Here is a 71,673-nt window from a genome sequence, read left to right on the forward strand (position 1 = left end):
ATGGGTAATGTCGGCTTACGGGGCTCTAGCAGCAGAGAACACACACTGAACTTGCACTAACCCACTCGGGCAGAGCTTTGCCCCCCTCTAGTGGCTGCACCCTGTATGAGGTGTGCAAGTCTGTTACAGCCTTGGAGGATGCAATGGGTCAGGCCATAGACTTCTCCAGGTGACTTCAGGGCCCATGGCTGTCTCTAAGGGTATGTCTACACTACAAGAGTAGTTCGATTTAACTTAGGTTGAATTTGTGGATTCTACCTTATGAATTCGAATTTGTGTATCCACACTAAGGACATTAATTCAACTTTGTGAGTCCACACTAACGGGGCAAGCGTCGACATTGGAAGTGGTGCATTCTGGGCAGCTATCCCACAGTCCCCGCTTCCCATTGGAATGCTGGGTAGAGCCCCTAATGCCTGCTGGGGGAAAAATGTGTCGAGGGTGGTTTTGGGTAACTGTTGTCATTCAACCGTCACTCCCGCCCTCTCTCCCTGAAAGCGCCGGCGGGAAATCTGTTACCGCACTTTTCTAGTCAGTGACAGCGCGGACGCCACAGCACTGCGAGCATGGAGCCCGCTGCGATCATCGCTGCACTTATGGCCGTTGTCAACTCCTCGCACCTTATCGTCCACCTCTTCCACAGTCAGCTGCTGAGAAATCGGGCGAGGAGGCTCCGGCAGTGCGGTGAGGACATGAAGTGTCAGAGTGGCACAGACCTCTCACAAAGCACGGGATCCCGCGCCGCGGAGATCATGGTGGCAATGGGTCACGTTCATGCTATGGGACGGCGATTCTGGGCCCGGGAAACAAGCATGGACTGGTGGGACCGCATAGTGCTGCAGGTCTGGGATGAATCACAGTGGCTGCGAAACTTCAGGATGCGTAAGGGCACTTTCCTTGAACTCTGTGACTTGCTGGCCCCTGCCCTGAAGCGCCAGGACACCCGCATGCGAGCAGCCCTGACTGTGCAGAAGCGAGTGGCCATAGCCCTCTGGAAACTTGCCACGCCAGACAGCTACCGGTCAGTAGCGAACCACTTTGGCGTGGGCAAATCTACCGTGGGGGTTGCTGTGATGCAAGTAGCCCACGCAATCGTTGACCTACTGCTCTCAAAGGTAGTGACCCTGGGAAATGTCCAGGTCGTCATAGATGGCTTCGCCGCGATGGGATTCCCAAACTGCGGTGGGGCTATAGATGGCACTCACATCCCTATCCTGGGACCGGCCCACCAGGCCAGCCAGTATATTAACCGAAAGGGCTACTTTTCAATGGTGCTGCAAGCACTGGTGGACCATAGGGGACGTTTTACCAACATCTACGTTGGGTGGCCGGGCAAGGTTCATGACGCGCGTGTTTTCAGGAACTATGGTCTGTTTAGATGCCTGCAGGAAGGTAGTTTCTTCCTGGACCACAAAGTAAGTGTTGGGGATGTGGAGATGCCTACAGTGATCCTCGGGGACCCAGCCTACCCGCTAATGCCCTGGCTCATGAAGCCCTATACAGGCGCCCTGGACAGTGACAAGGAGCTCTTCAGCTACCGGCTGAGCAAGTGCCGAATGGTGGTGGAGTGTGCTTTCGGATGTCTCAAGGGGAGATGGAGGAGCTTACTGACTCGCTCGGATCTCAGCGAAACCAATATCCCCATTGTTATTGCAGCTTGCTGTGTGCTCCACAATCTCTGTGAGAGCAAGGGGGAGACCTTTATGGCGGGATGGGAGGTTGAGGCAAATCACCTGGCTGCTGATTACGCTCAGCCAGACACCTGTGCGATTAGAAGAGCCCAGCGGGAAGCGCTGTGCATCCGGGAGGCTTTGAAAGCTAGGTTCCTCAGAGAGCAGGGTAACCTATGACTGTCCAGTCTCTTTACAGAGAAGCTGAACCTGCCCCTGTTTCAGTTAATATTGACTTTTTTCAGCGGTTACATACCCCATTCACCAGGTTTCCCCCCTTCCAACAGACGTTTAAAAATAAAGTTATTGGAACATTTTTAATTAACAAAATTTTCTTTACTAACGAATTCTCATTCAAGGGTTCAAACAGGGACGCAGACTGTGGTGGGTACGGTGTGCAGTGATGTACAGACCGCTTCTACACTCGAGGACTGACAGGCTCCTGCTCCTACAGCGGTCTCTGGGGGGAGGACGGTTACAGGAGGGTGTGCAGGAAGGGGTGGGTTTGCAGGAAGGGGTGAAGGGTGTGTGGGAAGGGTGAGTAGGTGTGGGGGGATGATGGCTCTGGCTGGGGCTCAGGGCATCGGAGAGGTTCATGGCTAGGGTGGAAGGGCATGGTAAGGGCAGCCTGCCTTGCCATTTGTGGATGCCAGGCGCTCGGACCCTGGGGCAACATACACCTCCCAGACTGATCTGGGGCAGCAGACACCTCGCAGAGTGACCCGGGTGCCTAGTGACTGCACTCTGTGTGTGACCTGCTGTTGATCCTGCCCCCATGTCTGTACCCTGGTAATGGTGGCTGTCCTATGCAATTAACAAACCCCTCCCCCCCTTCACACAAAGTCTTCTGCAAAGAAACATGACGGAAACAGTAATGAACAGCAAACTATTTTTAATACTCAACTACACAGTTGGGGGATGTAACTGGGATTTGGGATCGGGTGAGCCAGGAAGGGAAGCAATTCTCATACTTTAGGGAATGAGAGCTGTTTGGTACATGAGCGCTCTGCTGGGGTGGAGTGACAGTTTTCACGGCCCCTAGTGCCCCTCCTTCTTGTGATTTTGGGTGAGGGGGGGGACAGGACTTTGTGGTGGGGGAGGGCAGTTGCAGATACAGTTCAGGGGGGCTCTCTGCTCCTGCCTGCGGTCCTGCAGAACATCCACAAGGCGCCAGAGCATGTCCGTTTGCTCCCTCATTAGTCCAAGCAGCGTTTGAGTCGCCTGCTGGTCTTCCTGCCGCCACCTGTCCTCCCGTTCGCTGTGTGAGCGCTGCTGAGAGAGGGTCTCCCTCCACTGGCTCTGCTGGGCCGCCTCGGCTCTGGAGCAGGCCATCAGTTCAGCGAACATCTCGTCCCGAGTCTTTTTCTTTCGCCGCCTAATCTGCGCCAGCCTCTGTGAGGGGGATGCCGGGGCAGTTCGGGAAACAGCCGCAGCTGTGTGATGGGAAAAAGGAAGTGATTTCCTTGCAAAGATACATGTTTGCGAACACTGAACACAGTCTACTCAGTTTCTGTGAACAAGACCATACAGGGCACCTAATCTCATGTGCTCTCAGGACAAGTTCGAATTTTCGGCATTCGCTTTCATTGCCTGGGGTCTTGCACTGGAGATCGGACAAGCGGGCAGGACAGCAGAATCCGTGTAGCAGCCAGGCCTGGTAAGCCGTAAACTTTAGGCTGCTTAACAGTTAATGGATAGCAGTGCCCTCCTGCTGCAGGCAATCTGGAAAGCATAAAGTCTGACCCTGTTCCAGCCCCTCGCGGCTGTCCCCGGGAAAGATCCCTGTATGCTTTTCCTCTGCAGCCTCCAACACATGGCTGTTAAACGACGGTCATTGTTATGCAAAGGAAAAGTCAAGCATTCACAATAGTAACATTAAAGTAATTCCCCTAATTAGATGCAGCAGTCGCCGAGCGAGATCACCCTGAGGCGGGTCACCAGGAGAAACAGAGAGCGCATGCTGCGTGAATCCCTGCACAGACCAGGGCCCTATGCTGCCATGCTGGTCGAGGCAATGCTCCCACTATACCTCAGGATGGCCTGGCGCGGAAGAGTGTGCTTCCACGGAGCACCCAATAAGGCACCTCTCCCCAGGAACCTCCTGCGGAGGCTTTTCGAGTACCTCTACGAGAGCTTCGTGGAACTGTCCCAAGAGGATTTCTGTTCGATCCCTATATGCATTGACCTTCTTTTCATATAGTTTTTATTCCTGTTTTTTAAAAAATAAATGTTTACATGTTTATAGCACTTACCGACTGATCCTTCCCCTGATTCGGAGTCCGGGTTAATGGCCAGGGAGGGTTGGTAGGGAATCTCTGTGAGGGTGATGAAGAGATCCTGGCTGTCGGGGAAAGCAGTATTGTAAGCGCTGTCGCCTGCCTCGTCCTCCACAAACCCTTCCTCATCTTCCCCATCCGCGAACATCGCCGAGAAACTGCCCGTCGACACTATCCCATCCTCAGAGTCCACAGTCACTGGTGAGGGAGTGGTGGCAGACCCACCGAGAATGGCATGCAGTGCCTCGTAGAAGCGGCATGTCTGGGGCTGGGCTCCGGATCGTCCGTTTGCCGCTTTGATTTTTTGGTAGCCTTGTCTCAGGTCCTTGATTTTCACGCGGCACTGCGTTGCATCCCGGCTGTATCCTCTGAGTGCCATGACTTTGGAGACCTTCTCGTAGGTCTTTGCATTCCGTTTTTTGGAGCGCAGCTCCGAAAGCACAGACTCATCGCCCCACACAGCGATCAGATCCAAGACTTCCCGGTCAGTCCATGCTGGGGCCCTCTTTCTACTCTGAGATTGCATGGACTCCTCTGCTGGAGAGCTCTGCATCGCTGCCAGTGCTGCGGAGCTCGCCACGATGTCCAACCAGGAACTGAGATTCAAACTGGCCAGACAGGAAAAGGAATTCAAATTTTCCCGGGGCTTTTCCTGTGTGGCTGATCAGAACATCTGAGCTCGGACTGCTGTCCAGAGCGACAACACAGTGGTGCACTGTGGGATAGCTCCCGGAGCTACTAAGTTCGATTTGCATCCACACCTAGCCTAATTCGACATAGCCATGTCGAATTTAGCGCTACTCCCCTCGTCGGGGTGGAGTACCGAATTCGAACTAAAGAGCCCTCTAGGTCGAATTAAATGGCTTCCTGGTGTGGACAGGTGCGCGGTTAATTCGAATTAACGCTGCTACATTCGAATTAAAGTCCTAGTGTAGACCAGGCCTAAGTCTGTTTGCCTGAGTAACTTGCAGATTTTGGTGTCTGGCGGCTTACCCCTGCAGAGGGGGCCTCACCATGAGTTGTCAGGACATTTCTCTTAACCCCCCTGCTGAGCAGAGTGAAATTGACACGCTCTGTGGGGAGTCACCATGGAGATGCTCGTCACGGGAGACAGACCGCTCCCCCTGCTAGACCGTCCACCTCGCTAGAGCTTGTCCTTCTGGGATCCTGCTCACCTTGTCTTCCACTCCATCAGTGCATCCATCCCCATACACATCTGACCATCGCCAGACCTTTTGAACAGTTCCTAGCTACAGCACAGCTCTTTCTTTCTTTCTTTCTTTCTTTCTTTCTTTCTTTCTTTCTTTCTTTTTCTTTCTTTCCCTTTCTCCATCTCTCCATCCCCACGTTTGGCGGCTCACCTGCACCGCTGTGCTCTGCAATCTGAGCTGTAAGGGAACAATGGCACTTTGTGAAGGTAAATTTATTCCAAAGCTGGAAGAAAATCAAGTGTGCAAATGGTGCTCCCCTTTGTTCGCCGAAAGGCTCTTGTTAACTAGGAGATTTTAACTAGGGCGCCGTTGTCCTGCGGTCAATGAGTAACTCTGCAGTGCTGGAGAAATCCTTATTACCTCTGTCTCCCAATGCAGTCATAACGGCCATAGCAGCCAGGAGCACATGGCGTAACTGGGGGCAGGTTCTCTCCAGGGAAGTGGATTTGCCTTTAAACAAAGGATTTTTCTTCTTTCATGTAGCTCTGCCAATGCCCCTTGATCCCAACATGCAGCCCCTGCCATTTCTCCCCTCCGCCCCCGGATCAGTGGATTCCATTCAATCCTGACCCACAGCTCCCTGCCCCATTCTGCCTCCACCTCTGCTGATGCCCCTCCATCCCGACCCAATCCTCCCTGCTATCCAATGTGCTGGAATTCTACTAATGCGCCTCACAATTAACAGTCATGTATTTTAGCAGCAATTTCATGTATGGGAGCCTTCCCGGGGAAAGAGCAGAAGGGGGAAGGGTCAGCATGGAGGGGGCTTGGCAGAGCTATGTGGGCATCCTGGACTTCCAGAGCAGAGGCTGTTGAGGTGCATTGGTAGAACTGAAAAAACAGGCTTGCTGCTGGTACAGATTCTTGGCTGGAATTTTCAAGGCACAGCTCAGAGGAAGCTCATGGTGTGGCAAGCCTAGTGGCTGTTGGCACGGCACTGCTGTGAGGAAGCTCACGGTGCTGCGGGCCTGGCAGCCGTTGGCAGGGCACTATTGGGAGGAAGCTCACGGCATGGTGGGCCTGGTAGCTGTCAGCAGGGCACTGCCGTGAGGAAGCTCATGGTGCTGCAAGCCTGGTGGCCGTTGGCATGGCACAACCGTGAGGAAGCTCACGGCGCTTTGGACCTGGCAGCCGTCGGCAGGACACTGCTGCGAGGAAGCTCATGGTGCTGCGGGCCTGGCGGCCGTCCGCAGGGCACTGTCATGGCGAAGCTGCAGCCCCAGCTGGTTAAATTGTTGTCAATTTGAAACTTCCTGCTTTGCCTGCCCCATTCTGCAGGTTGAATTCCTCTCCTGCCTCCCCCAGCAGGGAGGTCTGAGCCCAGCCCGGAATGCGGTGAGGCCGTGTGTCACATGCCCAGTGTATGCCTGCGTGTCCCATGCCCCTGCACCCGCTGCTTTGGGTGAGAGTAGGGATAGTATGTCTGCAGGGCTGGGTGTGGGCTGGGGGCAGAGACTTTTCCTGAACCACAGGGGGAAGGGGAGGGACGGAGTGGAGATGGTGGGGTGGGGAGAAGGAGCAGATAGGGAGAGGCTGGGGCCTGGGGCAGACAGGTCTGTGATCATTAGAGCGTGCTCCCTGGATGAGCTTGGAAACAAGCTGTGATCCTAGCTGGGAAAGGCCAACATGGTTCCCTGCCATGTAATGGTAGAGGTGGGCAACGCTTTTGGTCAAAATGTTTGTAAGTTTCCGATTTGGCACCTTGGAAACATTGCCTGCATGGGCATTGATTTCACTGAATATGGCAGCTCAGAAAGCCAGAATGTAAGCAGGGGATTTGTCCCACTGAGGTGGAGGGTGGGGCGGGTTTCTCTCTGTCCACAGGACCTCGGCCGAGCTGAGCACTGACAAGGACTGAGTCACGCCTCATGATTCACTTCACCCTGGTACCTCCCCATCCAGCCTGCATGAGCAGGCCTCCCACCATGCAGGGAAGACTGAGTCAGGGCCGGCCCACAACATTTTTGCACCTGAGGCGGGGAGCTCAAATGACGCCCCCACACCCCCTCGCTTGGGCCAAAACTTTAAAAGGTCTCAATTCTGCCTTCTTCCTGTTCTACTCCTCTCATGGTACTACTCTGCTACCTACCCCAATAAAGGAGAACTAACAACTTAAAATCCCTTGTTCAAAAATTGTAAGTAACACTTAACTTTCAAATGCCTGAACAGCAAATGTAACTTTTCTTGTCTGCATAGTAAACATTGGCATTTTTATCTGTTTGAATAATCAAAGTGGTGCTTTCCGTGCCTTCTTGGTTGCAAAGGTTTGAACTGCTTCCTGCTGAAGGTCCACAGTCTGGGCCAGCTCATACTCTGTTGAGATGGTTGCAAGGTCGACCAGCCTCTCCTGTGTCATTGTGGAGCGTAGATGTGTTTTTTATTAACTTCAGCTTGGAGAAGCTGCGTTCTCCACTGTCAACTGTCAACTCCACTGTTACAGGAAGTGTTAGAAGTATGCACAGAGCAACAAAAGCATTTGGAAAGACAGTGGTCATCTTATTTGTGCACATATATTCCAGAACAGCCTTTGGAGTTGATCCTGCTGAAATGTATCTTGAAAGGGCTTTCAGTTCATCACCTAAATCACTTGCCTCAATATCATGCTTGTCATCATGTGCCAACATTGTCTCTAGTGCCCTGCATTGCTAGTGTAGGTCTTCTTCAGGTATAATGAGGAGTTTTGGAATATCATACAACATCCCAAATATACTGCTGTGTTCCTTGAGCTGCATGAAACGTTCTTCAACTGACTGTATTGCACAATCTAGCACCTGGTTAAAGCATTCAACTTTGAACTGTTGTTTGGGGTCTCTTATGGGATTATCCCGTGCCTCGTAATCAAAATGTCTTCTTCTGTGACTCTTGTATTCTTGAATGGGTGGGGAAATAGTTTCAGTGTGAAGTGCTTTTGCCAACTTCTGTGAACTCTTCAGAACTGTGATTCATCTCTGAGCAAAAGTATTGCCAAGCTTAAAATGAACAAAGGTATTGTCAATGTTAGGCTTCAAACTTCCGCTTTGCAGAGGTAAAAAGGGCAAGCTTTGCCGAAGTAAGCTACGACGTGTGGTCAAAACGCGCTACAAACAGATAACACATTCTAACTCCTATAAAGCGAGATAAGTTGTGCTTGTCTAACCCACAATTAAAACAATTGTCTACAAGAAAATAAGTAAGTATATATTATATGGTCAAAGCGACACAAGGAGATAAGTAAGCATAAATTATAGAGCCAAGGCAACAATGCTAACCACATTAAATATTTGGCTGACCCTAATTGGTCAGTCTGTTTTAAGACACGGCCGACAGATCAGATAAAAAGTATGAAGGCACGGACTGTGTGTGTGTTTTGGTCATAAGGGAAATCTGACCCACACCCTCTGAACCGAAGGGACGTGCACTTTGCGACTGTCTGTACCTGGCCAGTGCGGAAAACGGCCAACTGAAGGGTAACGTATTTTCAGGCGAATGCAGGGTAAGGTTATGGAGTAAAGAATTCTGGTTGCTCGAGCAGAATTGATCTCAAGTTGTATCGATACTATAGTGTTAAGATAGTAGTAAGTAGCTAATAAATAATAATTTTACATGTGCTCTATACTAGTGTTTAGAATAGTAGTAAATAGCTAATGAATGATAACTTTACATGTACTTGTACTTGTTTTCAGTATAACTTGCCATTTATATTAATCCTTATTCAGTGCTGGTCTTTAATCTTGCTTTTCTTATTTTGTCTGTGTTGCCTTTATAGTCGAAAGTCATTAAAAACCTTTTTTGAGGAATAATCAATAGTTTTAATTTTTCTTATACGGGCACTACTCAACCTCATTACATCCGTGTTGTGTGGTGGGAAGTAGTGATCACCCAGGGCCCAATTAGGGTCCTGACGCGTAACTCTCTCTTCCTTTATCTCCGCAAGAACATTTTGAAATCCCTCATCTGACTGGTAAGATTGTAGATGTGACTTTGCTTTGTCCAGTTGTTCCATTGCTCCAGATATATGAAGGTCAATACCTTGGAGTCTCTTGCTTACAACATTTATTTCAAACAGTTTGTCATGCCACAACACTAAGTCACACAGAAATTTGAAGTTATGTATGTTTCTGGTGATTCCATTTCCCTCTGCCACTATTCTCCCACGAACAGTTCCTGTCATAGCATTATCCTCCATAATGGCAACTATGGCATCATCTATCTTCCCAATTTGGTGTTTGATAGGCTTTATCACGTCCACTCGACTTTCCCATCATGTGGCACTCAGTGGTTTCAGTGTCAGAGAGGATGTTCCCAGATGTTGCTTCAAAATTTGCCATTGATGAGTTGATGCAGAGAAAAATACATAGATGCTTTGAATTACATTAAAAAATTCAGCAGCCTCACTAGAAGCTGATGCTGCATCACTGACCACCAAGTTCAATGAATGAGAACTGCATGGGACAAAAAAATCTTGAGGGTTTAACCCTCGGATCTGTGTCTGTACTTCTCTGTTCTTTCCATTATTGTAGCTCTGACCTCTCATATCCGCTCCCGCAATTCCCGTATCTTCCAGCTTTTTAAGAAGCACATTTGTCATACCAGTTCCTGTAGTATCATCAATGTCAATACATTCTAGAAAATGCTCTCTGACAGTCACCATTGTAGGGACATTTTCACTAGGTTCTGTTGCTGTTACAAAATTCACCATTAAAGTAATTTGTTCTGTATGGCTGATGTCAGGTGTGCAGTCCAGAATAACGGAGTAATATCTTGCTGACTTCAGATCTGCCACAATCTTCTGTTTGACTTTTATTGCCAGTAACTGTATGATCTCATTTTGAATAGTTTTTCCAAGGAAGTGGTGTGTGTACATTTCTTGGGTGGTGACTCTTCTTAGATGCTCCTGTAGTACAGCATCAAACTCAGCCATCAGCGCCACAATTTTAAGGAAGTTTCCATTGTTTGGCACATACAGCTGATCTGCAGTGCCACACAGTGCTAGGTTTTGGGTAGCAAGCATTCTCACAATGGCAATGAGCCTTTTCAGGACATTTTGCCAGTAAAGAGACTGTGATGCAATCTTCTCTTGCTGCTGATCATCTATGGTGGCCTTTAACTTTAGTCTCATCTCAAGCTCTTTCCACCTATGGAATGCTCTCTAGTGACTTGCTGCCTTCTCATGGCATGCCAGATTTCTAGCCAGATTTTTCCAGTCCTTTGTTCCTGTAGAACCCAATGTGGCTGGAACATTAGACTGGAAGAGATTGCAACAAAAACAGTTATGCAGCATTCTGGGTTTTTTTAGTACATAAGCCCTGGTTTCTCCACTTTGTCACCACTGGGGATTTCACTCCAGTTGTGTGTTGGATGGAAATTTCTATATTCATTGTCTTTGGGGAACATGAAGTTTTTCACTTGCTGTGGCCCATGCAGTACAAGGAAGTCCCTCAGGCTACTGCTCAAGTGGGTCCACAGTCCTGGATCATCTAGACTTAGAGGAACTAAACTCAGCAGCAGCTGTTTCTTGCGTCTCCACCACACTCTTCTCTGATCTACACTTTTCTTCAGGAATGTGCATGGTTACATCCATTTGAGATGGAGATATGGATGCTGCAGTAGCTGCCAGGTCACTTGCACTCTGACTAACTGAAATATCAGGCAACTCCTCACCACTCACATCCTCACTGGGGCCGGAAGGCTCACCGTGAACATCTGTGTCTATGTATCTCAGGAGAGCTCCTTCCTGCTTAGACAGAAAAGCTTCCTTTGCCTCTTTCTTTTTCTGAATTCTGCCGCAGGGAGGCATTTTCTTCTTTCACTCATGACTGCTGTTCTGTGCCAGCTATAGTGGCTCTCAACACTTAATTGAAGGGGACAAATAAGCAGGCTGGTAGCAGGGCCTGAGTGAGGGAAGATATCAGCGTCTTAAGGGCCTAACTGGCTCCTACTTCAGTTGACTGCCTGTTCTCCTCAAGTGGGTCCAGGGAAGCAGCAGGAAATGTGAAGCTCCCTGAGAAGCTGGTGTTAATCAGTCCAGGCTCCTGGAGGTGCTAGAGAGGTACATAAGAGGCTCCTCCTCCTCTTTCTACCTGCAGTTCCTGCTGCTTTCTGTTATTCCTTCTCATCTGCCTGTTATGTCTCTTGTGCCCTCCTTCCTCCAGCACAGCACTCCACCATCTCTGTGCATCTAGAGCAGAGAGAATATATGCACCAGCAGCAGACACAATTTTCTACACGCTGGGTCCTAGTGGTGTCCCCCCACAGTCTGGTACCTGAGGTGGCCACCTCAGTTCGCCTTATGGTAAGGCCAGCCCTGGACTGAGCCCAGGGACTCAAGGATCATGAAGCAGGTCCTCAAGGAATCAATTCTGAAGCACTTAGAGGAGAGGAAAGTGATCAGGAACAGTCAGCATGGATTCACCAAGGGCAAGTCATGCCTGACTAACCTAATTGCCTTCTATGACGAGATAACTGGCTCTGTGGATGAGGGGAAAGCAGTGGATGTGTTATTCCTTGACTTTAGCAAAGCTTTTGATACGGTCTCCCACAGTATTCTTGCCAGCAAGTTAAGAAGTATGGTCTGGATCATTGGACTATAAGATGGGTAGAAAGCTGGCTAGATCGTTGGGCTCAACGGGTAGTGATCAACGGCTCCATGTCTAGTTCGCAGCCAGTTTCAAGTGGAGTGCCCCAAGGGTCGGTCCTGGGGGCGGTTTTGTTCAATATCTTCATTAATGATCTGGAGGATGGTGTGGACTGCACTCTGAGCAAGTTTGCAGATGACACTAAACTGGGAGGAGTGGTAGATACGCTGGAGGGTAGGGATAGGATACCGAGGGACCTAGACAAATTAGAGGACTGGGCCAAAAGAAACCTGATGAGGTTCAACAAGGACAAGTGCAGAGTCCTGCACTTAGGACGGAAGAATCCCATTCACTGTTACAGACTAGGGCCCGAATGGCTAGGAAGCAGTTCTGCAGAAAAGGACCTAGGGGTTACAGTGGATGAGAAGCTGGATATGAGTCAACAGTGTGCCCTTGTTGCCAAGAAGGCTAACAGCATTTTGGGCTGTATAAGTAGGGGCATTGCCAGCAGATCGAAGGATGTGATCATTCCCCTCTATTCAACATTGGTGAGGCCTCATCTGGAGTACTGTGTCCAGTTTTGGGCCCCACACAACAAGACGGATGTGGAAAAATTGGAAAGAGTCCAGCTGAGGGCAAAAAAAATGGTTAGGGGGCTGGAGCACATGATTTATGAGGAGAGGCTGAGGAAACTGGATGGTTTAGTCTGCAGAAGAGAAGAATGAGGGGGGATTTGATAGCTGCTTTCAACTACCTGAAAGGGAGTTCCAAAGAGGATGGATCTAGACTGTTCTCAGTGGTACCTGATGACAGAACAAGGACTAAGGGTCTCAAGTTGCAGTGGGGGAGGTTTAGGTTGGATATTAGGAAAAACTTTTTCACTCAGGCCTGGTCTACACTAGGACTTTAATTCGAATTTAGCAGCGTTAATTTGAACTAACCGCTCAACCGTCCACACCAGGAAGCCATTTAATTCGAACTAGAGGGCTCTTTAGTTCAAATTTGGTACTCCACCCCGGCAGGTGGAGTAACGCTAAATTCAACATGGCTAGCTCGAATTAGGCTAGGTGTGGATGCAAATCGAACTTAGTAGCTCCGGGAGCTATCCCGCACTGCACCACTCTGTTGACGCTCTGGACAGCAGTCCGAGCTTGGATTCTCTGGCCAGCCACACAGGAAATGACCCGGGAAAATTTGAATTCATTTTCCTGTCTGGGCACTTTGAATCTGACGTCCTGGTTGGACATCGGGGCGAGCTCCGCAGCACCTGCAACGATGCAGAGCTCTCCAGCAGAGGAGTCCGGGCAATCCCAGAATAGAAAGAGGGCCCCAGCATGGACAGACCGGGAAGTCATGGATCTGATCGCTGTGTGGGGCGAGGAGTCTGTGCTCTCGGAGCTGCGCTCCAGCAAGCGGAATGCAAAGACCTTCGAGAAGCTCTCGAAAGCCATGAAAGACAAAGGATACAGCCGGGATGCGATGCAGTGCCGCGTGAAAATCAAGGACCTGAGACAAGGCTACCAAAAAATCAAAGCGGCAAACGGACAATCCGGAGCCCAGCCCCAGACATGCCGCTTCTACGAGGCACTGCATGCCATTCTAGGTGGGTCTGCCACCACTGCCCCACCAGTGACGGTGGACTCCGAGGACGGAATAGTGTACCGGGACAGTTCCTCCTCGATGTTCGGCGATGGGGAAGATGAGGAATGGTCTTTGGAGGACGGCGCAGGCGACAGCGAACCCACTCCCGCTTTCCCTGACAGCCAGGATCTCTTCATCACCCTCACAGAGATCCCCTACCAACCGTCCCCGCCCGTTAACCCGGACTCAGAATCAGGGGAAGGATCAGGTGGTAAGTGCTACAAACAGGGAAACATTTATTTTTTAAGAAACAGGTATATAAAAAATAGAAATATTATATAAAAATTTTTAAATCTCAAACTATACAAAAAGTAGGTCAACACATATAGGAATAGAGCAATAATCCTCTTGGGACAGTTCAAAAAAGCTCTCAGAGAGCAGCTCGAAAAGCCTCAGCAGGAGGTTCCTGGGGAGAGGTGCCTTATTGGGTGCTCCGTGGAAGCACACTCTTCCGCTCCATGCCATCATAATGTAAAGGGGAATCATCGCCTCGACAAGCATGGCAGCATATGGTCCTGGTCTGTGCAGGGCTTCTCTTAGCATCCGCTCTCTCTGACTCCGAGTGACACGCCTCAGGGTAATGTCGTTCTGGAAGTGCTGCATCTAATTAGGGGAATTAGTGTACTGTTACTATTGTGAATGGTAGACTTTTACTTTGCATAAGAATGACCCTCGCTTAACAGCCACGTGTTGGAGGCCACAGAGGAAAAGCATACAGTGAGCTTTCCCGTGCACTGCCGGGAGGGGCTGGAAAAGGCTCAGACTTTATGCTTTCCAGATTGCCTTTAGCGGGGAGGGCACAGCTATCGATTAACTGTTAAGCAGACTCTACTGTAAGGCTTACCAGGACTGGCTGCTAGACGGATTCAGCTGTCCCTCCCTGCTTGGCGTCTCTCCTGTGCAAGACCGCAACCACTGAAAGCATATTCCGAAATCTCGAACTTGGCCTGAGATCTCGTGAGACTAGGTGCCCTGTATGGTCTTGTTCACAGAAACTGACTAGACTGTGTTCACTGTTTGCAAACATGTATCTGTTCAAGGAAATCACTTACTTTTTCCCATCACACAGCTTCGGCTCTTTCCCGGACTGCCCCGTCATCCACCTCGCAGAGGCTGGCTAACATTAGGCGGCGAAAGAAAAAGACTAGGGACGACATGTTCGCGGAACTGATGGCCTGCTCCACAGCCGAGGCGGCAGAGCAGAGACAGTGGAGGGAGACCCTGTGTCAGCAGCATTGCACACACATCGAACGGGAGGATAGGTGGCGGCAGGAAGACCAGCAGGCGACTCAAACGCTGCTTGGTCTAATGAGGGAGCAAACGGACACGCTCCGGCGCCTTGTAGATGTTCTGCAGGACCGCAGGCAGGAGGAGAGAGCCCCCCTGCACTGCATCTGCAACCGCCCTCCAACGCCAAGAAGTCCTGTCCCCGCCTCACCCAAAGTTACAAGGAGGGGCGGTAGGGGCCGTGAGAACTGTCACTGCACCGCAGCAGAGCGCTAATGTACAAGACACCTCTCGCGCTTTACATTTGTAGAAGTTCTTCCCTTACAGGATCACCCAGTCCCAAATCCAAGTTTCAATCCCCCACTGTGTATAACATTATTAAAAGCGGTTTGCTGTTACTCTCTGTTTCCGTCACGTTTCTCGTGTCAGAAGACTTTGTGTGTAGGGGGGGGATTTTTAATTGCAGTGCATAGCCCACATTTCCAGGGTACAGACTTGGGGGCAGGGTCAACTGCAGGGCACACACAGACTGCAGTCACTAGGCACCAGGGTCAGTCTGTGTGGTGTATGCTGCCCTGGGTCATTCGTTGATGTGTATGCTTGTCCAGGGTCCTGGCGCCTGCCATCCCCGAATGTAAAGGCAGGCTTCCCTTACCATGCACTTCGACCGTAGCCACGAGCCTCTCCGCTGCCCTGAGCCCCAAAAAGAGCCCTCATCCAGGGACAGATACTCACCCGTCCCCCACACCCCTCACCCCTTCCAATGCCCAAACCCACAGCCCACAGCCATCATGCAAACCCCTATCCAAAGACGGCACCCCTTCCTGCAAACCCACCCATTCCTGCAAACCCACCCGTACATGCACAATCACTGTAAACCGTCCCCCACCCCACAGACCTATGTAGGAGCAGGAGGCTGTCCGTCCTGTATTGGACAAGCGGTCTGTACATCAGTGCACAACGAACCCAGCACAGTATGCTTCCATGTTTCAACCCAGGAACAGAAATGCAAAGTCAACGAAAGATTTATTATTAATTACTGTTATATTTCATTAGTTTTAAAACGTGCTTTGGAAGTGGGGGAAACTTGGAGAACCGGGTTTGTGAGCTCAGATCTAACTCGACACATACAGACACAGGCCCATGATCAGGCTCTCTTAAAATCAAGTGGACAGTCACAGGTTACCCTGCTCTGCGAGGAAACTAGCTTTCAAAGCCTCCCGGATGCACAGCACTTCCCGCTGGGATATTCTCTCGGCACGGGTGTCTGGCTGATCGTAAACAACAGCCAGGCGATTTGCCTCAACCTCCCATCCGGCCAAAAAGGTCTCGCCCTTGCTCTCACACAGATTGTGGAGCACACAGCAAGCAGCAATAACTACGGGGATATTCTTTTCGCTGATGTCCGAGCGAGTCAGTAAGCTCCGCCATCTCCCCTTGAGACGTCCGAAAGCACACTCCACGACCATTCTGCACTTGCTCAGCCGGTAGTTGAAGAGTTCCTTCTCACTGTCCAAGGCGCCTGTATAGGGCTTCATGAGCCAGGGCATTAGCGGGTAGGCCGGGTCCCCGAGGATCACTGTAGGCATCTGCACATCCCCAACCGTTATTTTGTGGTCCGGGAAGAAAGTACCTGTCTGGAGGCGTTTGAAGAGACCAGAGTTCCTGAACACACGCGCGTCATGAACCTTGCCCGCCCACCCGACGAAGATGTTGGTAAAATGTCCCCTATGGTCCACCAGTGCTTGCAGCACCATTGAAAAGTAGCCCTTTCGGTTAATGTACTCGCTGGCCTGGTGGGCTGGTGCCAGGATAGGGATGTGAGTCCCATCTATAGCCCCACCGCAGTTTGGGAATCCCATCGCGGCGAAACCATCTATGATGACCTGGACGTTTCCGAGAGTCACTACCTTTGAGAGCAGTTGCTCAACGATTGCGTGGGCTACTTGAATCACAGCAACCCCCACGGTAGATTTGCCCACGCCAAAGTGGTTCGCTACTGACCGGTAGCTGTCTGGCGTGGCAAGTTTCCAGAGGGCTATGGCCACTCGCTTCTGCACACTCAGGGCTGCTTGCATCCGTGTGTCCTGGCGCTTCAGGGCAGGGGCCAGCAAGTCACAGAGTTCAAGGAAAGTGCCCTTACGCATCCTGAAGTTTCGCAGCCACTCTGTTTCATCCCAGACCTGCAGCACTATGCGGTCCCACCAGTCCGTGCTTGTTTCCCGGGCCCAGAATCGCCGTTCCACACCATGAACTTGACCCATTGCCACCATGATCTCCACGGCGCGGCGTACCCTGCTTTCTGAGAGGTCTGCGCCACTCTCCTCACCGTGCTGCCGGAGCCTCCTCGCCCGATTTCTCAGCATCTGACTGTGGAAGAGATGGACGATAAGGTGCGAGGAGTTGACAACGGCCATAAGTGCAGCGATGATCGCAGCGGGCTCCATGTTCGCAGTGCTGTGGCGTCCGCGCTGTAACCGACCAGAGAAGGGCGCGATCAGATTTCCCGCCGGCGCTTTCAGGGAGGGAGGGCGTGATTGATGGTTCAATGACGACAGTATCCCAAAACCGCCCTCGACACATTTTTTCCCCCGGCAGGCATTGCGAGCTCTACCCAGCATTCCAATGGGCAGCGGGGACTGCGGGAACTGTGGGATAGCTTCCCACAGTGCACCGCTTCCAAAGTCGACGCTGGCCCCGTGAATGTGGACTCAGAAATTCAAATTTGTGTATTTAGTATGGATACACAAATTCGACTTCATAAGGTCGAATCCACAAATTTGAACTAAGTTGATTCGAAATAGTCTTGTAGTGTAGACAAGGCCTCAGAGAGTGGCGAAATACTGGAATGGGTTACCTAGGGAGGTGGTGGAATCTCATTCCTTAGAGGTTTTTAAGATCAGACTTGACAAAGCCCTGGCTGGGATGATTTAGTTGGGAATTGGTCCTGCTTTGAGCAGGGGGTTGGACTAGATGACCTCCTGAGGTCCCTTCCAACCCTGATATTCTATGATTCTATGAAGAGCAGGGCTGGGTGCTAGGCTGGATCAAGGGAAGGTCAGCGGAGTCTGACACCGCGAGCAGGCAGTGAGGGTTCCAAGCCACCCAGGGACGCTGGGTGGACTGAGCTGCTGTTTCTCTCATGAGGCTTATATACCTGCCCTGAGCATCATCAGACCATCTCCTGCCTTGTGGATTGGCTGGAGCCTAGCACAGGAACATCTCATCCCTGAAAAAGCAGCAAAGAATCCTGTGGCACCTTATAGACTAACAGACGTTTTAGAGGATGAGCTTTCGTGGGTGAATACCCACTTCGTCGGATGCAAGTAGTGGAAATTTCCAGGGGCAGGTATATATATGCAAGCAAGAAGCAAGCTAGAGATAATGAGGTTAGTTCAATCAGGGAGGATGAGGCCCTGTTCTAGCAGCTGAGGTGTGAAAACTACAAAACCAGTTTCTCCTCCCTTGGTCCCCTCCCCACACTCCTGAATGAACAACCCTCTCTATATTCTAGCCCTTGCTTGCTTGCATATATACCTGCTGCCTGCCCTGACTACATGCTCCTGCTCTACTATATTCCTGAAAGCTTCATGCGCTCAAAACGTAAATCTATGCTCATCACACATCTCTGCTGCTTTGCTTACCAGACTAACATGGCCCTACCTCCCTGCATCTCATCCTGAATCTTCTTCTTTGGGTGGGGGGTTGGGGGGGGGTGGGGCCCCACTCAGCTCCCTGAAAAAAACAGTGACCCTAGCATTTCTTTCCATGGGCTCCCACATGCAGGACATCCCACCCCCTATCACCAACCGTCAGCTGGGGCGGGAAGGACCTGGTCCCTCCAGCAGGGGGCCCCGGCACCCTAGCCAGGGATGTGTCTCTAGGAGACAGCTGCTCCCCTTATGTTGCCACTTGCTGAAATTCTGTTGACAGCAGGACCTTCACACCTGCACACCCAGTCCTATAACACAGCACATGGCAATTCTAGACACCAGATCATATCCCAAACGCTTTAACAATCTCTGACAAGCACCAAACGCATCAGATGTTCTGTTTGTGCGCCTCTGCATGCACGCAGTATCGCTTATCAGCACAGTGCATGCAACCAATAACATAGTCATCTCTAAGTCTAATTCTCTGTGACCTTTTCAGTGCGGTGGGTTCGTTTCCCACCTCTTCTATTCTCTTAGGTCCATCTCTTTCCCGTGCTACTTCTTCCTTGTCCTTGGACAATGTAGTGGCAATTTGAGGGCTCTGCTCATTCAGGTCTGGGTCTATCCCATCCTGGTCCCCTAGATACCCAACCTGCAGGATCAAATCCATACCTCAGTCTGTCTCCACCTTCTCCTGGCATTGTACTCGATGCCTCCTGTTATTTGTGGCTAAAAGTACATCTCAGTTAGTCTCCAGGCACTTCCCTCCCAAGACCTCCTTTCTCCGCTCAAACAGTATAAACTGGGTTTCTGTGAGCGACTGCCATATAGCGACTTAACTCTCACTTTTCCTGCATTTTATTACGCCCATGGTGCTTATGGCTACATACCTGTACACTGTCAGCAGGTCTGATGAGAGCCTCACTGATGTATGATCATAAGGAGAACAATTTATCACGCTCCTCTTTATAACAACCTTTTACATACTTGAAGACTGTTATCATGTCTGCCCCTCAATTTTCTCTTCTCTTGACTAAGCAAACCCAACTTTTTTCAATCTTCCCTCATAGGTCATGTTTTCTAGACCGTTTGTCATTTTTGTTGCTCTCGCTGGACTTTCTCCAATTTGTCCCCATCCATCCTGAAATGTGGTGCCAGAACTGGACATATTTACAAGCTAAATATGAGGCCTAATCAGCGCAGAGTAGAGTGGAAGAATTACTTCTTGTGTCTTCCTTACAACACTCCTGCTCATACATCCCAGAATGGTGTCTGCTTTTTTGGCAACAGTGTTACATTGTTGACTCATATTTAGCTTGTAAGCTGCTATTACCCCCAGATCCTTTTCTGCAGTACTCCTTCCTAGGCAGTCATTTCCCATTTTGATGTGTGCAACTGATTGTTCCTTCCTAAGTGGAGTACTTTGCATTTGTCCTTATTGAATTTCATCCTATTTACTTCAAACCATTTCTCCAGTATGTCCAGATCATTTTGAATTATAATCCTGTCCTCCAAAGCACTTGCAACTCCTCCCAGCTTGGTATCGTCCGCAAACTTTATAAGTGTACTCTCTAGGCCATTATCTAAATCATTGATGAAGCTATTGAATGAACCGGACCCAGAACTGATCCCTGCAGGACCCCACTTGATATGTCCTTCCACTTGACTGTGAAGCACTGATAATTACTCTCTGAGTATGTTTTCCAACCAGCTGTGCGCCCATCCTACAGTAGGTTTGTCTAGGCTGTATTTCCCTAGGTTGCTTATGAGAAGGTCATGTGGGACAGTATCAAAAGCCTTACTAAATTGTTCTTGACAAATCCAGGCTGACTGTTACTTATCACCTTATTATTTTCTAGGTGTTTACAAATTGATTGTTAGATAATTTGCTCCATTATCTTTCAAGATACCAAGCCCTGGTCTACACTATAGGGTTAGGTCGAATTTAGCCAAGTTAGTTCGATTTAAAAATGACTGCATCCACACAACCAATCCTGTTCCGTTGACCTAAAATCGACTTCTGTACTCCTCCCCGGCGAGGGGAGTACCGCTAAAATCAACCTTGCTGGGTCAAATTTGAGGTAGTGTGGATGCAAATCGATGGTATTGGCCTCCAGGAGCTTTCCAAGAGTGCTCCATTGTGACCGCTCTGGACAGCACTTTGAACTCTGATGTACTAGCCAGGTACACAGGAAAAGCCCTGGGAACTTTTGAATTTCATTTCCTCTTTGGTCAGCGTGGTGAGCTGTGATGATGCGGTTCTGGCGGGACCCAACTGAGAGTGCCAATTCAGGACAAATCGCTTAAAACAGGGCAGTTACAGCCCAAGGCTGGGGTTTTTCCACCTCTAAGGCAAACCAAACCAGACAGACAAAGAGGACTTTGGTCTCACCCCACTGGCTAACCACAAGTCACACAAGCAATTCCCTTAGACACTCCAGTTTCCCAGTATCACCACCAGTGCCACTCATCCTGGGGATGAATGGTTATGAAAACCAACACCCCAATAAAAGAAAAAAGGCTCTCTTGATCCCAAAGAATCAAGCCCCAGACCCAGGTCAATATACAAATCAGATCTTACCCACAAATCACGCTGTTGCCAATCCTTTAGAATCTAAAATCTAAAGGTTTATTCATAAAAGGAAAAAGATATAGATGAGAACTAGAATTGGTTAAATGGAATCAATTACATACAGTAATGGCAAAGTTCTTGGTTCAGGCTTGTAGCAGTGATGGAATAAACTGCAGGTTCAAATCAAGTCTCTGGAGTACATCCCCTGCTGGGATGGGTCATTCAGTCCTTTGTTCAGAGCTTCAGTTTGTAGCAAAGTCCCTCCAGAGGTAAGAAGCAGGATTGAAGACAAGATGGAGATGAGGCATCAGCCTTTTATAGTCTTTTCCAGGTGTAAGAACACTTCTTTGTTCTTACTGTGGAAAATTACAGCAAAATGGAGTCTGGAGTCACATGGGCAAGTCCCTGCATACTTTGCTGAGTTACAAGGCGTATCTGCCTTCTCTCAGTGGGTCAATTGTATAGCTGATGGTCCTTAATGGGCCATCAAGCAGGCTAGGCAGAGCTAACACCAACTTGTCTGGGGTGTCACCCAGCACAGCATAAGTTTGAAGTACAGACAGTATAGAGCCAATATTCCTAACTTCAACTACAAAATGACACATGCACACAGACAGCATAATCATAACCAGCAACCTATAACCTGGTCTTAGACACCTTATATGACTCCCCTTACATAAGATTTGGTGCCACTACAGGACCTTGATTGCAACCATGTTCTATATGGTCCCAGATTATATCAATAATGTCACACACCCGCAACAATGTTTTTGCCCCATCAGGCAAGCTTTTTTTTGCCCTCTATCATTGCAGCAGCTTGGAGCTTGGGGAGAGGCGTCTCTTCCCAGCTGCAGCAGCTCCGGCGGGGCTGGGCCGGGCTGAGGGAGGGGCTCGTCTTCCCAGCAGTTCCGGCGGGCCTGGGCCGGGCCGAGGGAGGGGGTCCTCTCCCTCAGCCAAGGCTGGTCCGCACTGGGGCTGGCAGAGATGGGTGCCTCTCCCCGCTGCTGCAGGTCCACGCTGGGGCCAGTGGAGAGGGGCATCTCTCCCTGCCACAGCCCTGAGCCCCTGCGTGCGGCCTAATAGGCAGCCGCATGGCTGTGCAGCTTAGAGAGAACGTAGGTCACATTAGCTACTGTGACAAAGTCCCTCTTCTACCTTGGTGGGTCCTGAGCTTCTTGGCGGATTTGCTCACCTCAGTGATCTTCCCCTCTGGTGGAACCCACAGTCTGGATCAACTCCTCCTGTGTCTGATCAGGAGTTGGGAGGTTTGGGGGGAACCCGGGCCCACCCTCTACTCCGGGTTCCAGCCCAGGGCCCTGTGGAATGCAGCTGTCTATAGTGCCTCTTATAACAGCTGCATGACAGCTACAATTCCCTGGGCTACTTCCCCATGGCCTCCTCCAAACACCTTCTTTATCCTCACCACAGGTCCTTCCTCCTGGTGTCTGATAATGCTTGATTGTATGATAATTCCTCAATCCTCCAGCAGCACACCCTCTCAGTCTCAGCTCCTTGTGCCTCTTGCTCCCAGCTCCTCACACACACTTCTCTCCTCTGGCTCCTCCTCCTTGACTGGAGTGAGCTCCCCTTTTTATACCAAGTGCCCTGATTAGCCTGCCCTGATTGGCTGCAGGTGCTCCAATCAATGTAGCTCTCCCCAGTGCCTTCTAGAAAGTTCTTAATTGGCCCCAGGTGCCCTGATGAGCCTGGAGCAACTGCCATTTTGGTTCCCATGGTACTAGGGATTTGCTTAGCCTGGAGCTAACATACCTGCTCCTCAGTACTTTCCTGTAGCCATCTGGCCTTGCTCCATCACATATCCCCCCCCTCTGCTCAACACCATAGGGTTGGGCAACTTGGGACACCAGGCAGTGTGCTTGTGAAAGACCATCAGCGTTGCCATGGTGGCATCCAGCCCTATGCCATATGCGGAACTGGAATGGTTGGAGGGATAAGAACCACCTGGTGACCCTTGCATTCTTTTCCTTATTTCTCTGCATCCACTGGAGGGGTGTGTGGTCCGTCACAAGAGTAAATCGCTGGCCCAAGAGGTAATAACGCAGCGTCTCCATGGCCCATTTGACAGCAAGGCATTCTCTCTCGACTACTGCATACTTCCGTTCTCGTGGGAGCAGCTTTCTGCTTAGGTAGAGAATCGGGTGTTCTTCATCTCCAATCATTTGGGACAGAACTGCCCCCAACCCCACCTCAGATGCATCTGTCTGTAAAATAAATTCCTTGGTAAAGTCCGGGGCTATGAGTACGGGGTCATTACAGAGGGCTGTCCGAAGGTCTACAAACGCCCCTTCTGCAGCGTCGGTCCACTTCACCATGTCTGGACCTCGAGCCTTCACCAGATCCGTTAGAGGACTTGCCCTACTGGCGAAGTGGGGAATAAACCGTCGGTAGTAGCCTACCACGCCTAGGAATGCACGGACCTGCTTCTTTCGGGTCGGCCGGGGCCAGTTTTGAATCACTTCTAGTTCATTAGTTTGGGGCTTCACTATACCTCTTCCTACAATATATCCCAGGTACCTAGCTTCTGCTAGTCCTATGGCACACTTAGCAGGATTAGCGGTGAGGCCAGCCCGCCTTAAGGTGCGTAGCACTGCCTCAACTTTCTCCAAGTGGGTTCCCCAGTCTGGCATATGGATGATGACATCATCTAGGTATGCAGCTGCATAACTAGTATGGGGGCGCAGCAGCTTATCCATGAGGCGCTGGAATGTGGCTGGGGCCCCATGTAACCCAAAAGGGAGAACAGTGTACTGGAATAGCCCATCTGGGGTGGAGAACGCTGTCTTTTCTTTAGCTTCTTTGGTCAGGGGAATCTGCCAATACCCTTTTGTCAGATCCAGTGTAGTCAAGAATCGGGCACTACCCAGTCGGTCAACCAGTTCGTCGATGAGTGGTATGGGGTATGCATCAGATTGGGATACTTCATTCAGTCGGCGAAAGTCATTACAGAATCTCGTGGTACCAACAGGTTTGGGCACTAGAACGATTGGACTGCACCACTGACTGTAGGATTCTTCAATAACGCCTAATTCTAACATTTTCTTTACTTCGCCGCCTTGATTTCTTCTCTTTTGGCTGCTGGGATTCGGTAGGGTCTCAGTGTTACCTTGGCTCCTGGGATCGTGCGGATATGGTGATAGGTCTCAGTCGTCCGCCCTGGTTTTGTAGAGAACACATCTCGATTGCGATTAATCATGTCGGCTGCCTCGATCTTTTGGATTGGCGTCAAGTCGGGTGATATCTTCACTTGCTCATGTAAGTTATCCTCCTGGGGAAGGGTCTCCCGGGTGACTAAGCATGCCTCTCGATCATGCCAAGGTTTTAGAAGATTGATGTGGTAAATTTGCTCCGGTTTCCTGCGGCCTGGCTGCCGCACCTTATAGTTTACCTCTCCCACGGCTTCAATCACTTCATAGGGTCCCTGCCACTGGGCCAACAGCTTGCTTTCTGTTGTGGGCACCAGGACCATTACTCGATCCCCTGGTTGGAACCGTCGAAGCTTTGCTTGGTGGTTATAATGGGTCCATTGGGTCTCCTGTGCTTTCTCCAAATGTTCTCGTACAATGGGTGTAACTTGGGCTATCCGATCCCTCATCTGTATTACATGCTCGACTATGTTCCTTCCGGGATTTGGCTCCTCTTCCCAGGCTTCTCTGGCTATATCCAATATGCCTCGGGGGTGGCGCCCATATAGTAGTTCGAATGGATAGAAGCCTGTGGAGGCTTGTGGAACTTCCCGGATGGCGAACATGAGGTAAGGCAATAGGGTATCCCAGTCTTTCCCATCCCGGCTCACCACTTTCCGGATCATGGCCTTGAGGGTCCTATTGAACCTTTCCACAAGGCTGTCTGTTTGCGGGTGGTATACAGAGGTCCGTAGGGCTTGTACATGGAGCAATGAACAGAGATCTTTCATCAACTTAGACACGAAAGGTGTCCCTTGATCAGTCAGTATCTCCTTGGGTAGCCCAACCCGGGAAAAGATCTGTACTAGCTCCTTAGCTATTGTCTTGGAAGCTGTGTTGCGTAGGGGGACGGCTTCCGGGTATCGGGTAGCATAGTCTAGTACAACCAGCACATGTTGGTGGCCCTGAGCTGTCTTCTCTAGGGGCCCAATCAGATCCATGGCTATGCATTCAAATGGTACCTCTATTATTGGAAGAGGTATCAAAGGGGCCCGTAAGTGTGGGCGAGGGCTATGTAGCTGACACTCTGGACAAGAGGTGCAGTATCGCCTGACATCTTTATGTACTCCTGGCCAGAAGAACCTCCGCAAGATCCTGGCCTGGGTTTTCTCTACCCCTAAGTGTCCTCCAAACAGGTGACTGTGGGCGAGGCTCAATATGGCTTTTTGATGTTTTCGTAGCACCAGAAGTTGATGTATCTCCTGCTCCTGCATTTGCACCACACGGTACAGGAGATCTTTCTTCACTATAAAGTAGGGTCCTGGACCTCGGACCTTCCCCTCCACTGCTATCCCATCTATCTCAGCCACCTCTTTCCTGACGTTATCATATCTGGGGTCCTCTGCCTGGTCCCGTCCGAATGTCTCTCTCCCAGGACTACCCTGCCTGAGCTCCCAGGGGCCGGCTTCTGCTTCTTCCAATGGCCTGTCGCCATCATGGCTGGGGCCAGCCTCTCAGGGGGAAGTAAATTATCAAACCCTGGATAGTCTCTCCCAATAACTACAGGATATGGGAGTTTAGGAACAACGCCCACTGTCACCTCAATGGAGTTCCCCTGAACCTCTATCTCCACTGCGATGGTGGGGTATTGGCTCATGGCCCCATGCACACATGTCACTGCTACACGTTTGGCTTGTAGCAGCTGGCTACTTTTTACTAGCTTACCCGATATAAGGGTGATAGCACTCCCTGAGTCCACCAGTGCTGTAGTCTCTGTTCCATTTATCTTCACTGGCCTGGTGTAGTTATGTGGGGCTAATGCAACGCCCGCAAGGTGGATAAGGGAGCATGGGACCTCCCAATCCCCCAAGTTGCATTGCATAGGCTCTTCGGTGCTGGGACATTGTGCTGCTATGTGTCCCCACTCCCCACATGCATAACATCTATAACTGTTTCTAGTCAGTCTCCCATCATGTGGGCTAGGGGGTTTAGTCCCAGGGTTTCCTCCACTCAGGCCAATCCCTTCCTTCTGGAGTCTCTGTGGGTTTTCAGCCCCCCTCTTCCTCCACCTAGGACTCCCCAGGGGTTTGGCTGTCCTTCCTTCCCGGGTTGGGGTTGGGTGTTTGCTACGGAAGGGGCTTTCCTTGCGTAGTTGGGTCAATTCTCTGCCTGTCATGCGTCTTTCTACCAGCATGATCATCTCGTCATAGGTGTATGGATCGTTCTGGCCTACCCATTTGCGGAGATCTGGTGGCAGGGCCCTCATGTACCGGTCGATGACCAGAACCTCTAGTATCTCTTCCGGACTCCGGGATTCTGTTTGCAACCACTTTCGTGCGAGATGGATCATTCATTCATTCATGCCCGTCACCCCAACCGGGGTATGGGCCGCCAACCACAGATCTCCATAGTCTTCTATCCTGGGCCATTCGCTCTAGCTGGTTCCAGGTATAGCCCATTTTTTTGCTATCAACCTGAAGGTCGCGTCGCCAGGTATTTCTTGGGCGGCCTCTTTTCCGCTTGCCTTGGGGGTTCCACTGCAGTGCCTGTCTGGTGATGTTGGTTGGCTGCTTGCGTAGTGTATGTCCTATCCAGCCCCACCTTCTCCTTCTAATTTCTTCTTCTGCTGGGAGTTGATGGGTCCTCTCCAAGAGGTGGATGTTACTGATGGTGTCTGGCCAGCGGATCTGGAGAATCCTTCTGAGGCAGCTATTAATGAAGGTCTGGATCTTCCTGGTGGTTGTTTTGGTTGTCCTCCAGGTTTCAGCTCCATACAGTAAGACTGATCTCACGTTGGAGTTGAACAGTCAAATCTTTATTGCCAAAGACAGCTCTCTGGAGCTCCAGATGTTCTTGAGCTGTAAGAAGGCTGCTCTTGCCTTACCAATCCTTACTTTGATGTCTGCGTCTGTGCCACCCTGCTGGTCGATGATGCTACCTAGGTAGGTGAAGGACTGCACTTCTTCCAGGGGGCTTCCATTCAGTGTGACTGGGTCGTTGCTGATGGAATTGATCCTAAGGATCTTGGTCTTGTCCTTGTGGATGTTGAGGCCAACCTGTGATGACATGGCTGCCACTACGTTGGTCTTCTCTTGCATCTGCTGTTTACTGTGCGAAAGGAGTGCAAGGTCGTCGGCAAAGTCCAGGTCATCAAGCTGGGTCCACAATGACCATTGGATTCCATTCCTACGCTTGTAAGTGGATGTCTTCATAATCCAAATCGATGACGAGAAGAAAGAGAAGTGGTGACAACAAGCATCCTTGTCTGACTCCGGTTCGCACCTGGAAGCTGTTTGTGAGCTGCCCTCCATGGATCACTCTACAGTGTATGCCGTCGTATGAATTCTTGATCAGGTTGACCACCTTTGCTGGGATGCCATAGTGCTGAAGGAGCTTCCAGAGGGTCTCTCGATCCATGCTATCGAATGCTTTCTCATAGTCAACAAAGTTGATGTACAACGAGGAGTTCCACTCCATAGACTGCTCGACTATGATGCGGAGCGTTGCTATCTGGTCCGTGCATGATCTGTTCTGCCGGAAACCTGCCTGTTCATCTCGTAGCTGTGGATCGACGGCATCCTTCATTCTCTCTAAGAGGATTCGGTTGAAGACCTTCCCTGGCACCGACAGGAGTGTGATTCCTCTATAGTTGGCACAGTTGCTGAGGTCTCCTTTCTTGGGGATTTTGATGAGATATCCCTCTTTCCAGTCAGCCGGAATCACTTCTTCTTCCCATATTTTCTCAAAGAGGGGGTACAGCATTTTCACTGAAGCATCCAGGTCTGCTTTCAGGGCCTCTGCCGGGATATCGTCAGGTCCAGCCGCCTTCCTGTTCTTCATCATGGTGATGGCTTTTCTGATCTCGTCTCTGGTTGGTTTATCGCAATTGATTGGGAGGTCCTCGTTGGCTGGGTCGATGTCTGGTGGATTTGGTGGTGCTGGTCTGTTCAGGAGTTCCTCAAAGTGCTCCGCCCATCTGTTCATCTGTAGTTCTATTCCTGTTATAGACTTTCCCTGCTTGTCTTTAACGGGACGTTCTGGCTTGCTGAACTTTCCAGACAGTCGCTTGGTAGTATCGTACAGCTGTTTCATGTTACCGCTGTATGCTGCCTGCTCTGCTTCTGCTGCCAGTCCATCCACATAATCTCTCTTGTCCTTCCTAATATTCCTCTTCACTGCTCTGTGGGCTTCAGCATACTCTTTTTGAGCTTTGGCCTTTGCTGCTCTAGTCCTGCTGTTGTTGACTGCTGCCTTCTTCTTCTTTCTGTCTTCTATCTTTGTCAAGGACTCTGCTGTGATCCACTCTTTCTGCTGGTGTTTCTTAATTCCAAGCACTTCCTGGCATGCTGACCTAAGTGTGTCTCTCACTTTCTGCCATCTGTTGAGTACACTGTCTTCCTCTTCTTCAGACCGATCCTGTAGTAGCGAGATGGATGAGGTCATACAATTGGGACCGCGGGGTTTTGTCTTCCTGGTACCTCCACTCATGATACCGCTGGGCCCGCACTGCGGTCGTTACCCCAGATCTGGCCAGGATCTCTGCCTTCAACTGGGAGTAGTCTGCTGCAGCCTCTTCAGGCAGATCATGGTAGGCCTTCTGGGCCTCCCCATACAGGAATGGGGCAAGGATGCTAGACCACTGATCTCGAGGCCAGGCCTCCCGTAGGGCTGTCCTCTCAAAGGCCAGAAGGTATGCCTCTACATCATCCTCCCGCGTCATTTTCTGCAGCCAATGGCTAGCCCGTATGAGCCGCGTCCCATCATGGCCACGGTTCAGCTCTGTAAGGGTCTTTACCTGGCTTACCAGTTCCTGCAACATAGCTCGGTCTTGAGCAGCTTGGTCCATCAGCAGGCAATTAGTCTCTTGCTGCAGCCGCACTGCTTCTTGCTGGGTGGCTGCCTGGACACGGGTAGCCTCCTGGTGGGCCGCCGTGGCTTGTATCAGTGCCCGCACTACATCATCCATTCTGGTGACACAAAAAAAAATTAACCCTCTTTTTTTTTGTGTGTGTTTTTAAATCACCCTCCTTCTTTCGCCGCGCTGTGCACACCAAAGATCCCACTCCTGACACCAGTTGTGACAAAGTCCCTCTTCTACCTTGGTGGGTCCTGCGCTTCTTGGCGGATTTGCTCACCTCAGTGATCTTCCCCTCTGGTGGAACCCACAGTCTGGATCAACTCCTCCTGTGTCTGATCAGGAGTTGGGAGGTTTGGGGGGAACCCGGGCCCACCCTCTACTCCGGGTTCCAGCCCAGGGCCCTGTGGAATGCAGCTGTCTATAGTGCCTCTTATAACAGCTGCATGACAGCTACAATTCCCTGGGCTACTTCCCCATGGCCTCCTCCAAACACCTTCTTTATCCTCATCACAGGTCCTTCCTCCTGGTGTCTGATAATACTTGATTGTATGATAATTCCTCAATCCTCCAGCAGCACACCCTCTCAGTCTCAGCTCCTTGTGCCTCTTGCTCCCAGCTCCTCACACACACTTCTCTCCTCTGGCTCCTCCTCCTTGACTGGAGTGAGCTCCCCTTTTTATACCAGGTGCCCTGATTAGCCTGCCCTGATTGGCTGCAGGTGCTCCAATCAATGTAGCTCTCCCCAGTGCCTTCTAGAAAGTTCTTAATTGGCCCCAGGTGCCCTGATGTGCCTGGAGCATCTGCCATTTTGGTTCCCATGGTACTAGGGATTTGCTTAGCCTGGAGCTAACATACCTGCTCCTCAGTACTTTCCTGTAGCCATCCGGCCTTGCTCCATCACACTACCCTCCAGTCATCTGATAGAGAGGCTGATTTAAGCGATAGATTACATACCACAGTAAGTAGTTCTGCAGTTTCATATCGAATTCCTTCAGAGCTCTTGGGGTGAATACCATCGGGTCCAGGTGACTTAGTATTGTTCAATTTATCAATTTATTCCACAATTTTCTCAATTGACACCTCAGTCTGGAAAGATCTGAGATTTCCTCAGATTTGTCACCTAAAAAGAATGGCTCAGGTGTGGGGATCTCCCCCACATCCTCTGCTGTGAAGATGGATATAAAGGTTCATTTAGTTTCTCCACAGTGGCCTTGTCTTCCTTAAGCACTCATTTAGCACCTGGATCATCCAGTGGCCCCACTGAAGGTTTGGCAGGCTTCCTGCTCCTGATGTACTTTAAAAAAAATTGCTCTTAGTTTTTGTGTCCTTACCTAGTCGCACTTCAGATTCTTTCCTGGCCTCTCTTATTATACATTTACATTTGACTTGCCAGAGTTTATGTTCCTTTCTATTTTCCTCAGTAGGATTTGACTTCCCCTTTTTAAAGGATGCCTTTCCACCTCGTACCACCTTTTACTCTGTTGTTCAGCCATTTTGGCACTTTTTTGGCCCTCATATTGGTTTTTTTGTTTTTGATTTCTATCCATTTTATAGTCTATTCATCCAGCCCATACTTCTTTAACTTGCTGGCAAGAATACTGTGGGAGATTGTATCAAAAGCTTTGCTAAAGTCAAGGAATAACATGTCCACCACTTTCCCCTCATCCACATAGCCAGTTATCTCATCAGAGAAGACAATTAGGTTAGTCAGGCATGACTTGCCTCTGGTGAATCCATGCTGACTGTTCCTGATCACTTTCTTCTCCTTTAAGTGCTTCAGAATTGATTCCTTGAGGACCTGCTCCATGATTTTTCCAGGGACTGAGGTGAGGCTTAGTGGCCTCAGGAGAAGCCCCAGGGGAACCTCTGCTGGATGCAAGGGGACATGTGCACCCCCCCGCCCCCAGCAGATCTTCCTCTCCCCGCCCACTGCCTGCCCCATCCTCTCTGAAGAGTCTGGGGCTGAACCCTCTATCTGCCAGGGGGGAGGGTGTAGTATGTCCCCTCCATGCGTGGATCCCAGGAACACGACTGGCCCCATATTAATCGTCCTCACTAAGAATTAGTGCTGGGACATCCATGAGCCAAAGAAATAAACTCAAAGCAGGGGCTGTGCTGCACCACATCCCATCCCAGGGGGACGTGGCTGGGAAACCACATGCAGCCACTGCACACCCACCTGGCTTCCATGCACCATGTGGTCTCTAAGCAGCCTGGCCCCACTAGAGCCCATGGGACAGCACCGCATGGCCCTATCCTCAGTGTCTGCCTCCCAATCTCCATGCACACGCTGGCCAGGCCACTGGCTCAGGCGCACAGCTGTCTGCATGTTCCTTTAGCCATTGGGAGTGCCCCTGAGCCAGCCACCAGCCATCGATGCCAGCTCCAATGTCTGCAGCCTGTGTCTCTTCTCCCAGCTCACACCTGCCAGGCTCAGCTGGCAGGACCATGGTACAATCTGGAAGTGCCCCGTCCTTGAATCAAGGGTCTAAATTTGGGATCACGCCTCAGTGGTGCCATGGGCGGAGGCTTGTGATGCCAGGGTCACTGAGCTGATGGGCACTGCTACTCAGGGCTGGCTCCAAGATTTTTGCCGCCCCAAGCAAAATATTTTCCCATGCCCCCCCAGCCCCGCCCCAACTCTGCCCCTTCCCTGCCCCATTCCAACCCCTTCCCCAAATCCCCGGCCCCGTCTCCTCCCCCTGACGTGCTGCATTTCCCTTCCTACTCCTCCCTCCCAGGCAAGCCTGGGAGGGAGGGGGGAGAAGCGGAGCGGCGGCGCGCTCGGGGGAGGAGGCGGAGGTGAGCTGGGGGGGGGAGAGGTTCCTCTGCCTCCCCCAGGGTTACTTCCTGCGGCCCTCCCTGCGCCCCCCCACCACCACAGCAGCTCACCTCCGCTCAGGGCTGGCTCCTGGCTTTTTGCGCCCCAAGCAAAAAAGAAAAAAAAAAAAAAAGGAGCCGGAGTGCCGTCCCTTGGAAAGGGCCACCCCAAGCTACCCCTCCTCCCTGTGGCCCAGCGTGCTGGAGGGAGCACAGTTTGGGGTGTCCCATAGGGCTGCTGAGGTGTGGCATGGAACTGAATGCTCCGACACAGCAGCTCACTCAAATCACAGCTCATCGCTGGAACCACATTCCCTCACAATTGGCAGGCGTGCCGGAGATCCACAGCAGGATGGGCCTTGGTTAGTATGGGTCCAGGGATCGACCAGCTTTCAATCAATATGGGTGCAGCCCAAGTGGATGGCGTGGCTGAGACATCAAGGGAGCCACTGAGTCCTCCTGTGAAACCCTTGTAAATCTTCCCCATAAGGATTGCTGTGCTGAGTTGTAGCTTTTCCACCCGGCTCTTCCCTTCAGCTTCCCCAGGAAGGGTGGTTGAAAACAGCTTTGCCCTTCAGTCACCTGCTGATCTCTAAGCACTTTAGCAATCATGTCATGAAACCCCATGGACCTCCCTGAGCCCCCTTTTACATCTGGGGCAATAGGCAGAGAGCGGAAGTGACAAAAGGTGCTTTGTAAGTCATGGCCGAGACGGGACAGAGAACCCAGGAGTGCTGATGCCTGGGGTTGAAGGATGGTTGCGTGTGTAATCTACAAGCTGAGCCGGCTCAGTCAGCATCGCTGTGTGACCTCAGCAAACCCCAGTCCCACGCAGTGCCTCAGTTTCCCCAGCTGTAATATGGGGATAATGAACTGGATCTCAATGTGGGGGGAGGGCTTTGAAGGGTCTTCATGAACTGTTCAGATGGCCCAGGGCAAGAGGCTGAATCAGCGAAGGTTTGTGGAAGCTTTTTGAATTCCCTGGAGGAAAGGGGTTCTGTGGACGGACAATCTAATTAGCTGTGCAACAAGCAATGGAGATGTTCCAGCCAGCGGGGGCTGACTTCAGGCGGGAGGGAAACGAAGCAGAAATAGAGCTGCTCTTAAGAACCCCCGAGCTGGTTTCCATGCAGAAGTCCTTCAGGCATACGGAGCCACCAGGCCCACAGCAGATGTAGAAGTGGCTGTTTTTCAAAGGCAGGGGGTGGGGGCCCTGCAATCCACACGGACCCTGGCTTTTCAGGAAACATGAGTGGGTCTGTCTGCTGGGAAGCCAGCCGGTATTCATCAGACTCTGAGACAATGGGCCGATCCTCCTTAATGAGTCCTAGGGGAGGGGTGGGTTAGCTGCCATGGTGGGGGAGAGGCTCTCATCCTTAATTCCTTGGCAAAGGCCCATGCGGGGGGAAGGGCAGCGTCCGATTGGGCCAGATGTCCTGCCTGCTGTGGGAGGACACCAAAAAAAAGTGCAGGGGGCAGGTAGGGTTGCCAATTTGGGTTGGATGTATTCCTGGAGGGTTCACCACATGACATAATCTTTAATTACAAATTAATCTTTAACTCCTGGCCACTCCAGGACAGTCCTGGAGGGTTGGCAGCCCTGGGGTGTGTGCGCACTTGGGGTCTGTTTGCATGGAAATCTCCAGAGGGAGGCTCCCCGAATTTCCTGTATTGGCCACAGGAGAGCAGTGCTGGCTCACCACTATGGCTTGGCTGCACTCTGGCAGTGGTTTAATGTGGTGGTTTTGTGTGTGAGATGGTGCCCCCTAGTGGCTGGTTCATAGAGAGGCTAAGGGACCTAGTACAAGAATTAACTGAGGGAGATTTCCTTTATCCCGAGGGGCAGAGGCCTGTGTTTTTGCAACGGATGGACCATAGCTCCCATCCAGCTTGACGGAGGGTGTGTGTATTGGAATGTAGGGATTTCATAGCATAGGAACTCACCCAGGGACCCAGTGAGACAGGGTGGAGGGCAGTCTGGCTGCACAGTGCCCCCCTGCACCATGCTGGGGCATTGGGGTCAGCACCGACTGCCAGGGTGAGTCCCCACTCCTGAGCCCCTCACCCCACTCCTTCAGCCCCCGGCTTTCCTTGGTCTCCAGCCAACAGTATTCTTTCCTTCCTGCGCTGTCTGTGAGAGGCTGGAGCTGTGCCAGTGGCTGGCATGGACACCTGGTGAGGCTGGCATGCCTGGCATGCCTCCCTTCCATTCCTGCCCCAGGGAGGGCCTGACTGGGCAGGGATCAGGGTGATTTGGGGTCCATTGTCCAGAAGCTAGATAGAGCAACAGCTGCAGGCAGGAGATCCAGCCCAGAGCCCTCACTTGACCCCTGATATCCCCGGCCAAGCCTCATTAGTGCTAATGGGCATGGCAGGGGGGACCGTGCAGGAGAAGCGCCCCTGGGAGCAGGTTCTAGGCAACAGGGCCCCTGGCAGCCTGCCTGCGGGAGTCCAAAAGGGGCACTGAGCACGGGAGAGGCTGCCAACACGAACACCAATTACCTCTTTGGAAGTCCATGAGCAGGGCAAGGAGATGGGGCAGCAGAGGAAGAAAAGGAGCAGTGTTCACTCACCAGGGATGGGCACAGGATGCTGACAGAAGGGAATGAGGCAGGAATACAGCCTGCGAGCAGGCCTCCTTCGCCTGCCATCAGACAGGAGCCGCTCTGCTTGCTCTCAGGGCCTGAGCCCGATCCTGCTGTGTGTCTCCAGAAGAACTTGGCTGGCGGCTAAGGTTGCAGTGGGGGCACCCACTGCAGTACCTGCATCCAGTCCAGGGATTTTAGCAAGGTTTTGGCTGTGCCCTCACTGGTAACGGGGATTTGTGATGCAGCGGAGTGGGGAGATGGGGCGTTGTGCTGGGAGCTCTGTCCCAATGGCAGGGCATCGCTGGGTGGGGAGCTCAGCTGACGCTGCCAGAGCAGGGGGAGCAGAGGATTCCAGTGGGGAGAGAGCGATCACATCCAGAGGCACAGCAAACAACCCAGCGCCAGTGGCCTGGGGATGTGTGGCCAAGGCACCAACATCATGCCACAGCTAGGCTGCAGGGTCGGGGGAGGGAGGTCTAGGGAGCAGCCTGTGGGGAGGCCCAGGGCAGGTGAGGGCCAGAGGGTGCAAGGGGGCTGGGGCTGGCTCCCCAGAGCAGTCACTCTCAGCACCTGAACCCTTGTCACAGCAAGGCACTGCTGCCTTGGAGGGGATGGGAGGATGGGCGGAGCCTGACACTCACTCTTACTAGACCTCCTTGCCTGCACAGGCTGGGCACCCAGCCCCACATGCAGAGTCCATCTGGTGCCTGGCTGAACATCTAGGGTGACTCCCCAGGGAACTCAGAGTCACAGGCAGAGCGGGAACCTCGAAGAGAAACATCCGGGCAGCGAGATGGGCAGAGTAGGGGGGCCTCCCTGGCACAGGGTTGGGGCATGTAGCCACCTGCAGCAGATAGAGACTCCAGAGATTCAGGCTCAAGCCCCATTCTGCCTGCAAGGCCTTGGCTGCCTCTCTATGGCCCAGATCCTCAAAGGTACTTAGGTACCTCACTACCATTGATGTCACCTGGAGGCAGATGCCTAAATACCTTTGATCAGGGCCTTAGTCCCGCTGTGGCTCTAAGGAGTGTGTGAGGAAGGGTCTGTCATAAACATACAACTAAGGGTAGCATAAAATCCCTCTTTTACTTGTAAGGGGTTAAGAAGCTCAAATAAACTGGTTGGCACATGACCAAAAGGACCAATAAGAAAAGAAGATACTTTCAAATCTGAGGGGGGTGGGGTTTGTTTGTGCTCTCTTTGTGTGCTCTCTTGGGACAGAGAGAGGGACCAGGCAGGAAAAAAAATCTCTCCTAAAACCCTACCTGAAATAAGCATTTAAGATTACCAAAAATGTAAGTAAAGCAAGGAAATGCGTTAGATTATCTTTTGTTTTAGCTTGTGAATTTTCCCTATGCTAAGAGGGAGGTTTATTCCTGATTTTGGAACTTTGAAGTTGAGCCTAGAGGGGAATCCTCTGTGTTTTAAATCTTTGTATTACCCTGTACAATTACCTTCCATCCTGATTTTACAGAGGTGCTTCTTTTACCTGATTGATTCTAGAGTCCTAAAGATAAAGGGTCTGGTCTGTACTTTTATTAAAGGCAATTGGTTAGTATATTATTCTCAAGCCTCTCCAGGAAATGGGGTGAAGGGGCTTGGGAGAATATTTTGGGGAAACAGGGACTCCAAGTGGCCTTTTCCCCTGGATGTTTGTCTAAAACACTTGGTGATGGCAGCAATACCGTCCAAGGACAAAGAAAGGATTTGTGCCTTGGGGAAGTTTTTAACCTAAGCATGTAGAAATAAGCTTAGGGAGTCTTTCATGCGGGTCCCCACATCTGTATCCCAGAGTTCAGAGTGGAGAGGGAACCCTGACAGGGTCCCAGCAGCGTCTCCGCAACTTAGTTCCTGCAGCAATGAGAGGAGATCTGGCAAGAGATTTCTACCAGCTCCTCTGTCTGTCCAGAGCAACAGCAGTTCCCGCAGTGTTTGCTGCAGCTGGGAATTACCAGTGTGGCTGTCCATCTGCCAAGGACAGGGTTAACAAGACCTCTTCGGGCTCGTCAAAGGGTCAGTTCCCGTTTATTGTCAGTTTCTTTCTCTCTTTCAGTCACATACTGTACTGGACCCTTGCCCCAGGAGAAAGGCTCCAACAACAGGTGTTTTCAACAGCCCCTAGGGTGACACTTCAAACAACCTTTTGCATAGCTCAGTTTCGTTTTGGGCAACATGTCTGGAGCCAGGAGATTTTTTTCAGAAGGAAACATTTCAGGGAAAGCCCCCAAATATTTTGCAAGTTTGGGATTGCCACTGTGGAGTTTTTCCTCCACTTTCTCTTTTCCACCTGGTCATAACAATAAAAAGGTAAGGCACAGTCAAAAAGTGTGTGGGGGGGCAGGGATGGGGGAACCCAACTTCAAGCAGTTTTGATTTTCCCCCAAAATTGCCTACTTGGAAAATTTCAAATGGGAGTTTGCTTGTGACTATTGTAGCCTGGTTTTTCAGCCAGCTGCCCTTGGCATCTTGCCCTTGGCCTGCTGTGTAGACCTTTCCAGCATGCGCTGAATGAGTAGCTCCGTCAGCAGTAGTAGGCTATTATTTTCTAGTGGCCTAGCCACTAGAGAAGGGCCCCAAGCACACCTCCCCAGTGTGTTACATACACACTCCCCATAGTGCAGGGCCGGATTAACTTTTTGTGGGCCTGGTGCTAAAAACATATTTGTGGGCCCCCATTGGGGAAATAGGGCATGTGATGGGGGGCAGTCCGCAGAGCGAGGGGCTGGTTGGGGGCAATGAGATGCAGCGCAGCAAGAGTGGCCCCACTCAGCCCAGCACAAGTGCACTATTTACAAAGCCCAAACTGCTAGATGCACACTGGCCCGCCCAGCTTTGCATTGCCAGTGTGCCCCTTCCACAATGCCCCCCTGCCCAGTGCCCTGCCCTTATGCCAGTGCCCCCTCAACCAGAGACTTCCCCCACAGATCCCTATGCCCAGCACCCCCTGCCTAGAGACCCCTCCTGCTGACATCCCACCACAACTACACAGCACCCTGCACACCATACCCCCTGCCCAGCTCCCACACCCACAGATCCCCTACTGTCCAGCACCCCCTTCACAGTCCCACCATCACAGCTGTACAGTGACCCATATTCCTCAGGGAATTCTGCATCAAATTCTGTGCATAATATTTTAAAATTCTGATCTTTTTTTATAATAAATAAATGTGGAAGCTCCAGCATGGCAGTGGGGAGCACAGGCCACTGGCTGCAGCCTCCCCCACCCTCCTGGGACAGGGACTTGGCAGTGAGACTGAACCTGACCCTGACACAGCACAAGGGCCAGGCCTGCCACAGAAACACCCTGGGGCCCTGCCCCTTTTGTGCCAGGCACACCAGGTGTGGGCAGGGAGGCTCAGCCTGGCAGCAGGATCCAAGTGCAGAGGGACTGAGTGTGGGGGTATCCAGATGGGGGTAAGAGGGTTCTGTGGGGGGAAGTCTGGGTGCAGGCAGCTCAGTGGGGGATCTGGATGCATAGGGAGGTGCCAGGTGCAGGGGCAATGGGAGTCTGCAGGGGGGACCAAGTGAAAGTGGTTGGAGCTCAGCAGGTGGAGGGGGAGTCTGGGTGCAGGGGAGGTGGGGTTGTTGTACTTAAAGTACTGCACAGATCTAGATCTGGATCTAGACTGTTCTCAGTGGTAGCAGATGACAGAACAAGGAGTAATGATCTCAAGTTGCAGAGGGGGAGGTTTAGGTTGGATATTAGGAAAAACTTTTTCACTAGTAGGGTGGTGAAGAACTGGAATGGGTTACCTAGGGAGGTGGTGGAATCTCCTTCCTTAGAGGAGATTCCACCACCCTACTAGTGGTCAGGCTTGACAAAGCCCTGGCTGGGATGATTTAGTTGGGTTTGGTCCTGCTTTGAGCAGGGGGTTGGACTAGATGACCTCCTAGGGTCCCTTCCAACCCTGAGATTCTATGATTTTCAGAGGGAATAAGGCAAATGCCACATTAATTGGTAATACATATATCAATCTATACTGTATCATATGCATATGATCTATATTACACTCATGCACTCACACACACAAACACACTCTGTCTTGTTGTTGTTACCAATTAGTTGCTCCCCTTAACTTCACTGGCCAGGTGAGTTAAATGGGGGAGGGGTGGAGCCGGGCTGCTGCCGATCTGGATCAATGTTCTGATGTTGACAAGACCCAGGGTCCTCTGCAAGACACCTCACATTTAAAGCAGCTTCCCTCTCATGCAAATCTGTGCCAGATTCAGAATCTGAGTCCCTTGGTCCTTTGTGCTGCTTCCTTCTGGGTGTTGTCCCAATACTGTTCAAAGAGGGTGTTTCCAAAGAAGGTGCTTGATTCTAACACCCCCCCCCCCCCCCCAGGCCGTCAATATGTCTGCTCTTCTTTAGTGAGCCCACTTGACATGTTTGATTGTCCTTGGGTCTGGCTTTCATCCCCTCTCCAGCTAGCTGTCTGGAGGTGCTGCCTTCCATGCCTTGCTCATTCACACCTCATTCATTCAACATGTCAATTGATTAAGGGAGTGTGGGGAGGGGGAATCTTATTCTACTCCTAGCAAAAAGATTTTTCTTCTACTTTAACTATCCTTAGGGGCTATAACATTATACCAAGGCTTAACACCAAGTTTTCTATAGGTTTTCTACAATAGGGATCTGATACAAAGTTCCTATATCAAAGGACTTGATACAAAGTTGTATGAAAATAGCTTAATACAGGGTTATATGAAGAGGCATAATACAAAGTCATATGAAAGTTAGAGGTTATATATGGATAGGCTTAATACAAGGTTATATAGAGAGGCATAATACAAAGTCGTATGAAAGTTATGTGAAGATGCTTAATACAGAGATTTATCTACAGGGTTCATTTGGATGAGGGTCTAGGTGTAGGTGGTTGGGGCTCAGTAGGGAGGGTGTCTGGGTGAGGCTCATCGGGGTGGTACAGATCCAGGGGAGGTGGGGCTTGTCAGGGTGAGGGTTTGATGGGACTGCTTAACAGGCGAGCCCCAGCTGCTGCCAAGGGAATCTGCATGCTGGGCCCCCATTTCCCCTATCCCAGGGATCGGTAACCTTTGGCAGGTGGCCCCCCTGGGTAAGCCCCCTTGTGGGCCGGGCCGGTTTGTTTACTTGCCACGTCCACAGTTTCAGCCGATTGTGGCTCCCAGTGGCCACGGTTTGCTGCTCCAGGCCAATGGGAGCTGCGAGAAGCCGCAGCCAGCACATCCCTCGTCCTGCAGCCCCCCATTTGCCTGGAGCCGTGATTGGCCGAACCTGCAGACACGGCAGGTAAACAAACTCGCCTGGCCCACCGGGGGCTTACCCTGGCAGGCCGCGTCCTGAAGGTTGCCGATCCCTGCCCTATCCCCTTCTCTTCCCCATCCCTGCCCCTTCCTTCCCCACTGCCTCTGTCCCCCTGCCCTGCCTGCCCCACCATGGGCACTCACTGTTGTACGAGATGAAGGATGGCTTCCAGCACACAGAAGGGAGCTCAACCAGCACTAGGACTCAGAAGGTGGTGTCCAGCTGCAAAGTCCGGGGAGCTGAGCAGTACCTTCTTTTTTCAGCCTGGCTGTGCAGCTCTGCAGTCACAGAGTAGGTATATTCATTCCACCCAAGGCCCCACCCCCACCTCTTCTCTGCCTCCTCTCCCCAGGTGAGCATGCTGCAGCTGTGCTTATCCCCCACCCTCCTGCCGGCAAACAGCCGATCAGCAAACAGCATGGCAGGGAGGCGGGAAGGGAGCAAGCTGTGAGAAGAGGCAGGGAAGGGGAAGCTTGGCTGCCCTACTGCAGCAAGAGCCTCAGTGCCAGGAGCACCAAGCTTCTGCCCCCCGCAGGAGAAAGCCAAGAGTGGAGAAGAGTGGGCCTGGTTGGGGTGCCCTGGAATGTGGGCCCGGCTCCATGGAGCCACTGGCTCCATGGTAAATCCGCTACTGCCATAGTGTGCTACTGTATCACAGAGCAGAGGGGGCAGGTGCTGGGCCAGTGCTCATTCCCCTTGGAAGACCCAGCACCCCCCTTGTCTTCCAGCATAGGTTGCCCTCTGCCAGTCACTGAGCCCCATCATATTCCTAGAGGTGCCCTTTCTGCCTGGCACGGGGGTGCAGTAATCTGAGCTGGGGGCCACCCCCAAGCCAAGAGCCACCCCCTCCTTTCACACAGGTGGCAGCTGGTCCATGCAGAAAGCAAGGGGGGGGGGCAGGGGAAACCATTCTTTTATTTTAAGATTTTCCCTTCCCCAAGGAAACCACACACACACACACATACACACGCACACGCACACGCACCCTAGTTTCTGAGTGGCAGCAGGTGGGCACCAAGTGTGGTGCTTAGTTCCTTCTGGTTGGAGCCATGCCTCCAAGTAATGGGGAGGCTGGAGCCCAGCAGCAGCAATGGGGTGTGTGGGGGAGTGGGGCTTTGGCAAAGGATCTGTCTAAGTCACAGGGCCCTGTGGGGACAGGAAGGAGAGTGCCCCACTGGTTGTCCCCCCGCCCCCACCCTGCACCAGCCAGCATTTGTGGCCTGCCACCGGTGCTGTGTGGTGAGAGGAAGGTTTCTGGAGCAGCTGCCAAGGATCAGAGGCTGACATGGGGCCTCTCTAACTAGCCAGGGTTTTCTGCCATGGCCCCACCTGCCAGATTTGTTTGCCCTGTTCTTATGCTCTCTTGGGGTTAGACTCTGCAAGCCTGGCACTATGGAGCTAATGCTCCAGCCTCACAGACTGGATAAAGCCAACAGCGTGGTATCCTGCCTGGCTGGCAAATGGGCCCTGCCAGCACCTCCTCACCCCACTTCACACCAGATCCCCCTCCGTCCCACACAGGCTGGCTGCATCTCATCACCATGCACCAGCAAGGGCCAGGAGCTCACAGTGCTCTGTCTGAGAGCTCCTCCCTAATGCAAAGTGATGCAGTGTCATCTTCTTGAGTCTGCAGGCAGCCAGCTCTGGGGGCCTCCATGGCTGCTCAGAGCTTTCCCGGGTGCAGCCACGTGACAGTGACAAGACCTGGCTGAGGTTCCTGACTCCCCCAATGTAGAGTCCAGGAAAGGATCAGAAACACCTCAGCATCACCCTGCTGGGTGAAACTGAGAGCAGTCGAGCTGGGCCACTGGAGTTTGGATGGGGGATAGCCGTCTCCAGCATCACTTGTTCTGAATGCTGGCTAGGTGGTAAATGGCTGGCTGGATGGAATCACAATGGGTAATCTAAGCTAATCTATCAAAGAACCAGGTGAGGAGAGCGCTCATAAATCTGAGATGATGGAGGCTCCTCAGAGGATGGGAAAAGCCCAGCTGGGGACTTGTCCCTTCCCACAGGGACTTCCCCCTGTCTGACATGTGTGCAGTACCCTGGAGGCAGGAGAGAAGCCGTTGGCAGAGCGGAATGTGTTTGCGCACAGCTGTCAGTATGTGGCTGGGGCTTCCCTCACCCATCGGTCTCCCCCAGCTCTGGCCCACTGCCCAGCCCTGAGTTGCTGGGGTCAAACAAACACAGCCAGTGTTTCAGGCGAGGTAGGGGACCTGCTGCCAAATTCCTGCCTGGTTTCAAAGCATAGGAAAGTGTCTGCACAGCTTTCAGATAGGAGAGGTGGGGCCTAGAGTGCTCCCCAGCCCTTCTGGCTTCTCCATATGTGAATTGCAATGAATTGGCTTGCACACGTGGGTGCTGCGCCCCCTGCTGGGTGGAACTGGGATGCCCAGGCTGTGTCTCTTTGGCCGGATACTGCTCCCTCTGATGGGAATTCTCCCCTGCCTCTGCAGGGGGAGACCTGTTCAGGAAAGGGCGAGTGACTATGATTTTGGCTGAGGGGCACATGGGGGGTTGCCCCTTGGGGTTCTGTCTGTGTGACCCTCTGTGATGCCAGGGAAGGTTGGAGCTGGTAATAGCCATGTCTGGGAGCAGGGCTGTAAGGGGAGGCTGTTGATACCTCCTGTTCGGGGGCAAAACTCCCTGCCTCCCCCCACATGCCACCCCAGCTCAGCATGTGCCACGCTACCCTCTGGTGGCTGGTTCTGGTGACACAGCTCGGCAGCGGCTCTGTGAGCTGGGGTGGTGGGAGCAGATGCCGAATGTCTTTGCTGGGAGCATGGGAGTCTGTCCGTAGGGACAGTGACTCCAGGAGACAGCGCAGTCCCCACTGGCGGGTCTTGCCCATGACTTGCCCAGTCCCAGGTGCTGATCACCGTGATGGTGATGGGAAAGTCGCATGGAACTCCGAAGCATGGGAACAAGGCAGATCCTGGGGAAGGCTCCCCGGAGCCCACTGCTGCCTGCTTTGACCTCCCCCGCAGAGGGTCTGTGGCTGGGGAGCACTGTTAGCATTAGGATCTCTGCTGTTGTGATTAGAGACATAGGCCCTCAGGGGCAGTGGGGGTGCTAAGCACCAGCCTAAGCGGGGCCCTGAAGGGACAGTATTTGCCTAGGAGCCCAGGGTACAATTTCCCAGCTCTGCTACAGCCTCCCTGGGCAGGTCTCTAAAATGAGCATAACGGCCTTTCCTCTGGGAGTTCCTTGGGGAAGACCGGTGTCTCGGCAGCCCATGGGACCTGAGCCTCTCTAGGCTACATCCACATGTGGGAACACAGCGTGAGCACGGAGAAATGTGGCGCTCAGATGTGTCGGTGTCTCCCCAGTCTGGGGGACCTTGGCCCCCGCCTCAGCCCTGGCCTACTGACAGATGCTATTCGCAGTAACTGTGAGTTGTGCAGTGAGGAATTCAGTGCAGAGAAGCGCGGCAAAGGAGGCGGCTCTGGCTGCCTCAAGTTTCTGTTTATACCTGAGGATCAAGAAGCCTTTGGAAGGCAGTCTGGGAACTGCAGCTCCGCAGCCCTTATCTCCGGAGACCTGGCTTCCAAAGCACCTCTTGGCTGGTTTCATTCCACATAAATTAGCTCCACTCTTTGCACTGAAGGAGCCAAGGACTAGAATAACAGGTTGGGGGTGGGGAGCCTGTGGTTAGGGCTTGAGGGGGCACCAGCAAAACTGTGTGTGGGGGGAGAGCTCTTCTGCTTTCCGCTGCACCGGGGTGGCTGCATGTCGGGGAGCTACAGCCAGGACCTCTCTGCAGGGTCAGGGAGGCTGGGTGGGGAGGGTGGGGCTGGCTCCGTGGGCTCCTTGGCATGTGGCTGGGCCTGGCTGTATTGGCAGCACTCAGGACGAGGCTGGGGGCTTGGTGCTGATAAAAACAGACTGCCCTGCCTGCCTTCTGCAGGAATGGGGATGTGCTGCCTGCTTGCCAGGCCCAGGCCTTTGCCTTAGTCCAGTGGCCAGGACAACATTGGCTGGGTCCGCGTCTGAGGGGCATGTAGGAACAGCCACTGCGGGTCAAGCCACAGCTGTAACTCTGGCATTGCCTACGGCTAAGAGGTCCCCACTCCATCATGGTGTAAATCAGGCACGGCATCAGCCAAGGCCATGGCGCCCCCGCGAGAACCAGCCCCAAGCTGTGCCCCAATGATCAGCGTGGGCCAATCCCTGGCATAACAGATTGGGGTTTGTTCCCAGGGGGAGTTGGCACAAGGGTGCTGTCCTCAGCCTCGCCATGCAGGAACGGAGGGTGCAGAAAGTGGTTTGAACTGGTAGCCAAACCGAGGGCCAGGTCAGCCTCTCCCACCGTCTACCCTCCGCCTAGAGACAAAAGGAAAGCTGCCGAAATGAAGGATGTAGCTATGCACTGGGATCCTGCTTTGGGTGGGTGGCAGGGCTCGCGGGGCAGAACACCCCCCAGGAACATCACCCAGCATCTGGGCGGTGTCCTCCAGGCCACCATCACCACCACTGCTGGGTAGGGGCATATGGATTGCTGCTACCCTTGGCCCCGAGCAGGTCTCTCCAGGCTGGGGGGCTGCCCAGAGCCAGGGCTGGCTCCAGACCCCAGCGCAACAAACACGCGCGTGGGGCGGCACTTGCCGGCAGGGGCGGCAGATTGGGCCGGTGGACCTGCCGCAGTCATGTCTGCGGGAGGTCCACCGGATCCCCGGGACGACTGGACCTCCCGCAGGCGTGACTGCGGACGGTTCGCTGGTCGCGCGGGTCGGCTGGACCTCCCGCAGGCATGCCTGCGGCAGCTCAACCGCAGCCGCCGGACCAGCGAACCGCCCGCAGCTGCGGGAGGTCCAGCTGAGCCGCGCGACTAGCGGACCCTCACCAGTCAAGCCCGCGGGAGGTCCGCTGCTCCCGGGGCTCCGGGGCGCCTCCCGCGCATGACTGCTTGGGACGGCGGAATATGTAGTGCCGCCCCTGCCCAGAGCTGAGCCTTTAGTGCAGAGACGGCTACTTGCAGGGGAAGTGGCAGGGGGCAGAAAGTGCCTTGATGCACCTGGTGCTAGGTGGTGCCAAGCTGGGAAGGGCTCAACCAGTCCATGGCAGAAAGAGATAAGGAATGTGTCTGGCTCTGTGCCACCTGCCACTGGGCACGGGGAGAAATGGGGGGAAACCCAGCTGGAAGGCTACCAGGGTGTGAGAACATAAGAACGGCCACACTGGGTCAGACCAAAGGTCCATCTAGCCCAGTATCCTGTCTTCTGACAGTGGCCAGTGCCTGGTGCCCCAGAGAGAATGAACAGAATTAGTAATCATCAAATGATCCATCCTCTGTTGCCCATTCCCAGCTTCTGGCAAACAGAGGCTAGCGACACCATCCGTGCCCATCCTGGCTAATAGCAATTGATGGACCTATCCTCCATGAATTTTATTTTTTGAACCCTGTTATAGTCTTGGCCTTCACAACATCCTCTAGCAAGGAGTTCCACAGGTTGACTGTGTGTTATATAAAGAAATACTTCCTTTTGTTTGTTTTAAATCTGCTGCCTGTTCATTTCATTTGGTGACCCCTAGTTCTTGTGTTATGAGGAGTAAATAACGCTTCCTTATTTACTTTCTTCACACCAGTCATGATTTTATAGATCTCTATTATATCCCTCCTTAGTTGTCTCTTTTCCAAGTTGAAAAATCCCAGTCTTATTAATCTCTCCTCATACGGCAGCTGTTCCATACCCCTAATCATTTTTGTTGTCGTTTTCTGAACCTTTTCCAATTCCAATATATCTTTTTTGAGATGGGGCAACCACATCTGCATGCAGTATTCAAGGTGTGGACGTACCATGGATTTATATAGAGACAATATAGATATTGCCTCTATATAAATATAGATATTGTCTGTCTTATTATCTATCCCTTTCCTAATGGTTCCCAACATTCTGTTCACTTTTTTGACTGCCACTGCACATTGAGTGGATGTTTTCAGAGAATTTTGGACAGTGACTCCAAGATCTCTCTCTTGAGTGGTAACAGTTAATTTAGACCCCATCATTTTGTATGTAGATTTGGAATTATGTTTTCCAATGTGTATTACTTTGCATTTATCAACATTGAATTTAATCTGCCATTTTGTTGCCTAGTCACCCAGTTTTGTAAGATCCCTTTGTAACTCTTCCCAGTCTGCTTTGGATTCAACTATCTTGAGTAGTTTTGTGTCATCTGCAAATTTTGCCACCTCACTGTTTACTCCTTTTCCCAGATCATTTATGAATATGTTAAATAGGACTGGACCCAGTACAGACCCTAGGGGGACACCACTATTTACCCATCTCCATTCTGAAAAGTGACCATTTATTCCTATCCTTTGTTTTCGATCTTTTGACCAGTTACCGATCCATGAGAGGACCTTCCCTCTTGTCCCATACCCCATGTCCACTACTTGTCCATGGCTGGGTGAGTCCTGGCTGCCACCCTGATCACCCTTTGCCTGTGTGCCCACTGGCTCACATGGAGTTCTCCATTCCGCCAGGCCACCTTCCCTGTGTAGTGCATGCCACGTGTCTGGATCAGCCAGCCCACCTTCCCTGTCTATTGAATGCCATGTCTCTTGGTCTGCCAGGCCACCCATCCTGTGTGCATAGATGGCAGGTTATATATTTGTGCGGTGCCCGGGCTCCAGGAATATTCAGGGCCGGGTGCCCTGCTCCAGCAATAGTTGGAGCTGGGTCTCTCCCCCGGCCCTGCCTGGATCGGGCCCCGGCCCCCCCAGGTCTCCCCCCGCTGCCGCAACCCTGCCTGGAGCAGGTCTCAGCCCCCCCCCGCGTGTCCTCCGCCGCTCCGCGTCGCGTCCCTGCCTGACAGAAAAGCGCAAGCGTCTCCCCTGCTTGCTCTGTGCTGCTGGAGATCGCTCCAGGCAGAACGGCTGTCTGCTGCCCCAGGGTCCTAGTGCCTGCTCTTCACTAATGGCAAGGCAGGCTGCCCTTACCCTGAGCCTCTCCAACGCCCCAAACCCTCATCCCCAGCCAGAGCCCTCATCCCCCCCCGCACCCTAATCCTCATCCCCAGCCAGAGCCCTCATCCCCTGCACCCTAATCCTCAGTCCCAGCCAGAGCCCTCATCCCCCCACACCCTAATCCTCAGCCCCAGCCCTGAGCGCCCCCACATCATGAACCCCTCATCCCCCTGCACCCTAATCCTCAGCCCCAGCCCTGAGCCCCCCCCGCAGCATGAACCCCTCATCCACAGCCCTCACCCCTGTGCACCCTAATCCTCTGCCCCAGTCCTGAGCCTCCCCCCACAGCATGAACCCCTCATCCCCAGCCAGAACCCTCATCCCCTCGCACCCTAATCCTCTGCCCCAGCCCTGAGGCCCCCCACATCATGAACCCCTCATCCTCAGCCCCACAGCCCTCACCCCACACCCCCAACCTCAGCCCTAGCCCTGAGCCCCCTCCTGCATCATGAACCCCTCATCCCCCAGCCAGAGCCCTCATCCCCCGACATCCCAACCCTCTGCCCTAGCCCTGAGCCCCCCCTGCATCATGAACCCCTCATCCACAGCCCTCACCCCACAGCCCAACCCTCTTCCCTAGCCCTACGCCCCCTCCTGCATCATGAACCCCTCATCCTCAGCCCCACAGCCCTCACCCTGTCCTCCCTCCTATCCCCAAACTCCCTCCCCAGAAGGTGCACCCCCTCCCCCGTCCCACACACCCCTTCCCAACACCAAACTCCGTCCCAAAGCCTGCACCCTTCACCCCCTCCTGCACACCCACCCCCTGCCCCAGCCCAGAGCCTGCACCCAGCACCCAAACTCCATCCCAAAGCCTGCACCCTGCACCTCTCCTGCACCCTAATCCCCAGCCCAGGATCTGCACCCCAGACCTCCCCCGCCGAGCCCCCTCCCAGAGTCTTAGGCAGGTGGGGGCGGAGTTTGGGGGCAGGTTCTGGGCACCACCAAAATTTTTACAAACTTGCCACCCATGCCTGTGTGGTGCGTGCCATGTGGTTGGATCTGCAAGGCCACCTTCCCTGTGTGGCGTGTGCCACGTGGTCAGGTCTGCCAGGCCACCTGTCCTGTGTGGTGCATGCCATGCGGTCAGGTGTGACGCCTCCAACCAACGCCCAACTAGTGTGTCTAGCACTTTCCGATTAGCAACAGTTCCTTCCTGTTTTTCAGCCAGCTCTGGTTGGACAACCCCCAGCACAATTCATAGAATCATAGATTCCAAGGCCCTAAGGGACCACTATGATCATCTAGTCTGACCCCTGGTAGAGCACAGGCCAGACATCTGCCCTGACATCATTCCTGAAGAAGATCTCCTAGAAAAACAGCCAGTCTTGATTTAACAATTGCCAGTGATGGAGAATCCACCCTGACCCTTAGTGAATGGTTCCACTGGGGAATTACCCTCACGGCTAAAACTGTTTGCCTTCTTTCCTCTCTGAATTGGACTAGCTTCAATGTCCAGCCATTGGATCATGTTAGAACTTTGTCAGCGAGACTGAAGAGCTGATTGTTCCCCACTTAGGTACTTGCAGACTGTGATCAAGTCACCCCTTCACCTTCTCGTTATAAGCTAAAGAGATAGAGCTCCTTGAGTCTCTCACTAGAAGGCAGGTTTGCTAATCCTTTCATCTTCCTCATGGCTCTTCTCTGTCCCCTCCAACTAACCAATGTCCCCCGGAATTGTGGGCCCAGAACTGGATCCACAATTCCAGCTGTGGGTAGGGCCCTGAGTCCAGCTGTGGCCTTCCTGTGCCATTGCAATGCAGAGCAGAATCCCAACGGATGATTGCATTGCAGAACAGCCTTGGTACGAGGTTGCTAATCGATTTTACGCAGTGGCTTGGTGGTGTAAGTGGGTACAGAGGGGACTTGACAAAGGCTATAAAACACTGACTGGTCTAGAGAAGTGTGACTGGGAGCAGCTGCTCCCCCTGGCTCACAGCACAAAGGTTCAATGAAACTGAAAGGTGGGAAATGACCAAACTGACAATTAGACTGTGGAACTCCCTGCCACAAGAAGTCACTGAGGCCAGAACTTGATGAGATTCCAAAAGGGACTGAGCACTTACATGTTAACAAGAACAGCCAGAGTTAGCGTCATGACCACACACATTCTGGCAGCAGGGATAGTGAGTCTCCTGCTTCAGAGCTTATGCCAAATTATTAGACCTCACGTGGGGGGACAAATTATCCCACATCTTCTACTGCAGGATTCTTATACATTCCCCCGTAGCGGCTGGCCAGGCACTATCAGAGACAGGACACTAGGCTGGATCAACCTCTGCTCTGATCCAGTCTGGCCATTCCCACCATCACAGGGGAATCCTGCATTGGACTGATCTCAACCTTACACCCGTGAGATGCCACCGACTTCTGTGGAGTCACTTCTGATTTACACCCACACAACTGAAAGGAACAGCAGCCCTGTGACCATGATTTTCCAATATTGGTGTCTAAACGTAGGCTGCTGAGTCTGTTTAGATATGAGGCAGAGCCCCCAGCCATTCCCTCTGGCTGCTGGTTTTGAAAGAATTGGCTGATATTTTCCCTGTGCGCCAGACAGTTAAGTATTATCAAAAGATGCCAGTTTCATTATGGAGAAGCCACATTTCCAGTGTTGCTTTATCAGGCCAGGATCCATCCCATTCCCAGCTTATTCATGGCACCCAACTTACATCCCAGCAGAATTCAGGGCTAGGTTTTCAGCTGCATTAAGGATGACAGTCACCATCTTGGCCAACACCAGGACTCAAACCAGTGATTCTGGAGATACACACACAAGTTGCCACAGCTTGAAATAGAGGAGTATCTCTTTTATAAATTACCACTCCAGTTCCTGTGTAAACATACCTGAAGAGCCAGAAGCTGTAGCTAGGTGCTGTAACAACCTCACCCCAGAGCTGTCCTGTCTTGCAAATATATTTGAGAGTCTGATTTCCCCCCCTATATTGAATCAGGACAATAAGTCAAAAATCTTGAAAATATTCATGAACCAAAAAAACCACACAATTTTTCTTTTTCATTTTGGTGCAAATGAGACATTTCATTTCAATGCCAACTGCTTCATTTTGGGGCTCCCTTCTTTAAAACTCTTTTGTCAGCCACATCTGCTTCAGTTTCTAAACAAAAAGTTCCTGCGAACTAGAAAAAAAGGCGTTTTTCATTTTAAAAATGTTGAGATGAAACATTTCAACCTTTCAACATTTTTCTTGACTTTTTTCCAGGCGGGAAATTCATCCATTTTCGGTTCTTGCCATTTTCAATGGGGAAAAAAAGGTTTGTCAAAAATTCCCCAGGTAGGTCTACTTGCACCCGTATGGCTGGACACAGACTGGGACGTGCTGGGCAGGAGTGGCAGAAGGTCGCTAAGAGTGGGGGGGCCACCAGTACCCAAAACATGGCCCCATCCCTCATTCCGCTTCTTCCCCTGAAGCCCCACCCCACCCATTCCCCGCCCCCATGCTGCCTCTTCTCCCTGAGCCCCCGCCCTCACACCACCCATTCCTCCAAGGCCATGCCCTCAAACCGCCCCTTCCCATGAAGCTCAGCTCCCGCACCACCTCTTCCCTCAAGACCCTCCCCCCAAGCTTGCTCACCTCTGTCCCCTCTGCCCCTATTGCTCATCCTTATGGCCCTATTGCTCATCCTTATGAGTATCCTGACTGTGTCACAGGCTCCCAACCCACTTGTCTGCAGTGACCTGCAAATCCTCTGCTGTGAATTGGGGTAGCCCCACTGAAGGTGACTCACACCAGCTGAGAAACTGTCCCCCTGGGGCTATTCATCATCACTGGGGCTGTTCCCGCTATGGACACTCCAGACCTGTGGAAGGTGATGGGTCTGTGTGTGGACACTCTGCAGTACCCTGTCCCCAGACCCTTTGGGATGGAAGAGGCTGAAGGGAATTCTCCTGGCCCCACCTGGGATTGCCAGGGCAGGGAGCAGGGCATGGGATGCCAGTTGGCCCCAGGAGGGCGAAGCCCAGGACAGGATTCTGGAATGCCAGGTGGGGTTTCTGAGGCAGATCTTGCTGTGGGGCAGAAGGGGGGGATAATATGCGGCTGAATAATGGCTGAAGGAGGCACTGTGACGCAGTGGATACAGCATCCAGCTGACAACCAGAGCCCTGGCATTTATTCCCCCACCCCTGCTGCTGCCTCACGGTGTGACCTCAAAGCCAGAGAGAGGTGCATCAGAGCAACGATGGTAAAAGCGCTACGCCCACACACACAGGTGGGAATGCCAGGGCTGTACGCCCCTCCTGTGGGTCAGGCTTCCCCAGCCTGTAACCCAGGTAACAAGGTCGGTTTGAGTGTGGGCCACCAGCTGGCACCTAATGGGGGCAGGAGGGGGTGACTCACTAACAGTAGTGCCATCAAGGGAACTTCAGGGTAAACCTGTTCTTCCAAGCAGCCCGTGATCTCCCCTGGCCCACCTTGCCAGAGAGCTGAGGACTAGGAACAGTAATTGATTTGGGTTGGGCTAGATCTGTGTGCTTCTTGAGCTGAATCATGAGCACCTATTCCTTCCCTATATGGTTAGCGGACCCCTGGAGAGACTCAGAAAACACCTGTGAGGAGGTGTCAGCTAGGATGAGCCATAATACTGGGGTCAGCTCCTTCCTGATCAGGGTGTCCAAGGAATCAGCAGCTCAGACCACCCTCTGGGGCTAGCTTAATTCTAACAAATAACCTGAGGGCTGATGTAGATTCCCATGTACTTAGAACCTTGAGGGACAGACCAAGATGGGAGTAGGACCATGGAGGAGTATAGGGACAACCCCGCAGGAAGCAGCTTACAGCTGAAGTAGATTCCAGGAGTTTGCAGGTAGGGAATGCCTGGGTGCACAGTGTCCAGTTTGTGGGATACAGAATAATATAATCTGTGCACAGGGCAGTTCTATAGGACTTGTGGGTTTTGGCCACTGCCCTTGCTCTGTATTCTGACAGTCAGAGGTGGATTTGGGGTTTATGGGGCCTTGGGCCAGAGCAAGTGGGGCCCCTCCCCACCCCTTCTGCCTGCAGGGCCCCCCACTGGCACTCCTGCCAGGGAGTGGGGTCAAGGCACAAGGGCTTCCCTTGCTCCCTAGCAGGAGCGCCGGGTGGGCAGAGCGGGTCGGGGCACGGGGATGCCAGTTTTTCTGGGGGCCCCCCAATTGTCCAGAGCCCCTGGGCATTGGCTCCATTGGCCCAGTGGCTAATCCACCGCTGGCCCAGAGTAAATATGCAGGGTGAGGTCAGCCCATCTCTAAGCTAGTAGCCTTTGTCTGCACCCCCCTTGGGAAGGAGCTGTGCAGTTGGATTGCTGCCCTGTGATACAGGAAGGCTTGGAAGGATTAGCTTTTTTTATTGGTAAACGTCAATTTCACCATATACATACAAACCTACAAAAAATTCCATCTATGATACAGCTAAGCAAAGTATGAAAAATGCTTCTTGAGAACGTATTAGGGTTTGATTTCAAGATATTTATATTTTGACATTGACAATTTGCGTATCAAAAAGTTAAAGCTTTATAACCATTAAATCTCAGTGTCTCCTGTCATTCAATAATTATCTGACTCCCCCTTAATTTCCTGCAATTGTGAGAATTAAAATAGATTTTAAAAAGCTTAAACCCCCTAATTTTGCACAACTGTGAAAATTTAGAGAGCTAAAAATTGAAGAAAAAGCTTAAAAATAAAAATTTATACTATCCGTCCAAATTATAAATAAAAAAAAATGGGATTCTGCCAAGTCTAGCTAAATCCAGTGTCCGACCCAGATCTCAGAATTGCAAAGGCCACTCAACCCAGTCAACGGCTTTTCCTGCACTAATGAAGGAGACAGCTCTGCCCTCTGGCTCCACACCACACAGGGACTGACTCCACAAGGTGCTGTATGCATTCAGCTCTCTGAGGGGGTGCTGCATCTTGTGGATTGGCAGCAGAGAAGGCAAACAGGCAAAAGAGTGGCCAAGTGCTTTCTCTGAGGCTGGATCTGGGTGATACAAGCCCACAGTCTGACTGGAGCTTGCCTCGTTAGGAGTGATTATGAGCACAAGACAGTCATGGTCCCATGGAATCCGGTGCTCACTGCTTAAGGAGTCCTGTAGCTCTGGGAAGCCCTATTTTTTAAAAATAATATTAGCTGCCCCCCTACGAGGCCTTGGTACCGCCCCTGTCTGTATTTTCTTTCTTGCTATTTTCATCTTGATCCAAGATCAAGGCACACACAGGTCCCCTCTTGCTGCCTGCACCTTTGGGAGATAAGTCCTGCCCAGAAAGTCTATATAGGAGCCAAATCCTTTCCATAGATACTTGCATGCTGAGCCCATTGAAATAACTGGTAACTGGCTGAGTATCTGAGAGCAGGAGTTGGCTGAAGTGACTGAGTACCGTGGTCTTACTGGAGAAGTCCTGATTTTTTAAATGATATCCTGGCATCCCAGGAAGTTGGATTTGGGACACCAGAAATGTCCTGGGTTTTTGTTTCACCAGCTGTTCAGTGGCTGGAACCCCTGCAGGGTGTCTCTTTCCTCCCCTAGCCTCAGCTTTCCAGACAGGTATTGTTTTCATTGCCTGGCTGGCCTGCTCAGCGACCTCAGCTTGCTGCCACCTGAGATCCTTTCCCGTGCCTCTCCGGGGGAGCTCTCTGTGTGGCAGCAAATTGTTCATGAAGGGGTGCAGTTTAAAGCCTGAGAATTAGGGAGGGATGTAGCTAATGGTGTGCATAAAACCACAGTGGCATGCGGCCTGCTCCCAGAGGCGGTTCTTTGGGTACATACCTGCGGCTGCGGTTTCTAAACAGGCAGATGGGCCTAAAAGAATTGCACAGCTCCAGACATCTGCCAGGGCTGGGTTAATTTCCATCTCTAATTTGCATTCCTTAAAAAAAAATCAAACCAGATAAATGAAATAAAATCCTCCATGGCCATGTTAGAACCCACCAAATGAGATAATAGTTAGGGGTCTTAACACCAGTGCCCCCATGTTACATACATGCAGTACTTCAGATCCCTAGCTAGACTGCTAAAGGTGCACCTTCATGAGCAATGTAGACAGGTTCCCACTAATGTAGGTTTTTGCATTCAGTTGAGACGGGACTTATTTCATCACTACTTGAAATGCAGCCACCTCTGGGGTGTGCCACATCATCAGCACCACACCATCCTCATCTCTCTTGCTGAAGCCATTCCACTTTACTTAACTATGCAGGGGGCTGGAGAAGGAGTGATTCTAGCTCAGTGGTTGGGGCACAGGTGGAGGATCCCTGTGCAAAGACCTCCTCATCAGGCAGAGGGGGTACTTGAACTGCTGTCTCCCATGTCCTAGGGAGGTCCCTAGCCTCTGAGCTGAAGGTTAAAAGGGAGGCCTTTTCCACCTCCTTTGATGCTTGAGTACCCAGGTTCCTGGCTGTGGCTCACCAGTGGAACTAGGTGCCTCCCTGCAGCCTGGACTTAGGGGCTGAATTCTTTGGAGGGTGAGGGGCTCAGGACACACCCCTCTCATTGGCACTGCCCAGTGGGCAGAGAGCCGCCTAAGCTAGGCATTGTGTTGACTTTTGTGAGTTCCATTTGAAGACCCCCATCTCTCCCCATGCATAGCACAGGGGGCCTAGGAGTGTAGCTCAGGCTTTGTGGAGCCACGTGATTTTCAAGGCACCTAAAAGTTAGGTGCTGCAACACTCAGTGTCACAATGCCCAAGGCCCTTTGTCCCAGCCTGCAAATGGGCCAGTGGGTGAGAGCACTGGCTTTTCTGAGGTTCATTGCTCCAGCAGCCTGTCCTGTTCTCCCCTCTGAGGCACCAGTTATCCCACCTGAGCACCGTGCCAAGGCACAGATGCTTCTGCTACCTCTTCCAAGCAAACATGTCTTGACAGCTTTCCCAGCCCCCTCGCCCTCCGAGGAGCTGCCAGTCACCTGTCAGAGAGAGCTGATTGCTGTGGAATTGCTCCATTCTGCTTTCTGGGCAAGGAATGTTTATACAATCAGCCCCGGGCTGCAGAGTGACAGGGAGTGTGTGGAGCGAGACCTGCCCTGCCTGGGCAGAGCCAGCTGCATACACAGCACCTAGCTGGGGTGTGAGGAGAGGAGAGGAACCATCTGCCTGACTTGGGACGTAACAGCTGTTCAACCAAAGCCCCCCACCCTCCATGTCCCACTGACTGACTGCTGAGGGAATTTAAGAAAGTAGAAGGAAAGGCCCCTGATTGGATTGAGGCCAGGCCAGAAGGGCTAAGCCCCCAGAGCGACTGGGAATTAGGGGATGTGAGTGTCACGGACTCCCAGGTCGTGCCCACTCTTGGCCCTGTACGGTCCCTGGGGGAACCCCCTTCAGTGTGGCAGCCCTTCTCGGGGGTCCACTCTCTCCTGGGAGTTAAGCCCCTCTGCCCCCTGGAACCGCACCTCTTGAGCCTTAGCACGCCTGTCTCTCGCTGTGAGCCCCCTCAGGGAGTCCACTTGCTCTGGAACCCCGGGGCCTCCACTCCCAGAGGGAATAATGCAACCCTGTTCTCTAGATCGGAGTGACTCTCAGCCAGTGTAAAACAGGAGGGTTTATTGAGCATCTGAACACAGCATAGGAAACTCTCAGGGCCCTCAGGCCTGGCCTCCCTCAGCACAGCACATCTAGGTCTCCCCTGCATCCAGGTGGGCGCTGCCTGCTCTCTCTCCAGTCCCGAGACCCTGCGCTTTCCAGCTGGGCATCTGATATCAAGGGCCCCAACAGCTCCTCCCCTGTCCTTTGCCTTCATCCCAGATAAACAGATCTCTGGGGCCCTCTCTCTTCCGTCCTTTGCTCTCCTCTGCCTGGCTGCCGCTCTCCTCTGGCTGGTCAGGACCCCGGGGTTCTCGCTCCTCAGCCCTTTGTCTTCCCACTGGCCAGAACCAGCTGACTGCCAAGCTGGGGTGGGCCTCTTAGTCACCAGGTCACCACTTGTTAGGGTTCCCCATCTCCAGGCCGTTGTCTGGGGGTCCCAGCTGCCAGGCGAGGTCACACCTGGTTCTCTGCAACAACAAACTCTCTCCCACCACCTTGTTAAACATGCAGCACACAGGGAAACTGAGGCGCGCACATGCTATTCATGTAAAACACTACAAAAATCCCCAGCTTCGTCACAGTGACTGTGCAGCTTTGGGCCGCTCCCTGTCCTCTTGCTCAGTTTCCCCATCTGTCTAATGGGATCTAATGCTCCTCTGGGAAGTGGTTTGAGAGCCTTAGCTAAACAGTGCTAAGCATTAGGAGGCATGCCACTGCATCTTTAAAGCTTGGGAGGCCCAAACCTGTGTGCATGAAGGGCCAGGAGAACTGGGCTAAGCAGAGCAAAATTCCACAGCTTCTGTTTGGCAGAGTTAGACCCCAAAATGTTTGCAGTTTTAGATCACATCTTTTTGCAGTCTCCCCCACTGCAGTTTTGATAAAGACCTGCAGGGGCAGCTTTAGCTTTTTTGCCGCCCCAAGTACAAGCCTTCGGTGGCTTGCCTGCAGGAGGTCACCGGTCCCGCGGATTCAGCGGCTTGCCTGTGGGAGGTCCGCCGGTCCCGCGGCTTCAGCGTACCCACTGCCGAATTGCCGCCAAAGGGTGGGACCGGCGGATCTCCCGCAGGCAAGCTGCCGAAGTCTGCCTGATTGCCGCCCTCGCAGGGACCAGCAGGATGCCCCCTGCGGCTTGCCGCCCCAAGCACGCGCTTGGTGCCTGGAGCCGCCGCTGAGACCTGGATCTTCAGAGCAATTTAGGCACCTGTGAAATCAACAAGAGTTAGGCCCCGAAATACCTTGGAGGATTTGGGCCGAGCTGCCTCTTATGACATCCAAAACTCACCAGAGTGCAAAAGTTCATGTTTTCCATGCAGAACCTGCTGGTGATCAAAGCGACAGGCCAGGGGCCCAGTGAGGAACCAGGGTTGAATGGAAGGTTCTGCTCCTCGTGTGTCTCAATGGATGGGCCTCTCAGAGGCAGGCAGCACCATAGGGTTAATGTAACACCTCCCCCCCCCCCACCAGGCATTGCTCTGTTGCTCTCTAGTGGTGGCTGGGCCACAGAAAGGTTGGGGTGTGGCTGGGAAGTTAAGGCTGATATATCAAGGTCCCAGGTTAGATCCCTGCTGTGGTGTTACGAGTAGAAGAGTTGACTGTTTGCTCCCTACTATTGCATGACATACAGCCTGCGTATGAGCAAGTGATGTGGGCTGGCAGCTGTCTCAAAGAGCTGATGTAGCAGAGCAAGAAAGTGGAGGGTGGTGGCCCTGGCACTCCCCGTGCATGTGATTTACAGTCCTTGCATCTATTTCTGCAGCATGTTCTCAAAGCTTAGCACTTCTGCTGCCACACAGCCCCTCTCCACAATTACCCACAAGCGCCTCTTTTCTTTTAAAGACCCGATTTTTAAAAAACTGACAGCATTTCATTGAAACCCCCCAGGCTGCTCATTAAGGCACATTCCTTCCATGTTCCCATCGCAGCAGGTTCCTCTCTGGGTTTCTATCTCCTCATCGGAACACTTTGCTAATCACACACATGTAACACGCCTTAAAGCAACAACCAGAACATGGGAACCAACCTTGTTTGGCTTTAACCAATTGATTAAAAGTGCGGGGGGGAAAGCCCCATGTAGCGTGATTAAAGCTACAAAGGCAGAAGGAGCTGTGGCATTGTCGTGCAGGAATGCTTAAAAAAAATGCTTGCGGTGTAAACCGACATAATTTACAGACCACAGTATAGATATATTTTCTACAGCAGCTTAACTCCACTCTGATTGGGCTTTAGTTCCGCTTGTCTAGGGCCGTGCATGGGGCTCAACCAATGGGCAGGGCATCTGGGGGCATCTTCCGAGCCGGGGCATATGGGAGAGTGCAAATCTTCTTTGTCAGCTGCCAGGCTCTGGGTCAGCCAGGGAGGGCTGGGATGTTTGGACTGAGCAGTCCATGAGATAAAGAGCATGGCAGGGGAGTGCTGGGTGGGGCGTAAGATGGGGAGGAGAGATGGAGGGAATGTGAGCTGAACTAGGGGAGGGGGAATCGTGGGAACACTAGCAGCAGCACACACACAACGGTCTCCTTTCATCGCACCCCCTCAAGGCACCCGCTCTCCGCGACGACACCTGCCCTGGTGTTGCCTCCTGCAGGGCCTGTGTGCTCAGTGCAGTACTCAGAGAAGCTGCCTCACCATGGGGGTCAGCTGCATGGCACCAGTCCTACCCCCGCATTGCTCTGCTACCCCAATCCCTGGGCAGCTGGCTTTCTATCCAGAGTTTGGGCCGACACGCCCCTGGCCATCACAAAGGGCCCCGCCCTGGGTCAGTTGGGATGGAGCATCCCCTGCAAAGTCAGCTCTTTTCCTCCCAGGGAAGTGATCTCTCAGCCACCAGGTGCCGTGGGCGGAAGGCCAGGACAAAGGAAGAGGAATCTGCTGTCTGGGACAATCAATCAAAGCCCCGAACGAAAGGGCTGTCGTGGGCTGGTGTCAGATATTCACAACACGTCTGGAGGGGCGGCGTACAGTGGATGATCTGTGGAGCCATGCTGGCAGGCGGTGGGGGGCTGGCACTGGACCACGTGGCTGCTTTACCCGCCCCAGCCATGCCTGGCTCTTAGCAGAGAGCAAACACGCTGAGTGCTGGGTGTTGTCACTGATTCACTAGCCTCCTCAGGCAGCTTGATTTAGGGGGATCCTTAAACTCTGGAACTGTTTGACCTCCCATCTTGCTGTGATCCCAAACTGAACAGGGCTAGGCCTCCGTGGTCCTGGGAGGTGACACCACTCAGGAAAGTCCAAGTTGTCTTGGGAAGTGGGGCTAGTGGTTCAGTAGGGGCGCTCTCCCCTCTCCATCAGTGTGGCCCCTGGTGCCCCCCATGCGGCTTCCATTGCAAGTCCCCTCCTCCACTCTTGCAGCCCATTGCAGGGAGCTGTTAAAGCATGTGGCCGGGTGGAGTAGGTGAAACAGGAGTGCTGGGGGGCCCAGCACAATGTGGGCTTTATCCAGTGCAGCAGCAACAAGCTGCCCTGAATCTGGAGCGCCCCAAGTTCCGTCGCCCCCATGCTGGTAACTCACACCTTGAGTGCCTGCAGCAGAATGCTGGACTACGTCTCGGTGCCCGGGGGAACGGATTCCAGACCCAGCCCGTCTCACCAGACCCCTGGCTCCCACCTCCCCAAATTTTCAGCTCTAGATGCACCTGGTGGTATCCATGCAAAACCCAGTCCCCTGAGAGCAGGGGCACAGCTTCGGAAGCCAGGTGCAGCTCTGGTTTAGGCTCTGACAGTTGCCATGTATCCAAGGTGGGATCCAGCCACAGCCGTTGAGCTGGTGGCTACTGGGCATGATCCGGGCTGCTGCCTTGCTGGGGAACACCACACCTTCCCCCCGCCTCCTGCCCCACAGATCAGCCTCACTTCCTTCTGCTCCCGCCCTGCACCAGAGCCTGCCCCCTGGGCTGGTCACCACGAGTGACATCAGCAGAGCTGGTGGGAGTGAGCTCCAAGCCATGGACCGTAGCTTCCTCCTGGGGCAGGGGGAATACATGGAGACTGGGGTGCGGGTGGGGGAGCTCAGCAGATGAAAGGGGGTGAGGATGTGGGGAGTTGTGGGAGGGGAGTGGGAAATGATGCAGCATGATGTAGCTGGGGGCTTTGGTTCTGGGAGCCCCAGGCAGAGGGAGGAATAGACTTGGGGCTAAGGCCCAGGGCTGGGGAGACCAGAACTCCTGGGTTCTGCTCTTGGCACTGAGAGCGGACAGGGTGTCTGGTCACTGGAGTTGTCGGGGGCCCTGCAGCAGGGCGCTCAGATGGAGCTGTGCCCCCAAGGTGGGTACAGAGGCATTTATTTATTCACACTGCTGGTCTTACAGGGATTGCAGTTCCCAAGCAGGAAGCCCAAGGCTCTCATGCTAAATTCCCACTGTCTGTCACCCAGGAGCAGCTGCCTCCATCATTGTCCCTTCCTTGGGGCAGAGAAGATGAATCCTGTTCTTAGTTTGTAACAAAATCGCATGATTTTTAAGCCAGTCTCATGATTTCCCCCAGTCTCCCAGCACCTCAGGACACCCTGCACACTCTGAGCACCAGAACCCTCCAGTCCTCTCTCTTGCCTGGGCTCTGGGAGCCCCCAGTCTGACACTATCCCACCAGTTTGGCCTTAATGGTGCCTTCTGCACTGGCGGACAGCAGAGGGAGGCTGGAGGGCCTGATTCATGGGGAGCCACAGAAAGCAAGGGAGGTGCCAGCAGGGGCGGTGCATTGTGCAGTGCGCTCTGGCGGTCGCCGGTCCCGAGGCTCCAGGGGACCTCTTGCAGACGTGCCTGCGGAGTGTCCGCTGGTCCCACGGCTCTGGTGGCCCTCCCGCAGGCATGCCTGAAGATGCTCCACCGAAGCCGCGGGACCAGCGGCCCCTCTGCAGGCATGTCTGCGGGAGGTCCGCCGGAGCCGCCTGCCGCCCTCCCGGCAAAATGCCGCCCCAAGCGCGTGCTTGGCGCGCTGGGGTCTGGAGCCGGCCCTGGGTGCCAGCCCCAACACCAGCTTGCCAGAGCTGAAGGCATGAGCCCCAGCAAAGCAGCGGGGTCCTGCAGGCCGGTCCCAGAGCGAGACGTGCGAGCAAGAGGAAGTGGGAAATTGCGTACAGGAAAATCTTTTGGATGCAAGGGATCCATTATACATTAGAGTAGCTGGGCAGGGAATGGGACAGCTACTGCAGCCCCAGCATCTCCTAGCAAGGGAGGCTGTGGGGAGTGTGGCAGGAGCACTGGCTGTGTTGGGAGCTCCCAGCTACTCCGTTTCGAAGCTGAAATAGAGCTGTCGAGAGCAATCTGGTGCTGTCCTGAAGGGTGTGGGGCTGGGGGGCTGGACCGGAAGCCCCACAAATGGAGCTCTGTCCCATCTGTAATGGTTGTCCTGCCGTACACAAAGCTGCCCCCTGCCCTGCACTGGGAGGGGGAACCAGCTGCCAGGCTGTCTGGCCCAACCCAAGCTGGGGCTGGGACAGAAGGTGAAGGGTAATGGTGGAGAGAGAAAAATGCCAAAGGGAAAACCAGCCAGAGAAAGAAAGAAATGCCAGGAAGCAAAGGTGGGGGAGGAGGATGAACTGGAGAAAAGTTGGAAGGAAAGGGAGTTTTGGATACAAAAGGGGACCAATCCTGGCACTGTGTGGGGAGAACCAGGCTGAAGGGGCAGTGCAGGCCAATGGGTAGGGCACTGGCGTGAGCCAGGAGACCTGGGCTCTTGTCCAAACTCTGTCTCTGGCCCAGCGGATGCCCTTGGCCAGCCACTCCCCCATTTACATCTGTTTGCCTTTCCCCCGGGTCGATTCAGTCCTTGAGCCTGTCGCTCAGCATAGGTATGTCTTCCCCAGCCCCCAGGAGCCCTGAGCTTAGACAGCCCAGTTCTGCCAGCCTCGGCATTCAGATATGAGGAGCTGGGATCATGAAATTTGCTTAAAACTCAGGAGATTTTTTAACAAATAATAAATGGGGAGGGGGGCTCATTTCCTTTGCTTCTGGTTTCGGAGCCTCGGGGTCTTGCTCAAATCACATTTCCCAGGGGGTTTTCCACAACCAGAAGAGCTAGAAACTCTCCTTCCCCCTTTAAATGCAAAATGAGATTCTCTCGTAATAACATGACCCTAGGAGCTAGGGCTTTAAGACACTATAGTGAGAGCTGGCACCGGTGGGTGCCCCCGTGAAGACAAACAGATGCTAAGCTCGAGAAGGAAGCCGGAGGCTGGGAGAATATTTGCTCCACACAAATTGGCTTGGTGCAGTGGTGTGCGGTTTAGGCAGAGGAGAGCCCGTATATCTTCCTGCTGTGGGAAATGGGAGTGATCTGCCCCACCCTGACTCGAGCCTCCTTTGGAGCATTGAGCCGCACGGGTTTCCCATTGGAAAGGCTGGTGGCCAGTGTGTGCCTCCTACAGCAGGTGTGGCTGGAGGGGGTGGGGCATCTGCCAGAGGAAAGCAAGGCATTTGTCATAGGCTGTGTGGACAGGCTCCAGCAAAGAAAGCAATTGCCTTTCCTGCCACCATCCTCGCTCCAAACCTGCCGACACCCCCCAATCCTCTCTGCTGTCCCTGCCTGTCCAGCAAAGACCTGAGCATCCCAGGATCAGGGTGGGGGGTCACGGGAAAGCTCTGAGCTTCCCTGCAGGGTGCTGGACAGGAGGGCCAAGTGATGTAGTCCACCGGTGCGGATAAACATGGTGCTAGGATATGTAGGGCCCCATGCTCTGGGGCAAGGCTCTGAGTCGCTCTGTGCTTGTTGGTTTGGGATGACTCCCCTGTTGGCTGATCAGGCTGGGGGCAACAGGAACCCTGACCAGGCTCAGTGACGGGTGGCTTCCTCCAATGGGCTGTCACATACTCACAGTTTGTGCCCACTCTTGGCCCGTACGGTCCCTCGGGGGAACCCCCTTCAGTGTGACAGACCTTCTCAGGGGTCCACTCTCTCTCAGGGGTTAAGCCCTTCCACCTCCTGGAACCGCACCTCTCTGAGCCTGTCTCTCACTGTTTGTCCCCCTCAGGGAGTCCACTTGTGTTGGACCCCTGGGGCCTCCACTCCCAGAGGGAATAATACAACCCTGTTCTCTAGACAGGAGTGACTCTCAGCCAGCGTAAAACAGGAGGGTTTATTGAGCATCTGAACACAGCATAGGAAACTCCCAGGGCCCTCAGGCCTGGCCTCCCTCAGCACAGTACATCTAAGTCTCCCCTGCATCCAGGTGGGCTCTGCCTGCTCTCTCTCCAGCCCCTGTACTTTCCAGCTGGACATCCGATATCACCTCCCCCAAGCCCTGCCTCTGTCCATTGTCTTCTATCCAGGGTCACCTGGGCCTCCTCTCCTCTCAGCCATCCTTTTTACCCCTCTGGCTGGAACCGGCTAGTCAGGTCACTGGGGTCCTCTCTTCACAGCCCATTGTCCTCCCACTGGCCAGAACTGGCTGTGACTCCCGAGCTGGGCCTCCCGGTCACCAGGTCACCAGTTGCTGGGGTATCCATTCTCCAGGCCATTGGCTGGGGTCCCAAGTTCCATCGCTGGTCCTCTGTAACAACAAACTCCCTCTCTCATCCCCTCGTTAAAGCAGTAACACCCAGGGAAACTGCGTCCCACCACCTCGGCATGCAAACCATTGAAAAAAACAAGAGAACCCCCCACTTCATCACACGGGAGTTTTGGTTCGGCTGCTTCTGCACTTAGTGCTCCTGCACTTAGGACGGAAGAATTTCATGCACCTCTACAGGCTGAGGACCGACTGGATAAGCAGCAGTTCTGCAGAAAAGGACTTGGGGATTACAGTGGATGAGAAGCTGGATATGAGTCAGCAGTGGTGCCAAGAAGGCTAACGGCATATTGGGCTGCATTAGTAGGAGCATTACCATTCCCTGGCTTTGCCTCCAGCCCCGGGGCTTCTGCTCTGCACCTTTCCAAAGGCTGTCTGTGCATTGCTGTATTGCTCTCCCAGCAGATGTCAGGGTGATTGAAGTCCCCCAAGATAACCAGGACTTGTGATCTGGAAACTTCTGGTGGCTTTCCGAAGAAAGACTCGTCTACCTCTTCCTCCTGGTCTGGTGATCTATAGCAGACACCCACCACGACATCACCCTTGTTGCTCTTGCCTCTAAACTTAACCCAAAGACTCTCACCAGACTTTTCTCCAGTTTCATACTGGAGCTCTGAGCAATCATACCACTCTTTTACATACAATGCAACTCCTCCACCTTTCCTCCCATACCTGTCCTTCCTGAACATTTTATACCCATCCATGACAGTGCTCCAGTCATGTGAACTGCCCCACCAAGTTTCTGTTATTCCAATAGTCATAGTTCCTTGACTGTGCCAGGACTTCCAATAGTTCCTGCTTATTTCTCAGGTTTCTTGCATTCTTGTACAGGCACCTAAGATAACTAGCCGATTGCCCTACTTTCTCAGTATGAATCAGGAGGCCTCCCCTGTTGCACGCTCCTCTTTGTGTTTCCTCCCGGTATCCCACTTCCCCACTTACCTCTGGGCTTAGGTCACCATCCCCTGGTGAATCTAGTTTAAAGCCATCCTCACTAGGTTAGCAAGCCTGCCCGTGAAGATGCTCTTCCCTCTCTTCATTAGGTGGATCCCATCTCTTCCTAGCAATCCTTCTTCCTGGAACAACATCCCATGGTCAAAGAATCCAAAGCCCTCTCTCTGACACCACCTGCATGACCACACATTTACTTCCACAATTTTATGGTTCCTACCTGGGCCTTTTCCTTCAACAGGGAGGATGGACGAGAACATAACTTGTGCCTCAAACTCCTTTATCGTTCTTCCCAGAGCCACGTAGTCTGCAGTGACCCACTCAAGGTCATTCGTGGCAGTATCATAGGTGCCCATGTGGAGAAGTAGGAAGGGGTAATGGTCCGAGGGTTTGATCAGTCTCGGCAGACACTCCTGAATTCTAGCTCCAGGCAAGCAGCACACTTCTCGAGTTTCCCAGTCTGGACAGCAGATGGATAACTTTGTCCCGCTTAGGAGGGAGTCCCCGACCACCACCACCCATCTCCTCCTCTTGGGCATGGTGGTCATGGAACCCCCATCCCTAGGACAATGCATCCCATGCCTTCCGGTCGATGGGGTCTCCTTCTGAGCCCTTCCCTCAGATGACTCTTCCAAACCATTCTCCGCTGTAGTACCTGTGCAGAGAGCCTGAAAATGGTTTCTTACGTCTATCATAGAATCATAGAATATCAGGGTTGGAAGAGACCTCAGGAGGTCATCTAGTCCATCCCCCTGCTCAAAGTAGGACCAATCCCCAACTATTTTTTTTTGCCCCAGATCCCTAAATGGCCCCCTTAAGGATTGAACTCACAATCCTCACAGCCCTTTATCTGCAAGAGGACTTGGATATATCTGCAAATGTCGAAATCCTCTTTGAATCTCGCCAAGTTCTTGGCCCCAGCGACTTCCTGTAGCCGTGAATTCCACAGTCTCAGTACATATCACATGGAGAAGTATTTCCTTTGCTCAGGTTTGAATTTCCCTCCTTGTAATTTCATGGCATCACCCCTGGGCCTTGTGTTCTCAGACAGAGAGAGTGGGTGCCCCCGATCTCCCTTCTTTAGACCAGCCAGTATTTTATAAACTTTTATCCTGTCCCCTCGCCAGCCAGCTCCTTTTGATGGTAACGCTGAGCAGGGCCACCTACCCCACCCCGGTGGTGAAAGGGCAATGTAGACCCAAGGGGCCCATTATCCCATGGCTGCCCCTGGAGTGGGGCAGGGGTACATAAAGATGAAGCCCCAGCTCTACTCCAAGGAAAGGACATCTCCAGCAGACGGGAGCTGGCGGGAAGAGCACTGCGATCACACTTGTGGCAGCAGAGAGATTCCAGGGGGACAGGAAGGCTCCACGGGGAAGATGGCACAAAGCGCCCCGAGAGACAGGGGCATGGGAGAGGGTGAGGAGTGCAGGCTCCGGGTGGTGCTTACCTCAAGCAGCTCCTGGAACTGAAGCAGCAGCATGTCCTCCCAGGCAGCCTTGCACGCTACCTCATCCTCAGGCGCCAACCCCACAGTTCCCATTGGCTGGGAACCATGGGCAATGGAAACTGCAGAGCTGGCGCTAGGGGCAGGGGCAGCGTGTGGAGCCCCCTGGCTGCCCCATGCCTAGAAGCTGGAGGGGGGACATGCTGCTGCTTCCAGGAGCTGCGCAGAGCCACGGCAGGCAGGGAGCCTGCCTTAGCCCCGCTGCGCGGGCACCCAGACTTTTAACAGCCCAGTCACCAGTGTTGACTGGAGTCTCCAGGGTCCATTTCTGACCAGGTGTTCCAGTCGAAAGCCGGACACCTGGCAACCCTAGAGTGGGCGGAGGCTGAGTGCCCCATTGGCCTGGTGAGTGGGGGGCTGAGTGCCCCACTGACCTGGGGGGGGGCTGAGTGCCCCCTTGGCTTGGGGAGGGGAGAGGAGCTGGGTGCCTGGTTGGAAGGGGCAGCGGGCTCACCCCGCTGCAGTCTATGAGGTCGTCTTTGAATTTCCTTCTTAGCTGCCCTGTTTGTGGCTGCTGTGCTGGGCGAGGTGACTGGCAGCAGGACGGGCAGGCCCAGCACAGGGCCCAGAGCAGGAGTTGCCAGCTGTCTGCCTGTGACACTGCTCGGGGAGAGGGGACCCGTTTGCTCACACTTCCCGGTGACAGATGGCCAGATGGCTTGGCGGCTGGCACACACAGAGGCCTACAGGACGAGGGGGTGAGAGGCATCAGACGAGGGCTCTCCCACATGGCCACAACCCCTCACCCTGCCTGCCATGGTGCTGGGCAGCCCGGCCTGCAGATGTCACACGCCTCTGCCAGCAGGCACCACTCGCTCTTGACACAAGCCACTGGGCTGCAGCATTGCATTGTGGGAGCTGTCATGTCTGTTGGCCCCACCTTGTTATTAAGAGCATAAAGAGTGGCCATAGTGGATCAGACCATGGTCCATGCAGCCCAGTGTCCTGTCTCCACAGTGACCAGTGCCAGAGCTTCAGGAGGTTGAACAGAACAGGGCAATATGGAGAGATCCTCCCCTGTCTTCCCCTCCCAGCTGCTGACAGTCAGAGTTTTAGGGACATCCAGAGCATGGGGCTGGTTCCTTACCCCCTTGGCCATGATGGACCTAGCCTCCAGGAACTTAGTCAGTTCCTTTTTGAACCCAGTTATACTCTAGGCCTTCACAACCTCTGGTGCCATTGTGGCCCAAAGGCCCTTGGTTGGGCAAAGTCTGGCCTGTCGCTCAACTGGAGGCTGAACATCATAGGCACTGACTCCGTGGGTGCTCCAGGGCTGGAGCACCCACGGAGAAAAAATGGTGGGTGCTGAGCACCCACTGGCAGCCCCCTATCAGCCCCCACTCCCCCTCCCAATGCCTCCTGTTCTCTGGTGGGGCCCTCCGATCAGCGCCTCCTCTTCCCTCCCCATGCCTCTCCCCTGCCGCAATCAGCTGTTTCACGGCATGCAGGAGGCTCTAGGGGAGAGGAGGGGATGAGCAAGGATGCGGCACGCTTGGGGGAGTGGACGGAATGGGGTGGGAAAAGGCGAGTTGGGGGCAGGAAGAGGCGGGGTGGGGGTGGACACTTGGGGGAAGGGGTGGAGTGGGGGCAAGGCCTGGGGAAGAGCTTGGGGTCGAGCACTCCCCGGCACATTGGAAAGTTGGCTCCTGTGCTGAACATGAGCATCAAGGGGCAGAGCAGCGTAAAGCAAACCGGGCCCTGAATCCAAGGGAAACGGTATTGAGGGATGAGCAGGGACTTAAAGAACCTCCAGTGTCGCAGCCCCATGGCCAGACACCCCACAGCAGCCTGTCTCTTCCCAGATACAACCTGACAGAGACACCAGAGCCACTGGTGCCGTTCAGCCCAATCGATGGCTGGCGTTTACAGCTGGTTAATGTGGCACTCGGGCGAAGGACTGTAGCCAGACAGCCACACAGGGTGCTCATAACTCTGTGTCAAAGGTCATTTAGATGAACAATGGCTTTTCCTCCAAAATGAACATTTCCATAGTCTACGACACATTTTTGAAGGGTTTTTAGTTTAAATGTTTTTAATTTTCCCTCAAAATGTTTGGTTTTCCAACAAGATTTTTTTTAAACTGAAAACAGTTTTCAAATGACCTGAACTTTTTTTTGGGGGGGGGGGGGTGTTTTTATAACAAAAAAGGAAACTTCAACAAAACCATAAAAGAAGATTTTTTTATGACTAGTCCTTAGAAAGACAGTTGGTGTTTTTTATTTTTGTTCCCTCACCCCACATCCCCGCCCAGCTGTATAGTCTCATTATATCTCAGAAAGAACAGGAGGCCACTGCCTTATTGAGGCACCTGGGGAAGGGCAGTCCAGCACTGTTGCGGGGGAGAGGTCAGGATCTGACTCTGGAGAGGGCGGTGAGCCCATACTCTGATTCCAGCTCTACCCCAAAACTGGCTGCTGGCTCCGTGTGCCTCCTTAAAAATGGAGGCATCCCAAATCAGAGGCCACAACTGACAATGGGGCTTATGTGGCCTCTTTGTGCCTCAGTTTCTCACTCTAAGCCAGAGATAATGATGCATTTTTATCATTTCTCTACCCAGGATCTTCATTTTGAATTGACTTGAAATACACTTAAAAGAAGAGGATTTGATGGGCTGAATATGAAGACTTTTATTCTCTTCCCTGTCTCCAAATTCCCCTGGTTGAATAATGCTGATAATGAAGTGCTGCTACTTTTACTTTAGTTTATTTTGGGATGGACTACTTTTTTTTCCAAGCTGGTGGAAGAACATCAAAGTGGCGCTTTGAAAAATGTCCCGATGTATAAATAACTCTGCGGCGAACCTAATCCATTGTGCTTCTCACTCAGGAGAGCCAGACAGAATCTGCTGCAGGAGACTGTTATGAAAAAGAATTATTCATTACCTTCCCTAATTAACTGGGTATTGGCAAAACATCCTTGGAGAATCGGGCTACCCAAAGTACTGTGTTCTCTGGTGCCCTGGCTCGGGAGCCTTTGGAAATCTTGACTTTTGCCAAGCGCACCCCCACTTTTTGAGATAGCAGAATAAAGAATGTAAAATATTTCAGTCCCAACCAACTCCTGCCAGAGACTGATGGAAGCCACATGAAATTTATTGAACACTGATCTACCACTGATTGGGGATAAAATGTGAAGGCTTTGTAGCAAGTTGTTATCGGGGAGTCCACGTACACAGGGAATTGATATCTCTGGAAAACACCTGATCTGACTGCAGCTTGGAAGGGTGAAAAAAAAGCCTTTCTCCCCACCAACTTCTCCCCACTCTGCTGATTGCTGTGTGATACAGATGCAGCTAAACGGCTCTTGTCAGCACTGAGCTGCCGAAGAGCGCTCAGCGCAGCCTTTGAAGGAGGTTTATTTGGACAGGTGTAGATGTGCCTGAATAATTTACCTAGGAGTAGGGGGAGTCAATCAGGGATGCTGAGTGAGATTAATTGCAGGACCTGAGAAGGCTGCAAGGGAGGGGGTTTTGTCTTTAAATTAATGGGTTTCATGCAGCTCAGATCTTCCTGGACTGACAGCCCTAGAGATGGCTGCCCTCTGTGTCTTACCCACTAAGCGAGTGCAGCACAAACAGCTTCCCTCACCAAGCTCCATCCCCGGGCTTCAACCGTGACCCACACATAACACCCATAGGACCCAGAGAGGGTTGCAATGTGGATGCCTGTCCACTAAGAATGTGACTAAGGTCAACAGAGGTCATTTCACTTAGGCCATGGAATGGGCATGAGTTGGGGGCGTGATCTGGGGTAACTAACACATGCAGTCTCTTCCTGTGGCGTATCCAGCCTGATTAGCGGCTCCAAATCCCCATGGTTGAATAATGCTGATATAATAATGCTGGCTGTCTCCTGAGAAGATGCCCATGGACATCATCCAGCCACCCAAACTGATCCCCCTTTGTGCCCCTCACTCGAACAACAGGTCCCACCCAAGCCAGCAGAGTAAGGGTTCTTGTGCTGCTCTCTTGGCAGGATCGGGTGCTAATTTAGCAGGCCCAAGAAGTTCAGACAATTGGGATCCACAGCTAAAATATGATCTGATCCCAACCAGATCCTCCAACCTGGCCAGGCTAAATAGCTCTCTGAAGAAGGACGTGAAGGAATAAATGGAGGTAGCAGGTGATCACTCAGCAGTCCCCTCAATGGATCACTGTGAAGAGACTCACAGTGTAATGCCCCATCATGATGAGTACAGGAGGGGTTGGGTTTTGGATTAGCAAAACTTATTGGTTAATTGGTCTTCTAAAGCGAAGTCTGGGATAGTAGGAATCTAGGTTGGGGTGAAGGAGAAGGAACAGGATTCTTGTCAATGTCAATCTCTCAGCAGCTCACAAGGCCCATGTATAGATGCACTGGGAGGGGATGGAATGACACAACCAGCCACCAGCCTTGATGGCAGCTGCCAAGGAAATCTATTCAGTTTTCATCTCCAGCCTGTGCATGTGTCAGTGTGCAGAGATGGGAGCCAGAGCCCAGCTGAATCGAGCCCAGCCCTCTGTTGCTGCTGCTTGTCACATGGAATGACCAGAACTGCTCTGGTTCTGCCCCACCACATTGTGACATGATTGTCTCTTGCTCGTTGGTCTCCTCAGCTCTTCATGGGGGTTGAATGCAGCAATGACGTAAACTGGCAGCACGGCAGAACCCTTGGGGGGGGAGGGGGTTGAGTCACCACTGTGCTGGCTTCCCCTGTGGAGCCATGTCCGTGGCATGATGTATAGCATCAGTGATCCTGGCTTGTGAGCACTGATGTGAGGCACGAGTGGCATGCAGGGAAATGGCTGATACAAAGACCTGTCTCAGAGTAGCAGTCGTGTTAGTCTGTATCCACGAAAAGCACAGGAGTACTTGTGGCACCTTAGAAACTAACAAATTTATTTGCGGATAAGCTTTTGTGGCCTACAGCCCACTTCATCGGATGCATAGACTGGAACATGCAGCAAGAAGATATTTATACATACAGAGAACATGGAAAGGTGGAAGTAGCCATACCAACTGTAAGAGGCCAATCGATTGAGATGAGCTATCATCAGCAGGAGAAAAAAAAAACTTTTGAAGTGATAATCGAGATGACCCATAGAAGGTGCGAGGATACTTAACATGGGGAAATAGATTAAATTAGTGTAATGGCCCATCTATTCCCAGTCTCTGTTCAAACCTAAGTTAATTGTATCTAATTTGCATATTAATTCAAGTTCAGCAGTCTCTCTTTGGAGTCTGTTTTTGAAGTTTTTTTGTTGTAAAATTGCCACCTTCAAGTCTGTCACTGGGTGGTTAGAGAGGTTGAAGTGTTCTCATGTCTCTAGGAAAGAAAGACCTTTGCAATGCTTTTGCTAGTGGTCTCTACCAATAAGGACTGCCTGCCAGTTCCAGGACAATGCATTATTCACCCACAGCCAAATCTACCTAAGGGTCTCAGGTCGGGCACTTCTGAAAGCCAAAGGCCACTTCTGAAAATGTTAGCCCGAATCACTTATGGCCCAGATCTGCCACCATCTCATCCTGAGCCCCGGCTACACTCTAAGTAATGGTGGCCTTCAGTCCTGGCTGAACGTGCTGCCCATCTGCAGATGTGTGCGGCTTTGCACATCTGGAAGCTAAGGGCCCCCACGGCCTCCTGTCTATGCCTGACTTGAAGAAGACAGTGCATGAATTGAGGGTAGTGATGCCCTTCCAGTCCAGGCTTTATCCCTGATGAAGGAAAGGTGGGACTGACATCCCCGATACAGACTGCCCAAGAGATAAGGGAGGATTTGCTAGCCTCTCTGAGACCGTCACCCTCGTCAGACAGAAAATGATTACAGAGAAACCTCATCAGTCTGGATCCCTACTTCCGTTTTCCCCCTGATGAAAGGATGTTCAGCACTTCAACCAATCGCTGACTTTGGAGGAGACTTCCAGGGGGGTGGATTATCCCACACACTAGGGGGTTTCATGCACCTTCCTCTACAGCCTCTGGTTCTGGCCACAGGCAGAGACAGGCCACTGGGTTGGGTGGACCTTGGTTCTGATCCAGCCTGGCATTTCGTTTGACCCAAGGAGATGAACTCAGTATTCAGCGAGTGAAATCAGATGGGACTGGAGCTAATTTTCGGAGTGCACCAATGGGATTATTTTGGACCTTTCTATCTGAGTCACTTGCCATTCACATGGCTGGGGTGTGTGTGTGACTTCTGTAGGTGTATACAACATTAGTGCTTTAGATCCCCCTGCATGAGCTACAGCCATGCTGAGACATTCAAAATACACCTGGAGCAAGCTTCTTTAAAAAAGGGAAGAAGGAGAATCTGGGGAACTACAGACCGGTCATCCTCACCTCAGTCCATGGAAAAAATCATGGAGCAGGTCCTCAAGGAATCCATTTTGAAGCACTTGGAGGAGATGAAGGTGATCAGGAACAGTCAACATGGATTCATCAAGGGCAAGTCATGCCTGACCAACCTGATTGCCTTCTATGGGTATGTCTACACTACAAGAGTAGTTCGATTCAACTTAATTCGAATTTGTGGAATCGACCTTACGAAGTCGAATTTGTGTATCCACACGAAGGACACTAATTCGACTTTGTGAGTCCACACTAACGGGGCCAGCGTCGACTTTGGAAGCAGTGCACTGTGGGAAGGTATCCCACAGTTCCCGCAGTCCCCGCTGCCCATTGGAATGCTGGGTAGAGCCCCCAATGCCTGCTGGGGGAAAAAATGTGTCGAGGGTGGTTTTGGGTAACTG

This window comes from Mauremys reevesii, linkage group 7 (assembly GCF_016161935.1).
Source record: "Mauremys reevesii isolate NIE-2019 linkage group 7, ASM1616193v1, whole genome shotgun sequence".
Classification (NCBI taxonomy): domain Eukaryota; kingdom Metazoa; phylum Chordata; order Testudines; family Geoemydidae; genus Mauremys; species Mauremys reevesii.